Source organism: Lupinus angustifolius, chromosome LG11 (assembly GCF_001865875.1).
Source record: "Lupinus angustifolius cultivar Tanjil chromosome LG11, LupAngTanjil_v1.0, whole genome shotgun sequence".
In the NCBI taxonomy this organism is placed as follows: Eukaryota; Viridiplantae; Streptophyta; class Magnoliopsida; order Fabales; family Fabaceae; genus Lupinus; species Lupinus angustifolius.
The window spans coordinates 34,370,431-34,442,519 of record NC_032019.1 but is presented as its reverse complement, the minus strand read 5'-3'; the positions used below and the strand labels follow the sequence as shown (position 1 = coordinate 34,442,519).

Genomic DNA, 72,089 nt, shown 5'->3' with positions numbered 1-72,089 from the left:
TTGCTAAGTTAAAGATTCATTTTTTACTTTATTTTAGATTGTGATGGATCATACTTTATTCAATATTTTCCTTGTATATGCCTTCTAATTACTTTATTTTAGATTTTTTTTATATTACTTCATGATAGGTCAAAAAGAGTTTTTGTTTGAAATGAAGTTTGCACCATCTTAAATAACACATGAAGGAGTATTTTTTATTCAATAAATACAGAAAACATAATCACTAAAAGCAACTAGTACCATTAATATTTCAAGATGAAATTAAGAACTGCTATAAAAGTAACAAATGCAGAAAACATTGTATCATACATATATACCTATTGAACATATGAACACTAAAGTAAGATCATAGTTAATCCTCAATTCTTACATATTATAACTAACATATTGAACCACAAAACATAAATGAAATGTCTTCAATCAAATCTTCTTCCCTTTTCTCTCTCCACTCAACCATTTCTCCTTCAAAGATTTCCAACTAACCTCAAAATCCTCATTGACCCTTCTTGCAATCTTGTAAATATCATTTCTTGGAGGATGCAACAAACCATAAGAGAGTATAACCCTTATATCATCTGCAAACTCATCAGGATTAGTGTACAAAAGTTTGTTCAATTTGGATTCAATATCCTTCAAACAAGTTGGCTTCTTTAGAGTCTCATTGCACACTATTTCAGACTTAATAGAAAACTTTGACATGGAAGAGTTTTCAACAGTGTAATCTTTATCAAGAATCTCAAAACCCATCAATGGCTCTTTGAAAACCCAACTATCTCTTCCTGTCATCAAACGTTTCAACATCACCCAACACTGCATTTTCTTACAATGATCCATCACCAACCCCACCCTTGCATTTTTCTGCACTTTCTCATTCTTCTTCACCTCACAATCTTCTTCTCTCACAGTTCTTGATATTTTACAACCAACCCTACCTTTTTCATTCACAATGCCACAGTATTGGGTAGTTGTTCCATTCTTGACCACTGCCAAAGATTGTTTTCGGATATTAACTGCAGAAACTTCATCAGTGTTAACTGCAATGGCCACTTTCTTCATCATATTCTTAGTACAAGAATTATTAACACAATCTTTCCCTTCCTTTATGATTCTTGAATCTTTTTTAACAACCCTTCTCCTCATCAATGGTTCTTTTTTCTTCTCTTTCTCTTCACACACAGTGGCATTTCCAACTCTCCATTTTTCTTTCACAACACCACACTTACCAGTACTTCCTCCAATCTTTATAGGGTATACCGAAACATCACGATCAGTGGCCACTTTCTTCGTCTCAGCAACTTCTTCATCTACAGTTCTTGAATCTTTAACAATCATAGCACTTGTGGTTTCAACCCTCGTCACTGAAGAATATTCACTATCAGTTTTACTAGTTGCCTTTGCTAAATCTTCAGAAGCCACCACCTTGCATCTTTTTCTGCAACGAAGATCAGAAGAAGAAGGATCAGATAGTTCACGTTTTTTAGAACGAGGGACACATAATACATATTCCTTTGGAGTTCTTGAAGAAGAATGGAACTTGATGGTAAGCTTTATCTTAGAATCACGAGCTGTTTCTGCCATTGAAATGCAGAAACTAGAAACTGGTTTTGGAAAGAGATCTTAACACGTAGGTTTAAGCAAAGAACAAATGTTTTAGCTTATGTGAGTTATAAATGAACAACCTCATACCTTAACCTCTTATATATAGGTTTATATTTTGTTCATTTTGCATCTAAAAGATCTTTAAATATCTTTTCTGATTTGTTTCATAAATAATTGTGTGTAAGTTGGACTTATTGTTTTATTTGTTTGTATCAGATATATCATTTATCAATCACTTGTGTGTTGATAGTCATTATCGTGTCAGTTAACCCGTTTTTCTATCATTTATAATGTATAGTTTATATGTCATATATGTCAAACATAATATTTTGTGTTAAATATTTGTAATATACAATTGAATTTATTTGATTGATGTAATATTCTACGTTAAAGACTGATAGTCATAATGTAAGAATAAAAAATAATTAACCAAATAATATGAGCATATATTAGGTGGAGAGAAACATTAAATTATATATGATTTTTTTTGTAAAAACTAAAATATAGTGAGGGCAAAATAGTGAGAACCACAAATTACACCATGGTGGTGGTTATTTTGAGTTTTCCCTTTATAAATAGTATAGATATTAACATTATTTATTATTTTGAGCATTTTATTTTTTCTTTCTATACATAAAACCCTATGTTTTTGGACGGTCGTAATTCTTAAAAATTATTCAGTAATCAAATTTTCATTTTGTTCCTTTTAATTCTCTACTAAAGTTTAAAATTTCATTTCATTTATTGATTTCTTTAATTCAAAAAAATTTATATTATAGATAATATGATTAGACGTAAAGTTAGAAATATAGATTATTAATAATGATAAAATTGAGAAAACTATTTTTTGTGGTCTAAATGTGCCGTTCATTGATTAACAATAAGTTTAATTTATTATTAACATTACCATTTATATTTTGAATACTTGTATAATTTATATTTTTAGAAAAAATTACTTTATCTTTTTTAATTCAAATTCTAATATCATTTATTAATAATATTTTTTCTAAATAAGATCTTATCATTTCTTTGTTTGTAGTGGTTCACAATTTCTGGATTTTTGTTTAGCAATATATATTTTTTAAAATGACATCACACCAGTTGTTTAGAAAAAGTAATTTCATGATTTTCAGTTTTTAATTTTAAATTTCAAAATTAAAAAAAAAAGGTATATTTACCTGAGTCCTTTTGGAAAAAGATAAGGGTTAAAATTAATGTAATTATATTTTGGAAAACTAAGACTATCATAATACAATTTCCCACTATAAACCTCTAATCCTTAGTTACCCCAAAACGTTGAATTTAAAATTTCTTTAAAAATATGATGAAATTCTACAATATTTTAAAATATATATATACATGTATTTACATTTGAAATGGACAAAATGGCATAAAGTCCTTTAAAAGAAGATTGAAAATGTAGACCTGAAATTTGTAACATCCTCGATTTTCTTTTTTTTTTTATACCCAAGTGAAAATTTGGATTTATTTCTGCAGAGTTATGTAAAGATTTTTTAGATGAGTATTTTGTCTTAATAGATTTTTGATATTTTGTTTATTTAGAATAAGTTATTTTTATCCGTTATATAAGAACTAAGTGAACCTATATCTTTTAAAAAGAGTTTTTGTATCAAACATAGTATTTAAAATAGGAATGATAAAAAAACTTGTACTCTTAAATAATGATAGGTAAAATTCTTATGGGTAAGAGATTTTATATTTCCCTACCCATGGGTACGAGTTACTTTCATATGTACATCTCTAGGGCATATAGTTCACGTCCTTCAAGACTTTCACATCCAAAATGGACCAATCCATGTTTGATCAATTACACTAAAAAATGACCAATACATGTTATTGCATTAACGTAGTTAATTTAGTGTAGTAATTAAATTATTAATATATACTATAGTGTATTAACTTAATTATTAACATATAACTTAGTTAACTTTTTTATTAGTTTGTTTGAATCTCTAATACAACCATGAATATCAAGGGATATATCCTTGATATTTTTTGAGCACTTGTGTCATTGATTTGTTCGCAACTATCAAATGGCACGTTACCGATCAGATATGGGACAATTTGGATTGCAGTAACCAATTTCACAAGATCCATCAAACTTTCATAAATTCTACAAAATGAATTTACCACAAAATATCAATATAGATAATGTTATAATATTAATTTAAATAATTGGCAAGGATTTTATGTTAGTGGTAATTTCTTTTTCTATCAACGATTATTCTGATAGTATATTAGTGATTTCTCTTCTTACTAGCGATCATTTCGGTAGTGCTTCTTAGGAAACTACAAATCTGCCTAAAAACTTGAATCCAGTTCACAATCCAAAGAAAGCAATTCATAGATTAAGGAACCAAAAGAAGCATGAACTTATATTACCTCTTTTAGGATGTTGTCAACAAGTGAGACCACAAGTAACCAGGTACATTGTGATCGGAGTGACCATCAAATATTACAAACAAACCCAAATCATGTTATTCAGGTGCAGGTGAAATATGTGATAGAAAACATCTACATGATATAAGAACGATTTCATCCTCTATAACCTATCCGGTCATCATTTTACTGTTAAGATGTTGAAAATTCGGAACTCCAATTAGTCATGTCTCTTTGTTCTATAAGTATTTATTCACTTTCTCTCTTTAACTTAATAACTCCAAACTTTCCTTCAAAAATCATTCAAATAAACAAATATCAAACACTGCTCCTATATAATAATTCATTTTCTTCCTCTATTTATATATATGGTAATCTTCACACTAATGATCATTTTGGTAATGTTTTTTTTTTACTTTCTTTCATTGGTGATTATACCATTGAGTTCTCTTCTCATCGATGATCATTTCAGTGATGCATTTTCTTCTATTAGCAAATTATGTTAGTGTTGATTTTTCCAATCGACAAGTATTCCGATGGCAATTTTACCACCGAGTTCTATTCCTACCAACGATCGTTTTGGTGGAGTTTTTTTTCTTCCCATTGATGAATTGTTAGTGGTGATTTCTTTTCTCATCGTTGATCATTCAAATAGTGATTATACCACTGAATATTCTTCCCATTGGTCCCGGTGATGCCTTTTTTCTTTCTCCTTTTGACGAATTATGTTAGTGGTGATTTCTTTTCCAGTCGACAATTATTCTGATGGTATACTAGTGGATTCTCTTCATACTTGTGATCATTCTGGTAGTGCCTCTTTTATCCCAGTGATGAATTATATTAACAATAATTTCTTTTCACATTGATGGTCATTCTCATGTTGATTATGTCTGAAGATTTTTCCCGTTCACAACGACATTCAACAATTTTTATATGAAGCCTATATATTTATTTGGTTATTTTCATTTTTAAGGAATTATTTGTAAGAAGCTTAAAGCCTACTAAGCTTTAACTTGATGAGGCGTGTTATAGAATATTTAAATTTATCTCACTTTATTTGAATTTAGTTTACTAAGCCCATATGATTTAGTTAGTCTCACTTTATTTGAATTTATCTATAGTTTATCTTTATCCGTTAGTTATTATTTGAGCTTATCATTTTATCGTTTGCAACAAATTTTGCTTATATAATAAATTGTTTGAGACTAGCTCAAATTGAGTTTTACCAATCTTTTATTGTTCAATCATAATATTCTACAAGTAGAATATAGGATTATAATCAACAACAATTTAAAAATGATGTAGAAGGCATATATTTAACAATGCTCACTCACACAGGCATTATTCAATGTATACTTTCAACATCATTCACTCATGTGTTATTAAATATCTATTTTCTACCTCGCTTGTTATAGCCACTGTTCTTAAATTTTCACCTCCAAAATCAAACATTTTGCACAAAAATAATGAACATACCCTATATCATAAAATATCAAGCCATAGTCGACACGATTTTCAAACACATTCAGTAGGTATCATATTACAAGGTTATTGATCTCATTCCTTGTAGAATTAAGTTTACATAATCATTATAAAAACTCTATGATGGTCACTAATACTATGATTTAGTTCTTAAAATAATAATATAAATTAAATTACAATAATGTGGTATCTCAAAATCAAAAAGAAAGAGACTTTAGACATTTTTATTCAATATATTATACAATATCTTTATGAATCAGCTAATGATACTTACATGAAACTGAAGATCCATTGCATCAATACCAACATAGTATCCTTACCTATATGAATCTCAAGATAAAGCACCATAACCATGACCACTCTACTATAAGAAGTGAAAACTTAAATATACAATCAGTGGAAAATGAATAAGGAACCATTTGTGGGAGATTATTTTATATCATAATTCAAATTGAATAATTTATTCCTAACTGATTTATTTCTATGGAGATTATTCTATCCTAACTTATATAATATGATTTATTTAATTCTATTTAACTCACTCTATTCTTATAATTCATATTATCCTATTCTTAATTTATATATTTTTAAAGAATATAATATCTATATTTTGTTAATGTAAAGATTAATACATATATATATATATCATCTACCACTTACATGTATTATCATATTTAAAATTTATAATAATTATATATGAATGATAAATAATGCGTCCCCATTATGTCTCACTTGATGTACCAAGCCAAATCATAGAGCTTCATTCATTCAAAAAGAAAAATTATAAAAACAGAAATTAATATTTTAATATTATTTTATGATGTTTAATTGGTTCGAGACATAGAGACAGAAAAATTGTGGGACAAGTGATCCTTGTATGTTGGAAACAACGCCAAGGCCAAGGCCCATCCCTTGTCCACTTATAATAATAACATATTTCTAAACCCTTGTTCTCTTTTGTTGTTGTTTATCTCTCCCAATTCCACAGCACCGATGGCAAAGTACGACCTAACCACACGAATAGCGCCAAATCTAGATAGGCACTTAGTTTTCCCACTTTTAGAATTCTTACAGGATCGTCAGATATATGATGATGATCACATTCTAAAGGCCAAGATTCAACTATTAAACAAAACCAATATGGTTGATTATGCTATGGACATTCACAAAACCCTTTACAATACTCAACACCTTCCTCAAGGTTCAATTTTTTTTATTACATTCTCGTTTTTTTCCACGTTTTATTATTTTCCAATTTTATTAACCTTTTTTGGGTCATCAGACATGGTGGATAGGAGGGTGGAAGTGGTTGCCAGACTTAAGTCCCAAGAGGAGGCTGCCGCGCCGCTCGTCGCTTTCTTGCAAAATGCTGCTGCTGTCCAGGAGTTGAGGGCTGACAAGCAGTATAATCTTCAGTTGCTTAATGAAAAATATAAGGTTTAAGGTTAATTGTAGTTGTTATCGGGTCGAAAGAGTGAAGAGCTACTGTGAGACATTAATTATCGAACCAAAACCTTAAGACAATGGCTCTGTGGTGTGAGATACTAATTATTGAACCAAAACTTTTAGATAATGGTTTCGTGGTCATTTAGGTTTTCTTTGCTCTAGGCATGATCGTATATGTTGATTTTGATGTAATTCAATTTTAAGTGGCGAGTATAGTAGTAATGTTGTCATGTTGTACACTTCAATTGTTTAAGTTTCTTTTTTCTAGAATTTCTAATTTGTATGCTTTTGTCGTTTTTTTTTTCGTTATTTCTTTTTCTTGTTTTGCTGCAAGTTTGAATTTTGAACTAATTGAATATAAATTCTAAATCCTTGAGTGGCACTTCTTCTGTAACAGATTGGTCCGGTCCAAATAGAGGCGTTATATGAATATGCCAAGTTCCAATTTGAGTGTGGTAACTACTCTGGTGCTGCTGATTATCTTTATCAGTATAGGGCTTTGTGTACAAATAGTGAAAGGAGTTTAAGTGCATTGTGGGGAAAGCTAGCGGCTGAAATATTGATGCAAAATTGGGACATTGCTCTTGAAGAGTTGAATCGTCTGAAGGAAATCATTGACTCAAAGGTTCTTTGTTGGTTTATCTTTTGATTTGCTGCACAACTATTTGGTGTTTCTTGTATTGATATCGACTTAACCTTTTAGTAAGCCTTGCTGCAGAATTTTGCGTCGCCTTTGAATCAGGTGCAGAGCCGAATATGGTTGATGCATTGGAGTCTATTCATCTTTTTCAACCATGATAATGGAAGAACACTGATAATTGATCTGTTTAATCAGGACAAGTATGTTGTGTTGACTTACTACCCTCTTTTTCTTGGATGCCTTCATATGTTTGTAGGATATTTTTTATAACAACCGTAAATTCAGATAGAGAACAGGGAGACCGTGCTCCTTCTAAGCAGAGGTACCCCAATGTTTAGAATATAATACACAAGAAAATAACTGGAAAATAACAATGGAGATTATGCAGAAAACTGAATACTCCAGCCCACCCAGCAGAGGTACCTCCTTGATTTTTGCTCCTCAGTTTCGTATAATACCGGAATTCCCTTCTCTACTCAAAATGTAACAGCTGTCGATGTCGTCACACCTCTCCACTACTCTCTTCCCACAAACTTATCCCTTGGCATGTTCTCCGCAGTGGTCATTTTCCATTTTCATCACGTCTAATTAGCCCACTTGTCAACCCTTTTTTCTTCATAAACTTGTGCTGCAAAGTCTATCAATTTCCTATATTATAATTTTATTAGTTGTCATCTACCTGGTTGGTTACTTTCTTTTTACGGTATTTGTAATGTTACTTTATCTAAGATGTGATGTCGTTTCCAGGTATCTAAATGTAATCCAAACTAGTGCTCCTCACCTTTTACGATACCTGGCCACAGCATTTGTTGTCAACAAGCGCCGCAGGCCTCAATTCAAAGATTTTATTAAAGTTATTCAACAAGAGCAACATTCATACAAGGACCCCATTACTGAGTTTTTGGCATGTGTTTACGTCAACTATGACTTTGATGGGGCACAAAAGAAGATGAGAGAGTGTGAAGAAGTAAGTGCAACTTCTGTTGGCTAGTTAATATTATCCTTTACAAACACCTTATACTAAATTTAAAATGTGTTCTACTGAATAATATTTTGTTAAAAGGAATTGGGGCATGATTGTGTGAATCATGCATTACTTAGTCTTTGATATTCACAATGTTGGATGATAATGTTGGGCTGCATAAGCATGGTAAATGTCAGTTGGTTATGAAAGGCGGATAGAATATCAAGAATGACATTAGTAAATGTTAGGATTGTGATGTAACTTCTACGACTTATAAAAAAAAGGGTCAAGGGGGTGTGTCATTGGTGGCTTTTCAAGCGAGATGATTAACAGAAATAGGGAACGGGAAAATGGTGAATCACAGTCATTAACATTCACAGTTTATAGCATATTCAGTTTTCCTTTTTGTAATTTTTGTTATACCTGATGTGACTAGCAAAACATTAATGTGTATCCCATAATATGCTTATCATTTGTAAAATAATACAGGTAATTCTCAATGACCCATTCCTTTGTAAGCGAGTTGAAGAAAGCAACTTTTCTACTGTACCACTAAGGGATGAGTTCCTTGAAAATGCTAGGCTATTTATCTTTGAGACATACTGCAGAATCCACCAACGCATTGACATGAGGTATGCATCTGGTTTATGGTTTCTGATATCTGATACAGTTCTCAGATTTATATTTTTTTCAATGGACTTGATTATGTCTAGGTAATTCTAGTGCCACAACTTTACACCAGAGTAGAACACAATTCAAATTCCGGGCCACTTATCCGGAATTTTGGCACTATCTCCTCTTTATATCTAATTTTTATAATGGAGAATTAGTGTATAATAAGTTTTATCTATATATTTGCTTTTGTTGATGATTTACTTTGGTCATCTTTGGGAAACACAACTAAATAGTGTTCCAGGGATAAATAAGGTACTGACTTGAATTTCTAAGAGTAGGCTGCCCTAATTATTGGTGATTTTTTACAGAGTTCTTGCCGAGAAGTTAAATTTGAATTATGAGGAGGCTGAGAGGTGGATCGTGAATCTCATCCGTGGCTCCAGGCTTGATGCAAAAATTGACTCTCAAACCGGAACGGTTACCATGGAACCCAATCATCCCAATGTGTAAGTTATAACATTGACTGCTAAGTTGTTAGACAAGGGCTTCTTTACTTCCTTTTGTATTTTGCCATCTCTTTTTTAAGACCTTCGATCTTTAACGTTCTAATTCTCCAGGTATGAGCAGCTGATTGATCATACCAAGGCCCTTAATGGGCGTACTTACAAGTTAGTCAGCCAACTTCTGGAGCATGTTCAAGCCCAGGCAGCCCGATAAATGGCGCTTGTAGACTGACCGGAAATTTTGTCAGATATCTGGAATTAGTTTCGGATTTAGAATTACATTTGAATTTATGGTCTGTAATCCTTCCAGGAAATGATGATTTTCTGATAGCTCAACGTTTGCTTAAATTGTTTACTACATAAACTTTTACATATTGCAGGAATGTTTCAGTCTTGGGAATTGTATTTTTTTGGAATGCCCTCTAATCTTTAACCCCTAGTCTTATTTATTTTATCTTTGTAGTGTTTATCTCAATTTTTAAATCCTCCCATTTTGCCTTTTTCTGTCTAGTGTCTAATGTTATAGTATGGTATACAATGTTGCATAAGCTAGAAGGGGAATCTGAACTTCTGAAGCTAATAAGGGATGATATCAAATCTAGTTTTCCACGTGTGAATTTGTTTGATGCAAATCGGGGTATACTGCTTTATTTGTTGATACAATAGTTATTTTGGTAGCTTCATTTTAGGTACATTGTGGTGCATCATCTATCATTCATATTTAGTCAGTATTGATTCTTTACAAAAAGTAATATAAATGAATGATAAATGATATAGTAATTGTGTATAAATATTTATATTGATGGTACATAATATTTTCTACCTTTGATTCTGGTGCATCTCCTTAGGAGTATGATCATGATGTAAAATAAGAGTAATAATGTTATTTTATAAAATTAACTTATAAATTGCTACACACCATAAGAAAGTGAGTGTTGATTCTTTCAAGTATGTGATTATTTCTCATGGCAATTGTTGATTTTAAAGTTTGAATCTTGGTATTGGGAATATAGTGAGATTTTATATGATAGGTAGAGATTTAGCTGCCTTTTATTTCAGTGGACCAACTTTCTCTTAATAATACAATTTTATCTTTAAATCAAAATATAAAAAGAAAAGGACACTATTAAATCAATCTGTTGCAACCAATAAAGCGTTAGTCTAGTGGTATAAGATCTTATTGGATCCCAAAGTTCGATGATTCGATTCTTAGGAGTTGTGCCCATCCGTGGTTGGGGAGACCCATAAGTGCATTGTGGGGAAAGCTGACAGCTGAAATATTGATGCAAAACTGGGACATTGTTCTTGAAGAGTTGAATCGTCAGAAGGAAATCACTGACTCAAAGGTTCTTTGTTTGTTTATCTTCTGATTTGCTGCACAACTATTTGGCAATTCTTGTTTGATATCAACTTAACATTTTGGTAAACTTTGCTGCAGAATTTTGCAGAGGTAGCTTAATATTTAGACCAAACTATTTTATTAAAGTTATTCAACAATAGTAGCATTCATACAAGGACCCCATTACTGAGTTTTTGGCATGTGTTTATGTCAACTATGACTTTGATGGGGCACAAAAGATGATGATAGAGTATGAAGAAGTAAGTTGCAATTTCTGTTGGCTAGTTGATATTATCCTTTACAAACACCTAATGTTAAATTCACACCATTGTGTAATATTTTGTATATGGATTTCATATAAGTCAAAATAAAATGATATATATGGAGTGTAAGTTTAGTAAGATTTAGGTGTCATATTATCATACCATAAATCACTAGATTTAGGTGTCTTCGATCAATTATAAAAGACGATGGAGAAATTGATAGAGATATAAAGTTTAGGATTCAAGTCGGTTGAATGAAATGGAGTACTTTGGGTATCATATGTGATAAAAATGTACTACTCAAGCTTCAGGGAAAGTATTATTGTATGACTATAAGATTTGCAATTTTATACGGGACATACTCTTAACCAATAAAATGTCAAAAAAGAATAAAATCTATGTATTAGAGATGAGAATGTTACATCAGATGAGCGAACATACTAGACAAGATATGTTTTTACCAAATTAAAAAATATTAATTATGCCACTGAAGATATTACTAAGTTGAGTTGCTGATTAGGTCGCTCTCTTTAAGACGTTTCATGATACTATAAAAAATTGTTCAAGCTGACTATCAACTACGATGTCCTCAAGAAAAAAACAACCCAAATCATTGTATCAGATAATCATTGCACTATGAAATCAGTTCTAACAATACGCTCAGCATATGGATTTCATCACTAAATAATGTGGGTAGTGTCAAACCCACATATATAACTATTACTATGGTTAGTGTCAGAAAACAATATGGCTATTGCCACTCAATTATATGACTAATGTCACTAAAAGAAAAGGTTGCTGCCCTCAAGGATAAGGATGATGCCCACAAGGGTAAGGATGTTGCCCCTAAAGGATAAGTCCGATGCCGCTCAAAAAATAGGATTGATATCACTAAAAAATAAGGTAACTACCACTAAAAGGTAGGGTCATTGTTACTATTGTAACACCGTGAATTTTTGATGTATATCTTTTAAATTATCTATTTTTAACAAAAGTTAATTTTATAAATTAATCGGCAATGAATTAGGCCAAATCGTAGTTGAGTGTTAGTCTTTTTTTGTAAATTCCGTTTTTGTGATAAATTTTCGTAATTTTCTGTGACGGAAATTTTTTGGACTACTGTCGGCCCCAAATTCGCCCGAATTCGGCCAATAGCGTGATTTTGAGTTATGTAGCTTGGAATCGAATTTCGATTGCACCGTTGATTTCGAAATATTATTTCGAGTCAAGATAGATATCAAGTTTGTCCAAAATGCATTTCTAAATATTTTTCACTCTGAATTCGACATTCCAAAATTATAACCGTAATCAGAAGATTTCTATACAGACTAACTCCACAAAGTCCTCCTCTCCGGCTTCCAGTTCCTTCTCTATTGGTTCGGGCATCTTCCTAAAGACCGGGCATCCTGCTCCCGCATCTTCCTAAAGATCGGGCATCGTCCATCGAGCAACTCTCCTCCATGGTGGGGAATTGAGCATGTCGTCCCAACTCCATCTCCAAGTAGATGTCCATGTATTAGTGGGTCCATGAGGAATCACACACTGAATGGATGGTGCAGCAGGTGCTAGTCTCCGAGCAAGTAAAGTGAGAGAAGCCTCCAAGTCCGCATGATGTGAAGGGAAGCGCATCGTAGAGCCATCGTAAACCATCTCCAGCTCTAAGGCACAAGAGCATGTGTAGGTGTATCGATGTCCGTCACTACTCCATGTCCCCTCATAGGGCATCGAGAATCGTTAGCTTTGAATCCTCGCAGTATAGTCGATCTGAACGAGAACGCAAACCGAAGGCAAACAAAAAGAAAAGGGAGTAATACATCTAATTAATATTATTCATTGACGGAGTGGAATTACACAGAATATTACATCCAGACAGACACACATAATATACACAATATATATCCCATACATAAATGCACAATGATAAATGATGTTATAACTCACATCATGAGGATCAATATCCACAGTCTCAATGTATGAATGTTATGCTTATTTTATCCATCCTTACACTAATATCCTCCCAATAAACTATTTGGAAATAACCAAGAGTACAGGTTCCATAACAAGCCGATTGGAACGCACCAAAAATTATTCCTCACAAGGATATATGATCGATCTATTATGAAGAACTGTCCCTTTCAGGATGGTGTCGTATCAAACACTTTCTAGACATTCCTCTTATAGATCTTGATTGCAAAGAGAGGTTGTCATAGATCGTCTAATGAAAGCTATGAGAACTGTCCAATCCAACAGAATACCTCGTCTAGGAATACAAGGGACTCGTCTCACCTAGACTCGCCCTCAAGACTTTGTTGACGAATCACTGTCATCGCCGTCCCTCTCAACATCATGGGGCTCGTTCGTCTCCCGTAAATTTCCTCTCCACTACTTCATTATTCATAACGTGTATGCATACTAACCGAAGTTAGCCGATTAAATATTTTAATCATTGTTTTATATCGATCGGCCCATCCTAAGACATCTCCTAAAGGAATGCTTCTTGTGGGACTCGATCTTACGTTATCATGTAATAGAGGAATAACATCCCTACCACTACGAACCATCGCTGAAATATCTTGGATGGCCACATGGCCAAGCCTCTTACGGTTAGACGACCTCATTGCGTTGTATCATGTAATCCTTTTTAGGCATCGCCTTGCTCACGACGTCATCGTCAAAATCCTTGCCCGAATAAGGCGCAAGAACAAAGGTAACTCTATAAGTTCATTGATTTGGGCATCGGGCTCCTCGTTCGAGCCACGATTTCTCCCAATTATTAAATATACTTCTCACCCAAGTTAGGCTTATTTTCTAAGCAATCAACCCATCAAAAGCAGTAAAAAAAACGTTGCATGTCTCTCACCCAAGTGAAAGACTTTCGCTCCAATGACAATTTCATCAAAACAAACTCAATTCTTTTCCTCGCTCTCGCCCAAGCAAAAAATCCACCAAAAACTGGTCAAAATCACCCTCTAGGTGTCGCCCATGCGAGGGACTATCGCCTGGGTGACCAGAATTTCCTAGAACAGGCGAAATGCACCATCTGGCCCTCGTCCAAGCGAGAACCACTTGCTCAAGCGAGAGTGGCTTGCCCAAGCGACAATTGGGGGCCAGGAATCTTCTAGCTACTATTTCCCCCTTGCCCAGGCGAGAGGTGTCCAGCAGCCTGGACTACTTCTTCACCCTTTTGGGCCACCGGATCGAAAATCTCCATTGCTTTCGATCCCTACGTGTTTTAGTTTCTCGAGTGATCTTCCTACTTGGATAACTAACACAATAATTGATATTTTAATCTATCATAGGGCATACAACTTAAGAAATCATCCATACTTAATCCAGGCACACAATCATTTGGTTAAGTACGAGTTTCTAAATAAAAACAAATATAGCTCCCAACTTTTGAGGTAGTTGGGAGATCCGGGTGTCATATACAGACACCACTATGTCACGATGTATTCTCCTTCACCTTGGGTTGTAGCATAGTTGATCTCCTTTACGTGAATGCGTAGGTTGTCCGACTTCGAATGCTTCGAAACTAAACACAAAAACCAAAACAACCCCATGAACAACCATACTTCATGGTTTCAAAACAACAATTTCTAAATTCACCAAAACGCATTTTTTCGATTTCTTGGGTAAAAAAGAGTTAGGAAGATTATTAGAAAATTTCGACCGTTGAAAATGTTCGTAATATGCGTATAAACATCATACTAAAATTTCATAAACAACTAACAGTTAGATTCCAAAAGATGAAGAACGAAAATGATGAGAGCTTACCTTGGAGTTTTTTGAGAATCCAAATGAAGAAGAAGAAGAGTGAAATGAAATGCCAAGGGTTCTCCAAGTGAGAGGGCTCTTTTAAGTACAATGAATCACATTTAGGGAGGGGCAAACCAAAAGTTTTCAAAGAATAAATGTTGCAATAGGTAGATGCAGGATTTAAGGGATTTTGTGTAAAAGATGAGTATTTTTGCTTGCTTGACAAGTAAGGTTCACCCGTGAAAGTGAAGTGACCTTTTCGGCGAAACATTTGCAACTAAACCATGCCCGATTATTGTCGGCTAATACTCGGCTGGAGATTAAAATCTTCCGATTTCGGTTTACGGTTAGAATTTCGAAATACCAAATTCGGAGTGAAAAATATTTATAAATCTGTAATGGACAAACTTGATATATATCTTGACTTGAAATAATATTTCGAAGCCAATGGCGCAATCAGAATTCAATTCCGAGCTACGGAACTCAAAAACACGTTATTGAGCCGAATTCGGGTCCAACAACAATCCAAAATCTTTCCTTCATAGAAAATTATGAGAATTTACCACAAAATAGAAATTCGTAAAACAAGACTAACCCTCAACTACGGCTTAGCCTAAATCATTACCGATTAATTTCTAAAATTAATTCTTGTTAAAATACATAATTAGTACAACATATATCGAAAATTCACGGTGTTACATCATCCATATTAGCCATTATAAATAGGCTTCTCCAACATGAAGTATCTTATCTTATCTATCATCAATTGTCACTATAACTCTTTACTTATCTCTTGTCTATCTTGTATTGCTCTTGAGCATTACCACTCTAATTTGATATTAACTTGATCGTCAGAGAACCTTTTCAGATACCGCCACTGGCGGGTCCAAGCCTACTTACATCCAGATATCAGAAGAACTCTTACTTGGACCTCCAATTCAACCTACTCGATCAACCACAAAAGAACACTCCCCAATGAAGAATCCAATTAAAATCATAACCTAACTCTTTTATAATGAGCAACAATGAGAGATACAAAAAAAAAACATATGGATGTTATAAAAAAGGGAAAAACTAACAAAAATGACAACATCCATTTTCGGTATCTTCACTTTTGTGTTTGGGAAGATGAGTTAAATAAATGAATGTTGTGACAAGGTGAGTCTTTCGGAAAGATGAATATCGTGAGAAAGTGAGTCTTGTTAGAAGATAAGTGTCGTGGGAAGGCGAGTCTTGTGAGAAGGTGAGTGTTATATGAAGGTTCTTTGTGAAGGTTGTGGATTTTAACATCTAAATGAACGAGTAGTGTGAGGTTATGTTTTTCAATCTATCAGAATCAAAGATTCAACATCACTCACTAAAACAAATGTTGCTGAATCTTTGACTTTCAACAACATTCAGTGAAATAAACGTCGTTGAATGTGTGAGAAATAACGCTTGCTTTAATGAATGTTGTTGAATCTCTGAGTCATACAATCAAGAATAATGCTCAACGAAGCAAGCATTGTTGCTTGTATATCCACCTACCACAATTAATTGTGTTTGCTCAATCGAACATTATTAATTTCCTTCCACCTATCATTTTAAGCAAAATTAACTTTTCATTGAGAAATTCTCAAAAACTTTATGTCATATAAGTACAAATATGATAATTCTAATGGTGGTGATGATACATGATAAGGTATCTTAGATGGGTAAGGGGCTATCTAATATCATAGGAATACATATGTCCCCAATTCTTGTATCTTTCCATGTAGGGGTGGTAATCCTGACTAGCCCGACCCGCTAAAATATGGGTTGGGTCGGCCTGACCCTTATTGCTAAAAGGATTCAAAATGTCAGCTCAACCTATATTTGGCAGGGTTGAGAGATCGACAGGCTGACCTGTTTTTTCTTCAAAACGCACATTTATAATCAACTCAATCATAATTTCAAAAGTAAATAATCAGCATACCTCTTAAATGTCTTTTAAAATAAAAAAAATCACAAATCAAAGTCCACAATCTCACAATAACGTAATGTCTTATTTTAAAACTTGTAAGGTCTAAATAACAAGGTATCATAGTCTTAAACTTTTAGACTCTTAGTTCATAATAAAACATCTAACTCATAAGTTTTAAACATTAGATACTTTGTTGGAAGAAGATGCATCCCCTTTTCTATTTCTCCCATCATGAACGTCTTTCAAATCTTTTTCTTCTTCATCATCTACATTTTCATTAGAATAAATAAATGATAATTACATTCTTGATCATGAGTTGATAAACTTTTCATAGGCACATTCCTGTTGATGAAATTTAATGTATTTAAATGCTAATTACATCCTTGATCATTGGTTTCATAACAAACCAAGAAATCATTAGTACAAATAATTTAATCTTAGGTTGTCATGAAGAGGTACCATTGGCGGTGGCAATATGGGCCAGCCCGACCCAACCCACCTTTGACCCGTCAAAATATAAGCTAACTCAACCCTTATTATTAAAATGACTCAAATCCTCAGCCTGTCCCTCTAGAAATGGCAAGCCAAATAGGCTAGCCGTCAGACTAAACCCTTATGAATATTAATATATCGGTTTTATAACATAAATTTAATATGATATGTCACTTACTATATATTAATAAACTCTAATTCGTCTATCATAAAAAGAATATGAGTAGAAAATCTTATTTGGTATTACATAGATAAGTTGAAACGGAAATATAACATGTTATAAAATAGTTTTCTTATTGAAAATAATCATCATCCTCCATTCCCAAAACTATAACTTACCGACATTGTGGGGGACTAGACTTAAAACTTGGTGCATATATAAACCAACACTCCATCTCATTCTTCTTTAATTGTCTACATTTTGTTCTTTCTTTACTTCTTCTTCATACTTCTCTCACACCCAACGACTGTGTTTTTATAATAATGAAGCTTCACTATCTACAATGCTTCACTTTCATCATTCTCGTTATGCCGCTACTTTTAACTGCAGCGAACTCAATCAACTACAACCACAATCAAAATCAGAAAGAGAAAGAAACAAGGTTTGTTTTTCAAGCTTAACTTCTACACTTCACGAGCTTCAAAATTCTCTGAATTTCGTTTATTTACATTTTCAATGATATAGAATATGGATGTGTTTGTTAAATGTGACGTGATTTCTCTGAATTCGGAATGAACAGGGGTGATATCGTAGGAGAAGCGAAGTTGGAGAATTCATCAATGGCGGAAACGGAAAGGTTAGTGTAACTGTAGTGTACTACTACTGCGTTACTTTTAATCGTGATCGTCCACGTGGAATTATGCTTAATCAACCGTTGGATTGGAATGTATTGGATCTAACAACGGTCCTAATTCAGATCCAATCTGAAAAATTTGAACCGTACGTTGATTCTGTTAACTGTCTCGGCCATTTCAGTGTTAAACGATGACGTTTTATAGGTTTGTTATATTGTTCATGTCTAATGCATTTGATACAAAATTTCAGGTCAGGTTACACTTTGAATCAGAATGCAGTTCCAGATGAGATAGCTTCTATGGTTGACATGTAAATATCTCACTCTCTATTAACTCTCTCTGATTATGTCTGCTACGTTTTCTAATGATATTATATCATTGCCTAGTCATGTGTCACGTGCTTGGTATATTATACATGAATTATTATTATTTTTATGGACACTTTGTAGATTATATAATAGTATAACAATTTGCATTGGGCTTAGAGAAGAAGAATCACATGATCATTTATTGACACTGTATCTGCAGATTCAGCACAGCCAAATATTCTGAATCTTTCTTTTGGAATATATTTGATACCGTTTTCATTATTTTGTGGAAAATTTTAGCCTATGAAAACAGAGTCAAAAGCGGTCAATTTAAGTGTGAACTAGAAGCTTTTATTTTTCATCATATTGCTTTTGATAAGAAGCTAAACCAATACCTTTCAATGGTTGGGTTAAAACCCCTTAATTCATTCCTCATTAGTATAAAATTAAGATGCCACCTATAAATCCTGCATCATAGAACTAAGAAAATTTAGAGGCAACTAACAAAAATCACTTATGTAGAATTCTTTGGGCCAGATGGAGCTAGCAAACCACCATTTCATGGAAATTTATATTTCATGCTAAATTAGTAGTTGATTTCCTTTTGCCAATAGGATGACCATCCTTTTACTCATGGTACCATAATTCTTAAAAAAATGTTTTATAATTGAGAAATACAATGCCTTAATAATCCCTATGCGAAGTTACTTTAGTCCTTGTTTTGGAGTGAGGTTTTAGAGGAGAAAAGAAGGGAATGAATGACTTTGGAAATTGTTCCCCTTGTTTGAGAGTTGAATGAAGGAAAGAGGAAGGTTTTGAAGGGTTTCTCAAACACTCCAAAATCCTTCATGTGTTTATTTTTAAAGTTCTTCCAATTTGGGGTTTTTTGGAGATAAAATGTCAAAATAGTTAAATATATTTAGTAAATCCATTTCTCATTGTTAATTATATTTTTTAAGGGAAAATAAAAAATATTGTTACATTATAATTAGTCTACCTTCCTTCATCTAAATACTCCCAAATGAGGGAGAATATTTTCTTCCTTTTCTTTTTTCTTCCTCCCATTCCTAACCTTTTGATCACTCTCCTTCCTTTTTCCCTCCTAACTTTCATACAAAGCCTTAAAGTCTGTTTGCGAGTTGGTTTTTGGACGGGAATGAAGGGAAATAAAATGCATTTGAGTTATCTCACATGTGTATTTCATGATTGTGAAACTTTCTTATTCTTTTCTCTCCAAAAGCAACTCGCAAACGAACCCTTAATGGTTCTAAGGAATCAATCACCATGTTGTTGATTTTGAGATCTCTAAAAACGTTGAAGACTTTAATATATTGTATTTTAATTTCCACCTTCAGCACATGCCTATGTCCAGAGATCCGGCCATCTTACTCGTAATAAATTTCTTGTCTTTTTTTCTTTCCCTAGTCCGAAAATTGCTCTTCCAAGTACAAACAGGCCCAAGTTGCGTGGTTTCAATTAAGTGTTTGTTCTTTATGCATGCTAGTGATTTAACTTTCTCCTTTCATTTGTCATTCCTTAGATTTCATTTGTGAGTTTAATTTTGGAGAAGTAGGAAGATAAAGAAAAAGATTAAGAATCATGACATATATTTATAAGATGATTTTAAAGTTTTTTTCTTACTTCTCATTCATCTCAAAAACTCAATTTGCAAATGAATCCTAAATTTTGCTTCCTTAGCATATGTTTGGTCGAGCGTTATGCCTCTCAAACGCTGGTTTGGGCAAAAGCTTGACCTTGTAGGTTTTGCTCAAATGTAGTTTGAGTCTCTCATCTAAAAAACAAACATAAAAATAGTCATATTCATTGGTGAACAGAATGTGAAAGTTGCTTTTATAATTTCCCCTGTGCTTTGCTTTAGTTTACAAAGTACAAACATAAGTTTAATTAAGTGTTCTTTTTATTCTCACCATTTTTAAATTTGGTTTGCTAAGATAATGGTTAATGGAAAAACGTAAAGTCTTCATTGAATAATAGTGCGGCATTTAATACATTAAAAAGATGATGTTAGATTTTACCCTTTTTGGTTCATTGCCTTATAGCAATGATGGAGATCGCATGTCTCAAATGGTGTCCCGCTTCATGTCTCAAGTCAATCATACTCCATTTTATTACTTTTTTATTTTAAAATTTCTATTTATCTACGTGTTACTATATGATTGACTTAGGAATGAAACACTGTTAGAAACATGTCCATATAGCCGGCAACACTATTCTAATTTATTATGCCAACCACCCCTTGTAATTAATCTGAGCGTAAACTTGGTTGATGATACATTGTAGTAAGTTACATACAAGGTAAATACCTTAAGTGAACGAAAGGTCCTCAAGAAGCTCGTAAATTTTAAAGTAATATCACATATATTTTACTCTAGACTCGTGATAAGTTATGGCACCATCCATTCCATAAGATTATTTGGTCCTACCTACAATTACATATCTTATTAGATACTTCTCATTTTTGTTATTGATTGCCTTTGCCCTCTACCAATTTCCAATAGAATAAAATACATAAAATGATCATAATTTTAAGAAAAATAATAGAGTGAGAAATTCTACATTTCTTTAATTTTAACTTTTAAGAATAAAAGTTTCATATCATTATAATAAAATGATAAATGCATGTGTTATTAAATTTTATTTTATTTTGGTTTTCCATTCCACTTCTCTACTAGTAATAGAGAAAATTCTAACTCAATGGAGAAACTAGCCTGTATACTTGCACCATAACACTTTCTAGACATAGTTATACTTTGGCTAATCTTGCAAGTTGCAACTGTGCTGTCTGACACATCTACTTTTATTCAACGAAGTCTCCATGAATTTAATAAATGACCAAGATTCACGAATTTAATAATTTGGCTTGCACCACCGACACCCAAAGTAATAGACATATTAGATCTTCCCCACCTTAACATTTATTTATTTAGGGACTTTGGTATTTATTTCTAGTAGAGAAATTGAGGTAAAGATGCCAACCCCCAATTTTCCTTGTGCACCATTTCATTCTGTCCTTATGCATAACTTTTGACCCTCATGACCCACTTGTCTCATATATGTGGGATCTCAATAAGAGAAATGCACGAATAGCTCCACAAGGATCCAGTAATTAACTTGCATATTTACAGTGTTAATTATTAGAGTTCGACATTTTTGGTTCCATATTTAACTGTAGCTCTGGTCCCATTAATAATTTTTTATTTTTAATCTGATAAAAAGTAGACTTCAATCTTTTTCGTTGAATATACTTTTCAATTTGTAATTGACTTTTTTATGGTGTTTATTTCTTACTGTTATTAAAGTAATTTCTTGTTTTAAAAATGAAAATATTGTAACATGTGAGACACTAGTTAATTAGAAGAGAAAAAATATACACTGATATTATAAAAGTTTTAACACTATCAGTTTATTATCATAATTTATTTTCAATCATTATTTACTCTTAAAAAAATAATACTAATAAATGAAATATAATATACAAATATATAAATTTTTATATTGATAATACATAGATATTACACTCTAATTAAAAATGACGTATTTGAGAATTTTTCTTGTCGGCAAAAAAAAATGTCATTAAATGGCACCAAAAAGTGCAAAGTTATATATGGTTGTGATGGTATAATTTTATAGTAATCCAACCTAGACAGCTTAATAATACAATTCGAATGGTGTAAAGATTCTAAATTTTGTGTAAAATTATATAAACTACTTATTCATTTTTTACACCTACAAAAACTTCTAATTTTTATATACACATTATATTGACTATTCATGTATGAGAAATAAATGTAATTTTTTAAATTAAAAAGAGTGATAAATGTAATTAAGTTAAACAAAATATGGTATATTGTGGAAACAAATACAAATCGTATACAAGTCAATACATTTTCTTTATTTTTTTATTCGTTATAATACAATATATGATTGATTTAAACAATATCTCATAAGAATTATTGATACATTTTATAATGAAACAAAAATAATGAAAATGTATTGACTCGTATACTATTTGGACTTGTTTCCACGATATATTATATTTTGTTTAACTTAATTACACTTATCATATTTTTTGTTTAAAAAATCATGTATTTCTTATGCAGAGGTAGTCAATATAATATACTTATAAAAATCAAGGGTTTTTGTATGAGTGAAAAATGAAAGAGTGCTTTATATAATTTCAATAAAGTATCGGTATCAAGAGTTTGGTTAGAGCAACCACAGTAGTTATTCTTAACCTTGTTCTTAATGGAATAAGAACATTCTTATTTTGCTTTCCACTGTGTCGTTCTTATTTTCTTACTTTTGTTCTTAAATAAGAACAATTATTGGTTGTTCTTAACCAATGAAAAGATAGGAGAAATGTAGATTTTGTGAGAAAGGTAGATGTTGTGGGACCTAAATAAGAATAAAAATGATGTTTGTCTTTGCGAGAAAAAAATAAATATTGTTCTTATTAGTTGTAATAAAATATAAAATAAAGTGTGAGACTCAAATATGAATAAATATATTGTTTGGCAATTGTGAATACTATATTAGGTTAGTAAGAAATTAGTTTAGTAAAATTAGCATATAGGTTTTTTTATAAGTGGCTTGTGGGTTAGGTAGATACAATGACTAAATCACCTCCTCACTCTAGTGATACTATTTAATTCTATTTGGTGGAGATACCATGAAACAAAAACTAAATAAATGATATCATGCCTTTCTAATGTACTACAATGTAAATTGAGACAATTTAATTTTTTTAGTAACAAATATTACATCTCTTTCCAAACCGGTGTGATAAAAATTGTTAGGATAAACATGTTACTTGTTTTATTTTAATTTTACTTTTTAACATTTATTCTAGCAGAGTTTTGAATAGAAAAGAATCTCAATTTGTTAGATTTGAACAGGACCATCCACAACTACACAAAGAGAAGGAATCTGAGTTTCTTCTCATGCGGGACAGGGAATCCCATTGATGACTGCTGGCGCTGTGACAAGCTTTGGTACCGCCACCGAAAGCGCTTAGCCAATTGCGCCATCGGTTTTGGACACAATGCCATTGGTGGTCGTGACGGAAGGTACTACGTTGTCACTGACCCAAGTGACAAAGATGTTATCAACCCCAAACAAGGTACCTTCCGCCACACCTTTATTCATATGGGTTTAACTACCCTTTGTACTAGTTCTACTACTCCTTGTTCATGATTCTAAATACAAATACTTTGCTTAAAATTATTAAAAAAAAGGAACCCTACGCCACGCTGTCATTCAAGACAGGCCCTTATGGATAGTGTTCAAGAGGGACATGGTGATCACATTAAAGCAAGAACTCATCATGAACAGTTTCAAGACCATTGATGCTCGTGGCTTCAACGTTCACATTGCTCATGGAGCTTGCATTACTATCCAATACATCACCAATGTCATCATTCATGGGCTCAATATTCATGATTGCATTCAAACTGGGAATGCTATGGTTCGTAGTTCACCTTCTCATTTTGGATGGAGGACCATGGCTGATGGAGATGGGATTTCCATCTTTGGTGCAAGTCACATTTGGATTGATCATAACTCTCTCTCTAATTGTGCTGATGGACTTATTGATGCTATTATTGGCTCGACTGCTATCACCATTTCAAATAATTATTTCACTAACCACAATGAGGTAAATTAACAACTCATGCATGGTCCTCATTGGCTTTATATATGTTTATTAAGAGAGATTACAAAGCTATAAGATGCTATATATTAAGTTTATCATTGACTTGAAAATTATACAGGTTATGCTATTGGGTCATAGTGACTCTTATGTTAGAGACAAGCATATGCAAGTGACCATTGCATACAACCATTTTGGGGAGGGTCTTGTCCAAAGAATGCCAAGGTAACTAACATCTTTTGTGCAATGAATGCCAGTGTTCAATCTTTTTGGGAAGATATTAATATTCTTCTTTGGAACTTTAATTAATCAGATTTGCTGAACCTTCTGTAATGACATTGACATACATTGTGATCTTAGAGGCGCATTAAAAACTTGGCAACTTGGATATGACAGGAGTTTTAAATTGCTGTTGGAATTGTGATTATGGTTACAGTTGTGGTTATTGTGATTGTAGTCATTGCGGTCGTTGTGATGCTGTGGGTCGTTGTAGTTTGAATTATTTTGTGATTAAAAAAATATTTTTGAAATAGATGCAGTCTGATACGACCTGGTACTGCCGGATGCGGTGGCATTGTTGCCACACTTTTATAATTCAGTGTCTCGTCGCAATTACGGTGTGATACAAATGCAACGGTCATTGCAACCACAATATTATGAATGCACCACGTGATGCAGTCTACAATTTAAATAACTGACTATATGGGAGATATATTAAGGGCGATGACCACAAAAAGAAAAGCAAATCCATCGGGAAATAAGCCCAGGAATGTCACTGTTAAGCTATAATATATTATGGTTTTAAAGATGAATAATGTTTTATGTACACAATTTTTGATGTTGGAATCATTTCAGCTATAGATTTTGGAGATGAAAAGAAATAAAGATAGAGAGGATTTCATTTGTTAGAGAAAGTTATTAACTTTTAGATTACAAATAACTTCAGATTATATAACATGTATTAACAACAGAGTTATTGTTGACAATGCAGGTGCAGACATGGATATTTCCATGTGGTAAATAATGATTATACCCATTGGGAAATGTATGCAATTGGTGGTAGTGCTAATCCCACAATTAACAGCCAAGGCAACAGATATCTTGCCCCTCTCAACACCTTTGCTAAGGAGGTAACATTAGTTTTAATGTTTGTAATCTTTTAGCAACGAAAATATGTTAATTATGATGAACTTTGTGCATAAAAATGGGAATATTGATGTGGGCATGCAGGTAACAAAGAGGGTGGAAACAGAGGAAAACACATGGAAAAGCTGGAATTGGAGGTCTGATGGAGATCTTCTACTGAATGGAGCCTATTTTATTTCATCAGGAGCAAGATCTGCAGCTAGTTATGCTAGAGCCTCAAGTTTGTCAGCAAAATCATCTTCTGTGGTTGGTACCCTTACCTCTGGTGCTGGTGTCCTAAACTGCCGCAGAGGTATCATGTGTTAATACCAAACACTATCAGAAACCAACAAGAAAACCCCAAAGCAAACTAGAAAAATAGAGAAAGAAAATGCATAAAGGTAAGTAAGAAAGAGAAATTTTAAATCTTTCTCCTCTTAGTATTGCATTGCTATAGATATATTGAGTGAGTTTGCAGCCTTTTGTCTTTTCACTAGTTAGAGATTGGAGAAAATTTGTACATTTTAATGGGAACTGTTATCAAATAGATAAAATGATTGTTAGAAGCCTTTTCCCACTTTGGGAATTTGTCACCCCTTAATCTTCCAAGGGAAACAAAATGTTTTCTCCTCTCTTTCCATGTAGTTTTTGTCATCCTAGTTCCAATATAATGTATCCTCTATAGTAAGGTGTTATGACCCTTGCCAACCAGAGTACACCCCTAGACTCAGTATGTATGTCCTTCATTTTATAAAATACCTCATTTGTTCCAAATGAAATGGGAAAAAAGAATGGTAATATTGAAAGAATTGCAATAGTAGTTAGTTGTACATTTGTTTAACTCAGAATTTCATCCTCTTACACTTGAGCCTTCTTGTTAATGCTTTTCCTTTCTATGAAATGGAAGGGGTGAGACCTGACGTACCCGTTAACCCGATTTGGTCTGACTATGATTGAGCTTAAATTTTATTAGGTCTAGGGTCCGGTTCAGATTTAAAAATTAGATCTGATCAATGTTTAGGGTCGAATAAGAGACAAGTATGACTCAGCCTGACCTATCACATGTTCACCTATCTTATCATGTTTGTATCTGTATCTGTTCAATTGTGTAGAAAAAATGACATATCTTTGGCCGAAAATATCATTGATTCTCTAATTTTTAATTCTATATACATGATTAATGATTAACAATATATATATATATCATCTCATATATTAAATTACATATCCATAATAATAATAAGTAATATTGAGAAGACTTCATTTAAAATATATATGTATTATATTTAATCGAGTCTAGATTCAAATTCGGGTTCAAATGCTGACTCGATCGACATCTAAGGTCGAATTCCACTTCAACAAACATTTAAACTAGTTAAGGAACAAGCCTTATCTAATTCAATTTTGGTTGACCCATGTTTAAATGGTATAAAGTTCACTTACTTTTATTGGTAAATAAGAGTTTAGGAAGAGGTAAGCTTCCCTTAGTTCAATGTCAAGGCAAATCACAAATATCAATGGTATTTTATAATAAGATTACTAATGGTTGATTTTTTTCCCGAACATTAAACAAGCATTATTAAGCTGAAAAGGATTATTTTATCATCCAATAAGACTACAATTTTCAGATTAAAGCCTACCTATTGTGGCAAACATATTTTATCTACTTGGACTGACATTCTGACAAAATAAATCATGTTTGTAAATTCTTATCCTGCAAATATATTATCGTCCTAAATCAAAAATAGTATTTCAATAAAATGAGAAACATTTTTTATTGTTAGGTGGTATTCAACCCAACTTAATTTTTCAATCTAGACATGTTTTTTATTTTACACAATCGAACTAAAACTCAAAACTAGACGAAGGGTTATAATAGAAAGTGTTTGAAGTTAAATGCCAGTTTCACACTTATATGTTAAATTTTTAGGTTTAGAAATCAAATTTTAGAGATGAAATTGGTTGATCGGGTAAAGTTGCATGGATCAAATTAACTACGTACCTTGTCCTATGTGGCATGTGTGTAGAGAAAACTAGCTTACAATTAACTTTTACCATTTTTAGTGTGAGTAACAATGAATAATGAAATAATAATAAAAAAAAAACAGAGAAAATAACACAAGAAATTTAATAATAATGTTCAGTCAATTGAGTTTACGTCTCTTAGAGAAGCGCAAAGAAGTTACTACTATATATTAGTTAATGAATATTTGTGTTTATGACTATTATTTTCTCATTAGGTTTACATAACATATAAAAATGTAGCTCTCTACCCAATCATTTAACATCAGCCTCATCCTATAACATAATTTATATTTCGTGTTTTATGGAGAAAAAACATAATCTGCGGAAATATCAGTCATTCAACAACATAGAATAATAAAAATCTCTTCCACTAATCCATTCATATAAAAAGAGTTGATTGAAAAATAAGATGCATGATTAGAAATTGAAGACTGACCAAAATGACAAACTTTATTTTTTTTATAAAAAAGATGAAGGCTGATTTTGAGGCATTAGCTTTAATTTTGGTGAGATAGCAATGCTAGAAGTTTTAATTATATTCCAAATGTATTCCATACACACCAAAACAAAATTTAATATTTACAACTTTATCATTCCATGCATGAGAAGGTATTACGAATTATAAAAATTTATACACAGTTAATATATCATTTATTATTTATTTATATAACTTGTATGAAAAATTGACTAAAATAAATTATAAATAATACCATAACAGTATAAAAAACTATTATATTATTAGTGCATATAACTTTCTCTCCAAAATAAAAGCAACTTGTTCATGAGCAACTGCTTCTATTTCAACAAGAAGTATCTTATTAAATTACATTATTTTATACTATTATATGCTGTCTTAGCACCCTCTGATATCTAAAGGGGAGCTTAAGAGAGAGAGAAAAAAAGCAACAGTGACATTGGTGGAATGGATGCTCTCATATTATTTTTTTAATGGTTAAATAAGGGAGAAAAATAGACACATTTTATTAATTAGTATATCCCAACTTTTTATTATAAAAATTTGTATCTATCCTTCTCCTTCATTATGAACTAATAAAATAATAATATGAGAGATGCAAAATAGAAGGTAGAAAAAGGAGGAAGTTGTTATAGTTGGAGAAAATCTTCTATAGCTCTTCTGTCTATATCACTAATATCAATAGAATCCATTAGCTTTGTTAGCTTTTCACTGAGTTCTTCTACTTCTTTCTGCAAATTCTTAATGTGACAGCATGTTTCCTGCAAAATCTTAGATACTGGTTGCTGCACCAAAACACAAACTTCAAATCACCTAAACTAAAATTGATCTATATAAATGAAGTAAAATTTGGAAATAATGCTAATTTAGTCATAAAATGCCAGCCCAAGGCATGGATCTTTTACCTAGCTATTGAGCAGTCATATCTCGTAAGCAAATAGGTTACTTGTAGGATTTAAAACTACAATCTCAAGATCCCTAGTTAAACAACTTAATCGATTCGATGAGGGTAAAAAACTTTAAATTAAGTTATTTTGCAATTAAGAAACTAAGGTTTTAGTTTGAAGCTCAGTTGAATATCTAATTATATTTTTTTAAAAGTATTGTGATTCCAAAAATGATATTTGTTGTTGCATAAGATTGTATTTTGCATATAATTATGAGTAAGAATCCTATAGGCAAATAACATATAATGAATACACAAAAGACAACGTGTAATAATATTTTTATCCTTCTATTTATCATGAAATTATATTTTTGTCATTAAAAATATAAGTACAAACAATTACTTGTGTCTTCGTTAATGGAAAGGATCATTAATGTAGTGCACCAGAAACAATCATTACAAAATATTAGTCACAAATAATCAAATAAAGGTGAACTGAAATAGAACATATAAGAACACAAGATATAACACTGGAAGTGTTATTATGGATTCAACTATTGAAACTTGACTAATGAAATTCTCACATTATTTTCTACATTTCTGATTTGAAAACAACAATCATATATTATAAGAATTCATGAATTAATTACAAGTTGTAAAGTAAACATTTTCCTTGAAAACAATGCCATTATGAAGACCATGCAAAAAGATAATGTTCCAAAATCCAAATGTTCACGTCTGAGATTTGGTCATACCCTTAAGCCGTTTCTTTGGTTAAGTTGAGGCAACAGTACTTGTAACCTTGACACAAGATCATTAATCTCATTCTCATCTGTGCACAATGAATCTCTTGAGCTTCTGTGCCCAGACATGGCTGCAAATTCTGATTCTAACTAGTTCTTCTTGCTTACTTTTTTGTGTGTTGTGGAAGAAGTTGCACCAAGGAAGTTGTTTAAATAGAGAATGAGGGTGAATGATGAGAGAGAATAGTATCATAACAAGTTTCTTGAAGGCATTGATTAGTTGGAATAAGATAACTTCTGACAAAAAAAATTACAATTTGAATCAGGCCCCATTTATTACTGTGGTTTCTAGACCCATTATTTCCTAACAAAATCTTTAGAATATAACTCCATGTGCTTAATTTGTTTCTTGATGCATGTTTCCTATAGAGAGCACCAAAATGTGACTGATTGTTTGTTCTGTGGAAACTTTAGGGTCATTATACCTTCCCTAATTTTTTTGTTTAGGGTTTAGGGTTTAGGATGGTGAGCCTCAACACAATCATAAGAAACTCTTTGATATAGATTTTGGAGGTATTTGAAACTCTTGGATATATCTAGATGTGAAGTCTTACGTTAGATAAAAGGAGGATATAATAGTTTATAAGTAGAAATAAGCTCATAAAACTATTGTCTTAAGATTCTAGTTCAAGACGTAATGTTTCACTAGTATTTATTTATTTTTCTTATATCTGATAGTGAGACTCCTTAATGGTTGAAGGCTATTCAATTACGGACAAGTCCAACAAAAATACTCTCTTTACCATCAAATATAAGAATAGATATACCTCTTTTATCTTTAATAGAGATAGGAGTGTGATGCACTAATTATTTTTTATTTAGCTAATCACTACACCAATTTCATGTCAAGTGATGGAAGTTAGGTAATTTTATCCTTAAAATGTGAATACATGATTCATGATTCAAACCTCTAAATTTTGTCCTTAATTATTCAAATATTAAATCCACCAGGTAGTTTTGATGAAATCTTAATTTTTAGTATTGCAATAAATAAAAAACTAAGAGAACTTGTCAACTCACATAAGCATTGAACAAAAAGGCAAAATCATTACCTATTTAAAATAAATTTTAGTACTAATCTACCTTTACCAATGACAAGTTGACCAAATGGATTCTTCTCCAAATTATCAGGAAAGGGACAATTTTTTCAAAATTATTAATTTATAAAAAAATAAAATTTTGAACTATTGAATTTTTATTATTGTCATTTGTCGTAATCATATATATGTATTATCTTCTCTAGTAATAAAGAGGAGCAGGACTCCTAGTTGACTTGGTCAAAACTAAAAATTTATTTTGTACACATCTTTGATAGATAAAAAAATAAATTATTGAAAACTAGTTTTTTATTTATTTCAAGTACCTTTTCGAAAAGGTATTTGAAATACCTCCAACTAGCTTGCTTTCTAAAAGCTATAAGCTAATGCTAAGATTTACCAATTATTGTTTTCTTACTTTCCATATTCAAAATCATTACTTGTTTAAATTAAATTTTATTACTAATATCTTAAGTTTTTTTATCAGTTGCCAGTGACAACACAAGTTGACTCGGTCAAAAGCTCAAAATTTATTTTGTAGAGTTATTTGATAAATAAATAAAAAAGATGAGAGACTTTATCTATTGAAAACTAGTCATTTAATATACTACTTTAATTCATTTAATAAATTTCAATCAATTATATAATTAGTTTTATTATAGTACTTTAATTCAATCTGGTACTTATACAACTATCAACTTTCAGGTATAAGAAAATAGCTTTAGGCTAATAGTTCTATCAAACAGAAAGTAAATTTATGAAAAATTTAAGTAAAAAATGCTAACATATTTAATCCAATTTCACATTTTTTCCCTTATGCATTGTATTTTTCATATTGAGAGGCTAAAGAAAGTTGATGTGACTAAGCATGCATAACAAGATGAATGACTAAACTACATAGATATATATAAATCCGACAATGAGGAAGAGATGCTTGTGGGTGAGACAGTGTGCCCTGTGGTGAAGAAAATAACAAAGACAAAACCAATTATTGGAGAACACTATTCTTTATGGGACACACGGGTTTTGGAGTACCAACGTGCCAAATGGAAGGGGTGAGTATGAGTTTGATTGAGACGGGTTAAGACTTATTTCTTACCTGATCCTGAATGTTGGTCGAGTTATTTTTTGAACTCGAATTCGGTCCTAGATCCGAAGATAACTCGATCTTAAATATTGATCGTATCAGCCTTTAAACCTAACCGTAGACCTAATTAAATATAATGTATACTCATTTTATATAAAATATTTTCAATATTACTTATTATTATTATGGATATGTAATTTGTCATATAAAATGATATATGTATATATATATATATATATATATATATTGTTAATTATATATATATGATGAAAAATTAGAGAATTACTTTCGACAAAAATGTATCATTACTCGGTATACAATTGAATAGAGAAACATACAAATATGATGAGTACGTGATCATGGGACGAGTCAGACCAGGTCATGTTTGATCACTACTTGACTCTAAATATTGACTCAGTCTAATTTTTAAACTCGAACCCGATTCTAGACCTGATGAAACCTGAGCTCGCCCTTATCCAAAGGCAATTCTAATATCAACTAACAACGAGTTCTATATATTATCACATGATTATTCATTATTTATATTTGTTATTATTGATTTTTCAAAAAATTTAAATGAGTAATAGATAATATAATAATTATTTTCACTTACATTTCATACATATTAATCTCTAAGTTTAATATATTAAAAGTTTTTCATGCGTTACTTATTATTAATTCTTAAATAAAAATAAATATAAAGAATAATTTTGATTTTTAAAAAATTAATGTCCATATATGTAAACTCATAAATAAATAACATATATAATCATTGTATATAAAATAATTATCTAAATCTTTCTTTCACACAATTATTATTTTATATTTTAAGTAGGATATAGCAATGATGAGCAAACTCTTCTCCATTAATGAATATAGAATGTAAAAAATAAAGGAAAAATAACATATATTAACATTTATACCCTTTTTATTTAAAATGAGATTTACATTTTTATCCTTAAAATATAAAGGAAAAAATCATTTATCAGTCTCACTCAATGATATATCACATTATTACATACTAGGTTTGAGTCCACACAACAGTGCTCCTACCATCTATGTTCAGACCCTTTTAACAAAAATTCAATAGACCCTCATGTCTTTCTATTTTAAGACACCCCAAAAAATATGGTCTTCTCTTCTTTTACCTCATTGCATAATTGAAGTTAAAGTGTGCAACTAGAAGGTAGTGAAATTGATTTAGTTAGAAACATTACACTAATTAAGTTCATTTATTATTCTAAAGAATTTTATACACTCGTGTTTTGGTTCACTTTTATTCCCATAACTTTACACTAATTTTATTCATTAAAACTTGATGACTTTTAAAAAGCCTTAGAAGATTTTTTTTTCAGAAATTATCAATCATTTTTTATGTAAAATAAAAACAAAAATTATCATATAAAATGCTAACCAATAATCTCTAACTCTAAGGCCATATTGCTTGCAAACACAAGATATATTGCTTTATGTTTTGCATCCTTGGAGCATATTTTTTCCACTATCTTTTCCATATATGTTGGCTTACATAAGATACTAGCTTAAACAAATAAATAATGAAAATTTGTGAGTGCACTTACCCTCACTATGGTGTACATAAGTCATTGGTGCATGTATGAATGATAATTCTTATTTGCATAATTTTCTTTACACTTTTTATAACCATTGATGATTTTTTGTTTGTTTTGGAAACAATAATAAATAGATGATTAATATTTAGGTGTACAAAATTGGGATAAAAATATAATGAGATGATGCACATGTCAAAGAGAATAACAGTAGAAGTAGTGTCCATAGAACAAGTGGATTCTACACGTTGAACAACCTTTTGTTTTGTCCTTTCTTTCTTGTCAATAAAAGGAGCTAATTCTGGTTTGAAAAGTTGTTTTGAACAATTTTTAATTGACAATCATAGAGCACCGTAGATTTTATGAAATCGTGGTGAGTATGAAAGTATATACATATATATATATATATATATATATATATATTACTTAAGATGAATTCAATTTTCTGTTAGAAAGACTTGTTCCGCAGCCTATACAAATATATTTATATAGTTGTTAAGAATAGTGTTATAAAACTTGGCTTGGCTAGGATTGGCCGATCCGATCGGTTCAACCATGAACTAGATATTTGACCAGTCTGAATCTCTCATCTAACCAGTTTTATATTAAAATTAGATTGACTTGGTCAATTTAAGCCTAAAATTGGTAACTCAGTTGGACCGCTCAAGTCATCATTTTTTTTTAAAAACAACCCAAAACAATATTATTTTTTTTAATTTGTTAACTTCAAATTTTGTTGTTTAATTAAATTTTAAACATAAGAATACTTCTCTTCCAATTAAAACATAATATATAATATGTTGTTTGAGGATGCTTTTTTCACTTTGTTTGTGATATTTTATAATAGTAGAATATTTTTTATTGTTAGTTATTTAATTAGATATGATAATGTTTTTTAAATTTTAAATATAGAGTTATTAAATAATGTTAGTTAATATTATAATTTTTTTAAATTTTGTAATGTAAACAAAGTCAATTAGTCTAATCATTAACTCATTAGTCTAATCAGTGATTCATTGACTAACCAGTGATTCATTGACTCAATGCTCTCACCGAATCAATGAGTTTAATAAGACCATTAAGAAGTTAAGTTTAGTTATATAAATAATAAGTTCTGATTTATGATTATTCAACTCTATATCATAAGAAACAGTAGTTATTTTAAGATACATGTGGAGTAAGATAAATACAATTACACAACACCATTCTTTCAACGCATATCTGGTTGAAAAAATGCACACAAAATTTATGGTTGGGGAGAGAGAAAAATTGGTGTGTTATATTCAACAATTACTTGAGTATGCAAGCAACTATTGCATAGCAATTTTATGGGCCCAATTAATTTATGATCTGGTGAAGACAATGTAATTAATTACATGATTTAGATGTTAAGTTGAAATAGAATAACGTAGCATCTATTTAATAAACTAAGAGTTGTGTGATTGGATTAAATAGTTTTTGAGTTGCTTAGAATAAAGAAATATTAGAAAATCTGATATACTGTTGCTAAGTTTTTGGGGAAACAATATATAACAGATTCAAAGATTCAGGATTTGTAAAGTTTAGAGAAATAATAAGTAGGAAAATGAAAACTCCACAGATATGGTGGCTTGAGCCGTGAACAGACGGAAGCGGCCCTAGTTTTTTTGGAGGGTAATGAAGGAGATCAATTGGACACTCTTGCTGCTATGATCATGAACAAAATACCAAAACTAAGGATTTTGATGTTTTGATCTATCTCTCTTGTTTACTAGAGTGGTATTGCTATTGTTTTTGTGATTGTAAACTGGTATTTTTGTGTTGAGGACAGATTCATTAGTTGACATCTCCATTTATACTGCTCTCTCATGCTCAGTGCACCCTCTGCTATAGAGTCCCTTCAGATGCATTGTTCAACGTGCTCGGCTCACTTGACAATGTGCGTATTATGGGTAATTGATGGGAACGACAAAGTGAGGGTGCTCAAGGCGAGGGCGATCTGTGATGGAGGCGGCCAGTGCCTCGAAGTGGGGGTGGACTGTGATGGAGGTAACTAGTCCAAGGTCAGCGACTCAAGGTGAAGGCGAACTACCTAAAATATGGTCAAAATCATCATGACGAGACAACACAATCTTTTTTGTTTGAAAATTCAAGTTCCAGAATAACAAAGTATGAAATAACGAATAGGAAGAATAGATAACCTCATTGTAAATTTACAGTGTAATTAGTATATGGAAATAACAAATGTCAATCTTGCCCTGCATCTGAGGTACATGATCTTTAAGTCAATGACTGAGAAGTGAGAATATTCTAAATGAAAAAGGAAACTTTATTCCAACTTTGAACAAATGAATTAGTTCATAAGGTCTACAGTCATGTACACCATGAAATCTCCCTCTAAATTTTCACAGGTCCTTGTGCAATTTCTGATGTGCATGTTTCAAAAGGTAAAGCAAAAGCTTCAATTTGTGAACACCCTACTTTTAACAATTTTTTCTGCTTCAGTTACACTAATATGTCTCAACCCATTCTCCTTCAACCATCTCTTTCCCCCATCCATACATTCTTGCACTCTATTTTCATCCATTTTTAACAACTTTACACCTTCACTTGCTTTTGGGAAAAACCCTTCTGGTCTTAAACACCATGCCCCAAATACCCCAAATAAAACATCTAAGTCGCTACCGAATCTTTCAACGCCACTGTTATGAAATTTTACATTGCTTATAAGAATACCATTAAAAATTAATCGATCAATTCCTGCTGCCAAACTTCTCCAAACCCCAACAAAATCCTTACTATTCAGGTCTACTTCTACCACTGACATTTTACCTTGCAGATAATCCAGGGCCTCTATTAGGGTCTTTGACACAGTCCATCCTTCTTCAGCCTTCTGCCATTGCTTCTTGTTCTTCACATAATCTCGAGAACGAACATCGAATCCTCTCAAAATAGCTAGAGATATTTTTTCAACCCACTCTTTTCTAAACTCTTCCAACTTTTTGATCTCGTCATCGAAGATAACCCTTCCAGAACTCTCTGGCAACCCTTCACCATCTACATTTTCATTACTTGACAATTCCGTTTTATCATCCTGATCCATCCCCATCTCAAGGAAAAAGATATCCTCAGACCATTCATTTAAAACAGATTCAAAGTAATGAGCAGCATTGATGGAAATTGCAACTTTAATTACAGCAGCATCATCAGTTAAGGCAGTCAATCCTTCAGCTTCTTGGCAGCGGATAAGTATGGAATCATAAAATTTTCTTATAATAGGCACACCTGCTAATCTCAAAAATCTTGACCTCAAAGTGACACTAGGCAATGCTCGACAACGTTCAACAACAGATGCTAGATGCCGAAGAAAGGCACCCGAAACCAGGGGAGACTTGTGATCATCAGTACATGATGAAAGAACTACGACCTCAACTTTCTTCCTCCAATTACTCTCATCCTCAATATCTTGTTTCAACTTATCTAGGGAATCACCTAGTTCTATGTCTGCCCATAGATCAAGCCAGTCTGGCCGATCACAAAATACAGAAAGAGAAGAAATTTTCTGCAAGATATCATCATCATCGAAGGAGAGCAAGATACCAGAATGCTCTACCAAAGACTTAATCCGTTTGTCAAAAGCTATCATCAAGTCAATAAGATGCAGCCATGATATCCTAGCAGATGATTGAATACCTGTAACACTCTCCTCATCTAGTTGACTAATGTAACTAGGAAAAATTTCTTTTGCCAAGTATGTGGATAAAGAGGTTACCATTGCTGAGATCCATTCTTCTCTGCAACTATAGCCAGCTACCTTCGCTTCGTCAATCAGTGGCTGCAACAATTCATCCATAGCGTCAACATAATCTCGTGTGATCTTATACACAAGAGTAAAAATGAATTCTGGTTTATCAACCCATTTCGAGAAATGTCGTTGGGACGCCAATGATAAGGGATTCACAAGCTCTTCAATTACCCAAAGTGGTTGTCGCAGAGCAAGTTCCCTATTTTGGCCCTCAAGTTGCCTAGATTTCCTTTGCCTTTGCAACTCCTGTAGGTTGCACAGAGCAAGAAAGTTTTCAGAATACTTGAGTTTAAGATCTGCTTGCATACTCAGTAGAGGATTCAAGACTTGATTCGCAGTCCTTCCATCCGAATACGCAGAAGTCAAACCAGAAAGAGCTGGGGGCCATCTAAGTGAAGCAAGCAGTGCCCGATGATCAGCAATTGCCTGGGGTCTTAAAATAGCTAGAGCTCGATCTACTCGATGATCAACCGCTGAAACAAGCTGCTTCCACTCAGGGTGTGTCCTTGTAATTGAAGTTAATATTTCTTCTGTTGTTTTAAGTGTTTTAATAGCAAGCAGACGCATTTCCTGCAACATTTGAGGATGCATTAGGGAATAGAGTAATTATATATTTCCCATTATCATCTTGCTCATATTATTAAAGTGTGCTCACTTCTGAATTCTGATCAGAAGAATGCTTCCTAAGGTTTTTGCTCATAGTATATGATACAGCATCTTCAATATCACCGACCAACGTATCAAGTTTCAATGCTGTCTCTGGAAGGTACACAAAGGAGCTTTAAGAAACTATTAAAAAAGGTAATACCTAAGAAATCAAACCAAAAGCAGTACAGTAACCATCCCATGGAACAACAAACAATATCTTATAAAGCATTGAAACACAAATATTTGAATAAAAAAGTCATCTTGCATCAATGTTCCCATAATGTTATTCAATGTTACAGTACCTTGTATCTGAATTTAGTGCTGTCTAGAAAAGTTCTAAGAAACTGAAAAACACTGGCAAAAACCATACAACCTAAGAACTCAAACCAAAGGCAATAATCATCATTGTAAAGCTTAACATTCCATGATAATTACAACAAACCTAATCATAACAATCACCAGAACACAAATACTACAACAAAAACATGATCTGCATTCTTCCCACAATGTCTTTGATTTTACACTAAGCATCTATGAAGGTTGAGTGCTGCCTCTGGAAGACACACAAAGGAGTTTAAACAAACAAACAACAATGACAACAAAAACGGCATAAAGACAAAAAAACAAACATTTGAATAATTTTTTTACCAAGAATTGCAACAAACTCACTTAATAAAAAATTAAGCAAACACAAATATAATTTTTTTACCAAGCATTTTGTGCGCCAGTTAAAGAATCAAAAGATGTATTTTTTTATTGAAACTGCAACTTTTGAATTTCCAATATATTAATTACATCAATTTCAATAAAAACTTATCTTCCATTCTTTAACCAGTACTGGACACTGGTTAGCAATACACCAGAACCAACAACCATGTCTTATTTCCATTACGTAGGAGAAAAGGCAATGCAATGCATGTGGCTTCACACACAGCCTTAAACCAATAAAGAACTGTTTCTAGAATTTGTACCAGAAATCCGTCTCAAAAGGCAGCAACCTTATCGTTTCTGCCGATGCTCACCGTCTTCAATAAAAAGAATCATATTCCAATATTTCCTATAATGCCCTTCCATTTGCAAAATTCAAAGCCCAACACAATAACAAAAAAACTGCAAAAAAGGTGGAAAACTCAAACCTGCATATACACGAATTGTCTCAAACCTAGCCACTTCCTTTGCCAAAGCAGCAAGTTCCTCTCTGAAACCCTTCCCACCCTTTCCATCTTCATTCAACAGAACAAAACAATTTCTATAAATTCATAAACAACAAAAAAATCTATTATAACAATTCGAATTGAAACTTGAATCGAACCTGGCACAACGCTGGAGGAGCAAGTAGAAGAAAGATTATTCAACCTAGAATCAACGTCGCCAAAGAAGCCGTGGATTTCGCCGGAGAAGGAAGCGTAACCTGCGAGACCCGATCCGAGTCTCCGATTCAACCCGGACAGAATACGATCCAAATCGGAGCACTGAGTTTGGAGCTCGGCGACGAAACTCGGAGCTTCGGCGAGGGTGAGTTTGGTATGGAATTTGTGATCGAGGAAGGACAGTGCGAAGGGTGAGAGGTGAGAAGGTGGAGGTAGAGTTTGGACGGATTCCATGAAAATCAAGTTTTGGAGTTTGGAGAAGGTTCTTCGCCGCCGTGTGCGGTGGTTCTCCGGTGGTAGATTACGATTACTTTTTCGGTTATTTCAGATTTTGATTGAAAAGTACTGTTTGTTCGGTGGATCCAATCGAGGTCCGAATTTTTCTTATGCTGTTTTTTATTGACATTTTAATTTTTATTTAGGAAATTTTTAATAATTTAAAAAGAATATACTAAATACATAGTTCATTCAACAGGAAAATTGTGTCCCTAATTTTATTCTTTTACTTCTTCTTTTGATTACCAATAATATCCTATCAGTCTATAGATCAAGAATATTTTTTTTGGATTGTGTGATTGTCCCCTCCCAACAAATGACACCTCTAAGAATCAAATCTTTGAGTTATTATCATTTTGGAATCTAGTGGGCACCGCTAAACTAACAAATGTATGTGAGTTAGAACTCTTCTAGCTTAATTAGAGTTAAGTTTAAAATTTATATTGATTTATGTTTTTCAATAATGTTTATGGGTGGACTAATGTAGTATGTATATTTATTTCATTTTATATAGTTGAGAAATGAAGAGATATCAATTCTAACATAGTTTTAATTAGTCAAATATTTTAAACCCAAATTAGTTTAGATCGAATAATCTTTACATATCTTCATTAATTAATCAAGATTATTAAGTCCACCCCTAATGGAATCATGTTGTGCATTTGTAATTTCATGGTATGGCTCCTTTTTAACATATACTATAAACTCGAATGACTTATTTAATCCTAAATATTGAACGAGCTAACTTATTAATAAAGTACCTTAAGTGACCCATAGTCGAGTTTAATCAATTTTTGTTATGTTAAATTTCTAAAGTTTGTTTAGTAGGTACAAATTTACAAATTTTATCACAAAAGAAGTCCTAAGATTAATTGTCCGTGCACTTGAACATGTGATTTTAGATAAAAGCTATGCACTTGAACAAATTGTCATCTAAAAGTGTAAGATCTCATTAGATCGACCAAGAAGTCAATAGTTCAAATTTTTGGAGCAATACTTGTTAGAATGGGCAACCACATACTCCAAATTAGTATCTTATCCAAAAAGGTGAAGTAATACTTTGGTAGTACCAAAAAAATAAATGTAATATTGTTGTGCAACTCATATCTCTAAATAACAGTAATACAAGTTATGAGTTTGAGTTGATGTAAATAGGTCGGGGTAGATGACTATATATTTATGTTATGTAAACTTAATATAACAAGGAGAAGAATAGTCACACACTAATTCTAATTCTCTAATAATACATAGTGGTAACCTCTCAACGCTCCCGAAGACGTAAGCACAATTGGCCGAACCTCGTTACCAAATCCTTGTGTTATTCTCTTTTCTCTATACTCTTTTACTATTTGATTGCTTGCTTGTTTCCAACAAATACTATAAAGGCTGACACAATGCATAAGACTCTCACCCAATGACACAATCTTATCCATCACAAATAAGTGAAAAGACTATTTCCAAAATTTGAACCTATAATCTTAAAGTCATAAGATAAGCAACCTTACCGTTACGTCAACTCACTAAACCATAGTTAAATAGAACACTATGAAAAGTCAAAAGCTCAAAATCGGGTAATGCTTCCACTTCTTGTTTCTGTAGGACTGCATAAAGCAGACATGTTCCTTGGTCTATTCTCCTGCAACTGCCTAACAACTTCTTCCATGCTTGGTCTAACTGATGCCACTAGAGCACAACATCCCATTGCAAGCTTCAATGCCGGCACCAACCCATCTTCCATTGGATTTCTTATCCCTTTCAAGAGTTCCACATCGAACACTTCCATTGTAATCTCCTTCAGAACCACTATTTTTACGATCGAAGGCAAATCCACAACCTCGCCATTCCTTCCGCTTTTCCCGAGTTTCTTGCCTATCAAGATTTCCAACAATAGTATACCGAATGCGTAAACATCGGTCCAAATCACCAGCTTATCGAGGTCGAAATCAATGAGCTTGGCAACAAAGAAGTCGTCCACAAGCACGTTTTTGGTTCTTATGTTCGCATGAGTTCAAATCGCAACATTTCATTTTGTCTGAATTACATATATCCGTAGATGCTCGGTTTAGTTACACCCTCCATCCCTCTTTATTCAAAAATTATAGCAACATCTATTGAGATTATGTTGTCCTTACACTAATTACCTGCCTTGAGGTCCCTTAAGATTTATGCTATCATTATACTTACCTCCATTGCAAAATAAACCTCAAGGAAGGTTGGTGTTTTCTGAAACAAGAGCCGGTGTCGGGTGTAATTATGTCAATTATCAAGGGAGGTTAGCGTAATTTTCCCTTTCATTTTCAGTAATACTTTGTCTTGATCTCCAAGAAAATGAAACACATAAGGTTAATCTTAGGAGATGAAAACTTGGTATTTACTTCCATTTGTGACATAAATGTGATCCTGCTAATAGGCATCTTAAACATTCTTGATTGATCATTGATAAAAAGGAAGCATCAACTATTTCATGACTTCAAAGAAATAATTGAATATGAGGCCTACTTCAAGGGTGTTTTACAAATTTGTGCAATTACATAGTTATTGTTTTCGAGTGATCAATAGTTTGAATCTGTCTATTAGGTACAATCTTTAGTTTCTGGCAGATATTCTCTTTATAAAAGTTCTAACATTTTATTATAGGTCTAAACATGTACTTAAAGTTAGTATGACTTTCATCATATAATTCTTTTCTCATTAACCAAAAAAATCATCAGCAATTTGCTTCTAATTTTGAGACACTTTTAAATGTTATAGGTGTTTTCAGTTTGAAGGAATCTTGATCAAATTAGAGACTAACACAGCATAAAAAGATTCTGATTATTATGAAATTGAGTAATATGAAATTCCATGTATGCAAGTGTATGATTGAAACATAAAAAACAATAAAAGGAAATGCCTATGAGAGAATTATGTATTGAACAAACCATGTAAAAGATCATGCTTTATAACTGTCAAACATGAATTCTTATCCTTGCAACTATCTTCTTTCAATAACCACAAAGCAATGGTGCTTCCATCAACAACCTTTGCCTTATAAGCAGTTCCATTACATGTCTTCTCTATAACATGTTGGACTTAAGCAGCCCAACCCAAAAGATTAATCTATTAAGTAGGAAAACCTCATGACTTATACCACATTGTGTTTGTTATTTTACTCAATGTGAGACTCCTAACATTGTTGCCCCCTTTAAGGGCTAACGTCCATGTCAACTTTCACTTTATTGACACTAACATGATGATAACCCTTTTTCTTTTAGCAACTTCACTCACTTATTAATATTTGGTAATATACCTTAATCTAGCCTATAGTAGTCCTTTCTGTGACACAACTCTTAATGAAAGACACAAATTGTTAGGACTTGAGCACACGAGGAGAACAATACCCAAAAGACTACACTAGAATCATATACCAAAATTTCTTACATAAGTAATTGGTGCGGTCAAAATTCCAACTTGTGACATTTTTATTTTAACTTAATTAATTTGTTAAAAACACATAAACCTGTTTGTGAAACAAGTTCTTTATAGAAATGTATAGATTAAAATAAATTTGCTTATTTTTTACTGAAATGTTACAAGGTTTTCTATTTTAGAAAACACAATGTTTTAAGATTTTCTTGTGGTCCTAAATTCCTTATTTTACCTGTTAAAAGGCAAAGCAAAGTTAAGTGAAATGAAATCGTTAAAATTTATAGTTATGTAAGACCTTGCTAAATCCTAGGATGACCAAACATTCAAGAATTCAATTCTTGGGAACAACACTTGTTAGGAGCGACAACCATGCACTCCAAAATGGATTAGTTCCTTAACAAAAAGGGTGGAGAAATACCCTTAATAGTACCAAGAAAATCATTAAAGTTTAAATCAATTGTTATTCACTAAGAGGGGATTAAAGTGTAAATTATTAAAAGTGTAATTGTTACAAATACCTCTTATGTGACAATGTCTTTTTTATCTCTTGTCACTTTTGTGTTCAATCAAATAGAGGGATGGAAAATTCAACATCTCCTTATTCTATATTTTTCTTCTCATTTTCTCTAATACCAAAGAATCAATGTAGTGTTATTTGAATTTGACTGTATTTAACTACTTTCCATTTACTTTATTACCTTCTGATCTTTATCAGCATATAATTTTCTAAAGAAATTCCAATAATCAATGGAAAGTTTCAACAATATAGCTTTTTCCCCTAAGGTTTAACCATGCATTATTAGCATGAGTGATCTCTCTTAACAGAAAGCAATTGGAGTATAACACTGAGAAACATATTTACTGAAGTATCATTTGCACTGAGTCTATGTATATGATATACATGATCTAAGAAATGGAAATGGCATAAATGATGGCAATTCCACTCTATCAAAATCTTTCTTCTCCTGTCTCAATAATAACTCACAGGTTACACAGATTTACATTTAACAAGTGTGTAATCCGGAAATGGATCGGCTCAATACGACTTACTCTGATGCCACTACTTATATTTTTCCATAATCCTTTTAGCTTCTTCCACGGGATCATCGACAGGAGTGGATGTGGTTCCTCCATTCTTGCTAGGCCCTTGATCTTTATTGAATGCTAGGAACGCGAAGTATGCAAGTCCCATAGTGGCCTGTCATAGAGCATTTTACTTGTTCATCAACCATAACAGAGAGCACTGAAGCTTAAAGCGTAGAAGTTTAAACTATCGGTCTTAAATTTGATGGGAAAAAATAAGACAGACAACTTACCAATACAAAGAAAGCTGTAGAGATGAAAGACTTGAGTAAAAAAAGTGCAACACTAAAAGCCACAAAGGTTACTGAAATCCTTGCTATTGGTCTTGGTACTGAATTCTAGCATCAAGGAAGAGAAGAAAAAGAAACATAAAAAAACAAGAGATTGCAGTAATTGTAACAAGTTTGAAAATAATTGCTAGAATAGATGGTTGGCATTTTAAGTTTGAAAAGGCAACTGACTTACAGGAACCAAATCGGTGGCCGCCTCGATTCCATCCCTACTAACTTTCCACGCACTCTGCACAACTATCTCATGATCACAAAGATGGTTGAAACAAAAGAGCGATAATTAGGCTTCCTGGATTTGTTAAAAAACGAGCAAAATGAACAATGTAAAATAAAAAGGACATGGTTGATACAGAACAACCCAGAAAATGGAATATTCTTGATCATAAAGAGCAGATACTTCATACAAATCACAAGATACTTTCATGGCGCAAGTACATACAACAACTCTTTTAATCTTATGGTGTTTACCGTTGCATAAACTTAAGACCAATTTGTGTCTCAGATTGACCCCTCATGAAATTAACATGGCATGCAGATACTACGGACTACAAAATGATTAATTGTGACGACAGACCAACAACAATTACCAGGATTGCAATCAAGTACAGTCACTATCCGGAAAGGATTGTATCCTTTCGGTCGCTATATGTGCATATGAAAACTATGAAAATTTTAGGCATAAATTAAACTAGCCATACACAAGTCCTACTGCAACTGTATCCACCAAAGAAACACTAATATCCGTATAAGGTGACAAGCCATTATATATAAAACAATGATAGATTTTTGCTGAGAATTGAGTTTGGTAATCATAGGGTATGGCCTATGTTTGTGGTTGGAGTGGAGTTGTTTTTGTTCACTGATTGGTGTTGAATTTACTTCACACTCCAGGCCTTTGTTGTATCTCCTTTTGGCGTTAATGGTAAATATTTACATTTTCACCTAAATATACACAAATGGCATGACATAATAGAATCAAGATACTATGTATAGATTGGTTTTCAATGAACAAGGTTCCTCGTGAAAAAACAAAAATAGGGTGGCCCAGCGCACGAGGCTCCCACTTAGTCCGGTTTGGGGAGGTAGATGTACGCAGCTTACCTCAACAAAAGAAGAGGCTATTTCTAGGATTTGAACCCGTGACCTCGAGGTCACTAAGCAACAACCTTAATGTTACCTTACCGTTGCGCAAAGAGAGAAAACAATCTAAAGATTATGTTAGTGTAAAGTAATTTAGAGCATTCAACATAGAAATAAAAAATGGGTGCTACTCAGTTCATTAGCCACTTCAATTTTATCCACAAATTGTCAATAGAGATAAACCATAGCATTAACTAACAATTTCAGTATGATAATTAACTAAGACTACTATCTAACTTTTTAATGCATATAACTTCAATAGTCATAATTTCTGCATAAAACTCCACCAAAACTAGAACATGCCATAGATACAAAGTTACATAATAACCCCTTAACTAAACTTGAAAATTGAAATTACCAACTAAGAGAAGTACCTATGGAAAAACAATACTAATAACTAAATTTGAAGGAAAATGAAAAGTCACAATATATATATTAAATGATAAACCTTTGGACTAACCTTTAATGAAATTCGATTGTGCAGCAAAAACTACAAAAGAGGAGCGAGGTTTCTGGGTTATGGAAACATTGAATTGAGTGTTTGATAGGAAAGTTTGCTTCTTTAACTTCAGAAACGAATTGGGTGAAAGAAATTGATGATGGGTAAGAGGAAAAATTCGATTTTGGCTGCAATTTGGAGAGAAAAAGGGACTGTGAACAAAAACTGAAGCAGACATTTTTCTGTCAAATATATAAACTTCAAAAGGTTAAAAGATTATTTATTCCAAGTTGAACAATGGTTTCAAATTGGTTGGTTTCAGTTACACATTGTTGATGAAGTGCAAAGTGAAAAAAGATGAGACATTGAAACTGAAAAAATGAATTGAAAGTTTATTGTAATGTTTCAGCTTTGGTTTTCAGCCTCACAAATATGAAGCCCATAAGTTGATGTTGAATATTTTTGTGGCCCAAGTATTATCCAAACATTGGTAATTGTGAATCTAATTATTCATAAATGAAAATATATATGTTTATGAGTAAAATATCTAGTGTAAAAATTTATACACAAATAATGTATCATTCACAGTTTATTTGTAAAAAATTTATTTAAGAGTCGATGATAATAAAATATGAATGATGAATTATACATTGATAGTTTTAAAAATATCTTATTGTATACATCTTTTTCTCTAGGTTTACCTGCCAAGTAAATTTTTATTTCTTTTGTTGCCTAGTGCTAGTTCAAGCTATTCTTATTGAAATTATTATTTTAGTAAGTATACAGGTGGAGTAAATAAATTAAGATAACATTTCAATATTATGTTATCATTCAAAATTAAAATGATGATATGGTTTGTTTGGAAGAAATCGTCTCATATCCTATAAAATGCGAGTGTGAATCTTGCTATCAAGGTAAGGATTTTGGATAATTTTTTAAATACATTTATAAGCACTCTCTAAGTTGTGATGCTCAAGAACTATTTACCTAGACAACACATGTGAAATAAAGAAATTAAATTTCTAGTTAATTTATGGATTTAATATTTATGTATTTTTTATATGTTAATTATGATTAACTCTTAAATAAAAGTAATACAAATAAACAATGAATGATATATTGACATTGTTGTTGAGATTTTCTTGAATTATATTATTATAAGAAATCTTACATTGCCTAGGATTATAGTAGAAGAGAGAAATCAATCTTATATATTAGACTCAAGATCTTTGTTATAACTTTTTTTTTACTGATGAGAGATCTTTGTTATAACTTGGACCAATTAGAATTACTAATTGGAAGCACCCCTATGGGCATTGGGCCCATTGGTTGAACTCCGTTAAAAACTCTCATATTTTCTTATCTTCATTTATTCATTGCACTTTATTTGTTTGCTTATGACCAACACTATAAAATGATTGCTTCTATTGCATCAATAATTGGTATCAAAGCCAATTAATAGATGACTATTAACTCAAGAGTCAGAATCATAGTGGAGATGTTTAATAGAAATAATAACTTTGGATTGTGGCAAAGAAAGGTGAATGACATGTTGGTTGGACAATGTCTATCGAAGACACTACACAAAGATACCAGATAAGTTGAAGGAGATGGAATCATGATGGGACTGTGTTAGGGACTACATTTGTGTTGGATCCAAAATTCTAGAGGTCCATGTAATGGATTGGGACCCATGTGGAGTATCAATCTATAAAGGAGATGCTGATAATATCACTCGAAAATAATGATCTCATTTGAAATGAGAAGTAGTGTATCTTTATGACGTGATTGTGTGTTATTAAGAATGATGTTAGTTGTTAGCAGATCCACAAAAATATACAAGCATTGGCTGATTGTGATATATGCTATAACACAAACAATGAATTGGATGCTAGGTATAACACGTGCATTGGTAGAGAAGCATGGTAACATAATATTGACTTGAATGCGACGATTTGACACAAACATTGGTTATCATTAATGCAAAGTGCATGCTAGATATCACACTTTGTCTCGATGCATAAATATTAATCTCAATTTATTTTGACAATTATACTTATGTTGCACATTGACTATCAAATAGAAGACAACAAAAGGTTGTGTGTATTGTGTTGTTTTGCTTGTTTTATCCTTCAATATATATCAAATGCATCTCTAGCATTTGTTTTTATTTTATTTTGTGCTCTTTAGTAGGGTCTGTACTAGGAGCTGAACATATTTGTATAGGGACGTTCACATTTCACCCGATTCATTTATTTATGCTCGATAATTGCATGTAAGTTATGGTTGATATTATATTATTGATTGAATTTTTGTATTTCTTTTCTTTGGTTAAATTGTCTCCACGCTACAATATTTTGCCATATCATTTTCCACTCTATTTAAAATATAAATCACATCAACTCGCTCAATGAATAGTAAAAAAGAAATCCTCTATTATATTCTTTATATAAATTAGAAAATAATAATAAAATAAAAAATTCAAATCAAATCAAGTTGCAATTCCTTCAAATTGGATTGGATATTGTATTGTAATCAAATTGAACTAAATTGAACTACAATTAATATTTATATTAGGATCGAATGACTTATGGCCTCGTCATCCACCCAAGTTGCACCGCGAACACATCTATGTTTATACTTATATTCATAAATCACTCACAATTTGGATCATGGTATAACATTCCTTACTTTAATATATTGATATTGATTTCTTTTTGTAATTAAGTTATGTGTTTTAATGTATCGCTTCATTTCATCTACTTTTAATGTCTATTTTAGATTGATCACCTAAAATATGTCTTCGAAGATGCAAAGTCTTTTGTTGGATGAAATAATAAATGTTCCAATGGAACAATGGTGGAATATAACATTTGCCATTTCCAAGCATCCAAAATAAGTATAAACACCCAATTTTGATCAAGGCTAAAGCTTTTCAAAAAATAATAATAAGATAATAAGTAAAATAAATAGTGAATAAAAATTAGAATGTGATTTGGTAGCTGGGCTTTTGTTGGCCCATAGAAATTAGGTTTGCAACCCTAATTTACCTCGATTTATATTGTTAACTTAACAAGGAGATGTCACACTTAGCAACACATATTCTTAAAGAAAAAGGGAGCAACCCTAGAGAGAAGAAAAGAGAGAGGTAGAAAGCAGCATTGTCTCACATGGGGGACAAAAATGTTCCTGCCAGCCAACAATAGCGCCATAAATATGGGTGTTGTTTTTGACAATCCTAATTTCTATTTTCGTCCCACTTGGGGATGATATTGTTCTTGCCTGCTGTTGGTCTTCCCTGCGGAGCTCCACTGCTCATGGTTCTTCCACATCAAACGTCCAAGGGCACGAGTCGAGGTTTGCATTCATCATATCTTTTAGTTTTATTTATTTATTTATTTTGTTTGTCATTGTTAATAGTGTTATCATTCTGGTTTGATATTATCTATATTTCATGTTTGATGTTGCATATGTCCAATTTTGTCTCTATTTGGTGATAGGTTCAATGTTATTCTTATTTGGGTTTAATAATACTTTATTCACCATTTGGCCATATCATGGATATGTTACTGTCTGTATTTTAGTTTAAGTATACAAATTTTTGTTATTGTTATGTTTTCTCTTCTTTTTATTTATTTATGTTATTTATCTATTGTATAAAAAAAATTATAATAATAAATAATAATTTTAAAAAGCAACGTAAAGTAGTACACTATAGAACTAGTGCCTTGTTGCGCTACTTTGTGTTGTCTAAACCATGATGAAGTAGTGCACTATAAGCCTAGTGCATTGTTGTAGTACTTTAGCAATTTATATTTTCTAAATAAATATTGAAAGCAATGTAAGCTAGCCCATTATATGTCTTGTGCCTTGTCGCGTTACCTTATCATGTTATTTTTTTTAAATAATTTTAAAAACAATGTAAAGTAGTGCACTATATGACTAATGTCTTGTCGCGCTACTTTATCTTATCTAAAGCATGAAGAGGTAATCAACTATAGGACTAGTGTCTTATCGCGTCACCTCACCAGGGCTAGTGTCTTAACGCGTTACCTCATCTTCCTATATTTTTAAATAATTCAATAAAAGTAATATAAAGTAGTACACTATAGGACCAGTACGTTATCGCACTACTTTATATTGTCTAAAGCAAAGAGAGGTAGTGCACTATAGGACTAGTGTCTTGTCGTGTTACTTTATCTTGTTAATTTAAAAGAAAATAATTTGATAAAAGCAATATAAAGTAGTGCACTATATGACTAGTGTCTTATCGCGCTACTTTATGTTGTCCAAAGCATGATAAAGTAATGCACTATAAGTCTAGTGTCTTGTCGCGTTACTTCATCTTGTAAAATTTTAAGATAATTAAATAAAATCAATGTAAACTAGTGCACTATAGGACTAGTGTCTTGTTGCGCTACTTTTTTGTTTATGCTATTTAGATGGGTACTCGGGATTTCATCAAATCCCCATTCACCCTGAAGACCAACAGAAAACTACTTTCACATGTCCTTATGACACCTTTGCCTATAGGAGAATACCTTTTGGGCTATGTAATGCCCCAACCACTTTTTAAAGATGTATGATTGCAATATTTTTCGATTTTATAGAAAACATAATGAAAGTTTTTATGGATGATTTTTCTGTTTATGGACTTTCATTTGATGACTGCTTAACAAATTTGACAAAAATATTGCAGAGATGTGAGGAAGTAAATCTTGTATTAAATTGGAAAAATTTCATTTCATGGTGCACGAGGGTATTGTGTTGGGGAATTTAATTTCAAGAAAAGGCATAGAGGTGGATAGGAGAAAAATTGTAGTAATAGAAAATATGCCACTACCAATTAACATAAAAGGTGTTAGGAGTTTCTTAGGTCATGCGAGATTTTACCGTAGATTCATAAAATATTTTTCAAAAATTAGGAAACCCCTTTATAACCTTTTAATGAAAGATACTGCATTTGATTTTAGTGCTGCTTGTTTAGAATCATTTTGCAGGTTGAAGAAGGTATTGGTCACTGCACCAATATTGCAATCACCAGACTGGAATCTTCCCTTTGAAGTGATGTGTGATGCTAGCGACTTTGTTGTGGGAGCAGTATTGGGCCAAATGAAAGACAAGAAGATGCATGCAATCTACTATGCAAGCACAACACTCGATGGAGCTCAAGCCAACTATGCCACCACAAAGAAGGAGCTACTAGTTGTTGTGTTTGCTTTCGAAAAATTTAGGTCATACCTAGTAGGTTCTAAAGTTATAGTTCATACCAATCACTCAGCCCTGAGATCCTTGATGAGTAAGAAAGAAGCCAAGCCACGTCTCATTCGATGGATTCTCCTTCTTCAAGAATTTGATCTGGAGATTGTTGATAGAAAGGGAACAGATAATCTAGTTGCCGATCACTTATCTCGGCTTGAACATCCAAGTAGAGGGGAGGAGGACATACCTATTGATGATTCCTTTCCTGATGAGAAACTCCTCCTCATCGACACTGTAGAGGCACCTTGGTATGCTGACTTTGTAAACTATTTGGTCAGCAAGATTCTTCCACCTGAAATGACACCGCAACAGAAAAAGAAATTCTTCTCAGATATGAAGAAGTATATATGGGATGATCCTTACCTCTATTGACTATATGCTGATGGTATTTACAGAAGATGTGTTTCAGAAGAAGAAGTGTCAAAGATCCTGAGTTGTTGCCACTCTGCCTCTTATAGAGGCCATGCTAATACTTCAAGAACAATAGCAAAGGTATTCCAATGTGGTTTCTTTTGGCCACACATATTAAAATATGCAAGGAACTTTGTTCTCACATGTGATTCTTGTCAAAGGGTGGGGAACATATCAAAAAGGCATGAAATGCAAATGAACCCCATCCTTGAGGTGGAGATATTTGACGTATGGAGAGTTGACTATATGAGACCTTTTCCTACTTCAAACAACAACAAATATATCTTGGTGGTAGTCGATTATGTTTCTAAGTGGGTGGAGGCAATTTCATCTCCACACAATGATGCTAAAATGGTCATCAAACTATTTACCAAGATCATATTTCCAAGGTTTGAGGTCCCGAGGCTGGTTATTAGCGATGGAGGCTCACACTTCATTGAAAGACAGTTTAAAAACCTCTTGAAAAAGTATGATGTTTCTCATCGAGTTGGTACCCCTTACCACACTCAAACAAGTGGTCAAGTGGAAGTATCAAATCGTGAGACTAAGAGCATATTGGAGAAGATAGTGTCTAGGAGCAGGAAAGATTAGACCTCAAAGCTTGATGATGCTTTATGGGCTTACCGTACTGCATATAAAACACCTATTGATATGTCACCATTTAGGTTGATATATGGTAAGCCTTGCCACCTTCCAGTGGAACTAGAGCATAAGGCATATTGGGCAGTCAAATTGCTAAACTTTGATATGAAAGTTGCTGGAGAAAAGAGGAAATTTCAACTGCAAAAGTTGGAAGAACTGTGTTGGATGCTTATGAGAATGCTCGTACTTACAAAGAAAGAAAAAAAATATGGTATGACAAATACATACTCCGTAGAGAATCCCAAGTAGGGGAACTAGTTCTCTTATTCAACTCCAAATTGAGGCTCTTTCCAGGGAAGCTAAAGTCTAGATGGTCAAGTCCGTTTAGAGTCACCAAGGTTTACCCTTATGGAATAGTTGAGATATGGAATGAGGAAAGGGGAAACTTCAAGGTGAATGGTCAATGTTTGAAGCATTATATAGCAGATGAGCGACTAGAGAAACAAACAAACATAGCCCTCTTGGGTCCTACATGCGCTACAAAGATCAACCGTCAAGCTAATGACGTTAAACGAGTGCTTCGTGGGAGGCAACCCACGCTAGAGGTACATTTCTAAATTCATTAATTTTAGTATCGGCTTTAGTGCCTCCTTGAATTTGGAGCCTTTGTAGGGGGATATATATAGTGTCGGCCACAAAAAAATGGTATTGCTGCCCAAGATATTTGCATTTAGATAGTTCATTCATTTCATGTATACCATATAGATTTTAATTTTTTTAGGTTGAATAGTCATATTATCATACATTATCATATGTCTTATATATCATCTACCCTTGGTTTGTTCTATGTGTTATCTATATACTTTAAATGAAAAAGTATGCATGAATGATGATTGTTGATCTATGACCCTCATTGAAGAAAAAAATTGCTGATAGAATAATAACATGAAATATATTAGATTTGACAATTGTGAATTAAATTTGGTTAAATGAAAGTTTTTGTTTCATAACTTTTGCTGAATGTACCAAATATGAGAATCTTGAGCCACACACAATAAGGATTTTGATTTGAATTGACAATTACATAAAACCCGTTTTTTCTTTCATGAGTGCATAATTTTCTACGATTGTATATTCTAGAACTTGATTTGTGACCGTTTCAAGATTGTAGTATGTCTGTATGCATTTAAATGATACAGGCAATTATGACTTTTTCTTTTGACCTTAAAGCTTGCTATAAACATTGAAAACTCATTAGTTGTCCACTTTTGAGTCTGAACTTTAATGATTTTTCATAGATACTCAAATGGGGGTTTGGAGTAATTTATGATGTTTGGTTGAAGTAATGAGAAAGGTAAAAAGGTCATGTGTGATGAAAGAATCCATAAAAAGGTGAAGAAGAAAATAAATAAATAAATTTCATCCCTTCTCTTTTAGAAAATATCAACAAAAAAAAGAAAAAAAAAGAAAAAAAAAGCAAAAAAAAAGAAATACAAAGTATACTAAAAGAGAAGGGACTGGAAAAAAGTATGTTGTAAGGAGAAATGTTTAAAAAAGGTCATATGATAAAGTAAGGCCTATCAAGATAATCTCAATGCTTCAATCAGATGTCTAAAAGGTTTAAGTATTTTGGGAAACATTTTTAAGCCTTTTGAATTATCATTTCTTTGACTATCCTACTTACCCAACTTATTTATGATTATACACCTATTCTCTCTTATCCTACTAGGATTAGATTATGTTATTTTGAATCCACAAGAGGTTATAATCAAGAAAAAATTAGGCTCAATGGGGCTAACAAAGGATGAAATTATTAGGACGTGTTTGGCCAAATGATTTATTCAAAGAAGTGCATTAATCATTTCCAAATTTCTATCATCTTAACATATGGTTTTAGAGATGTAAACAAAGCAAATAGTGCAAGTTATCACAATAGTTTCAGAATATCATGGCATCTTGACATATCTATCTCAACTTACTCATACATTATTGACTAAAAGCAACTTCATGTTATCATTGATATGTTCCTAAGAGTTATAGTTTAGCATTGTCTTGCACATTTAAACATCATATAAACAATAAGCATTTATTCTTGAATACTTAACTTATCATGTAAGAAACAATCATTCATAGTCAAAAAAATTTGTACTCAACTAAGCATATTAATCAACAATTTAAACTTGGAAAGAATACTAACAGATTTCGTTGTTCTCCCCAACTTAGGCTAACTCCATCCCCTCCACAGAATTTGGGCTATCCTCAGTCCAGCAAAACACTTCCACCTGCACACTTAAACATACATTAAAATGGTTCACAAATTAAAAAACGGAAGCAAATGCAATGCATAAATTAAAATTGATGGGTTGCCTCCCAGGAAGCGCTCGTTTAGTGTCAATAGCTTAACGGGTTCCAAGTTATGGCCTAGTAAAATGGGCATTAGTAGCAAGTTGGTGGGTCTCATTACCCAAGTAAGGCTTAAACCTTTGCTCATTCACTACCCAAGTTTCCTGAGTGGTCGGTCCAATAACTCGAAAGCCACATGGGGCATAACCCTTTTAATCACAAAAGGTCCCGACCACTTAGACTTCAAATTTTTAGGAAAAAGTCTAAGTCTAGATTTGAAGAGTAGCACTTGTTGGCCTACTCTAAACTCTTTTTTTATAAGCTTACTATCATGATAGTTCTTTGTTCGCTTTTTTTTTAACTCAGATGAGTTGTAGGGTTGAAGCCTAAATTCATGTAATTGGTGCACCTGAGTTATACGCTTGTCACCAGCTAAGTTCTCATTGAAAATCATCTGAAACGGGCTACACCCTATAGGTGTTTTGAAAGTTGTCCGATATGCCCAAAGGGAATCGTCCAGCTTATAGGACCAATCTTTCCGAGATGATGAAACATTTTTTTCAAGGATGCGTTATGATTAACCCTGTAATGCTTTATGATAAGGCGAAACGAGAGATTCCAGCTTGTCCATTAGTTTGGAGGTGATAAGGGTGAAGCAAGCTTATGATTCACCATGTAATACTTTAGGACCATGGCAAGCTGAGTATTGCAGAATTGTGAGCCTCTATCACTAATGATGACTCTTCGTGTATCAAATAAGTGAAAAATATTTTTCTTTAAAAACTCGATCCTTGTTTTGCCATCAGCAGTGGGGGAGGATTTCCCACTTTGAAACATAATCCACTCCCACCAAGATATACAAATTAGAATTGGAGGATGGAAAGGGCCCGATAAAATCCATACCCCAATAGTCGAAGACTTTGACTTCTAGGATATTTTGGAGCGACATTTCATTTCATCGCCCAATGCCACCCATTCGTTGGAAAGTATCACAACTTTGAACATGTAAATTTGCATCCTTAAACAAATTTGGCCAATAAAAACCAAATTGGAGGACCTTAGCAACGGTCCTTTCATCATTATAATGCCCTCCGTAGGGCAAGTTGTGGCAATGTCAAAGGGTGTTTATAGTTTCATCTGAACCTATGCACCTATGTAACAGCCCGTCAACTCCAATATGGAACAAATGAGGATCATCCCACAAACAGTAAGTGGCATCCTGAAGAAACTGTTTCTTCTTTTGATACACAAGTTTGGGAATAATCTCAGCAGCCTTATAATTGGCCAGGTCTATAAACCATGGCCTTTGGCAGATATGATATAGTTTCTAATCGGAAAATGCCTCAAAAATTTCCCTTTCATTTGAGGTCACCTCAGAATTGACCAACCTTGAAAGGTAGTCAACAATAACATTTTCTTTTCCACTTTTATCCCAGATTTCCAAGTCAAACTCTTGGAGCAACAAGACCCAACGGATCAGTCGCAACTTGGAATCTGGTTTAGTTAACAAATATTTTATAGCAGTATGATCAATGTAAATGACTACCTTAGAACCTATAAGGTAGCTTTGGAACTTTTCAATTGCATATACTATAACCAATAACTTTTTTCCAGTAATTGCATAATTGCATTGCACATCATTTAAAACTTTGTTGGCATAATGTATGACATGAAGTTTTTTGTCAACTCTTTGGCCTAGTACAACCCCAACCGCATAATCACTCACATCACACATTAATTCAATATTATTTTTCCAGTTAGGTGCAGCGATGATTGGGGCACTAACTAGGCTTCTTTTGAGCTCCTCAAAGGCTCTAAGGCAAGCCTCATCAAACATGAAGGGACAATCCTTATTCAGAAGATTGCTAAGGGGTTTAGCAATTTTGGAGAAGTCCTTGATAAATCATTGATAAAACCCAACATGTCCAAGGAAACTACGAATTCCCGTAACTTTGGTTGGTACCGGTAATTTATCAATTACTTCTATTTTAGCCTAGTCGATCTCAAGTCCCTTAGAAATTTTTTTATGACCCATCATTATCCTTTTAGTAATCATAAAATGGCACTTTCCCAATTCAGGACCAAATTGGTCTCAATACAACACTTAGACTGGTGCCAACAGTTCATCACAAAAGAAAGGACTCACTGAGCCGAAATCACTAACTAATACTAATCTAATACTAATAGAAAATACTAATAGAATAGAAATCGAACTGTCTTTTCTGTATACTCTACCCGGTTCCGTTGCTACCGCGCGCTTTACGCAATCGATCGGATCATATAGATATCTCTTTAACCCAACTTAGGTCATCGAAAGGATCTCGAAGACCCACCAAAGCACGAAAGCCGGGATCTTTCAGAAAATGAATTCCTATTCGAAGGGTGCATAACCGCATGGATAAGCTCACACTAACCCGTCAATTTGGGATCCAATTCGGTGTTTTCCTATTTCTCTATCCCTATCTCGTAGGTATAGCGTTTGAATCAATAGAGAACCCTTTCTTCTGTATCTGTATGAATCGATATTATTACATTCCAATTCCTTCCCGATACCTTACCTCCCAAGGAAAAAACCGAAGATTTCACATAGTACTTTTGATCGAAAAATCAATCTGATTTATTTCCTACCTTTCGCTCAATGAGAAAATGGATCAGATTCTATGGTCTCCAGGTCTTTCAAACACAAGTCAAAGGAGATCCCGAATACAGAGAAGTCATCCATGAAAAATTCTATGCATTTTTCCACAAGATCATAAAAATAGCCAACATACACTGCTGAAAGGTGGCTGGCGCATTACATATCCCAAAAGGCATTCACCGATAAGCAAAGACGCCAAAAAGACATGTAAAAGTGGTTTTTTATTGAGCAGTAGGGTCAACCATGATCTAATAGTATCCGGAGTAACTATCCAGAAAACAATAAAATGCTTGCCCGCAAGCCGTTCAAGCATTTGATCTTTAAAAGGTATTGGAAGATGATCTTTCCAGGTGGCTTTGTTAAGCCTATGGTAATCAATACACATCCTCTAACCCGTTACCATGCAGGTTGGGATAAGTTCATTATTCTCATTGGAAACAACAATTATTCCCCTTTTTTCAGCACCATTTGCATAGGGCTTACCCATGCACTATATGAAATGTGATAAATCATTCCAATTTCAAGAAGTTTCATGACTTCACTCTACACCACCTCATTTAAGGTGGGATTTAGCCTTCTTTGGGGTTGAGTAACTGGCTTATTCTTCTCTTCCATATGTATCTTGTGAATATAATAAGCTAGACTAATCCCTTTAAAATCAGTAAGGGTCTAGCCGATAGCCCTAGAATGGGCTCTAAGCACTTCTATTGGTTGCTCTACTTTCCTCTCTAATAGGGAGCTACTACTAATAACAGGTATTTCTTCGTTGTCCTCCAAGAATACATACTTGAGATGGGAAGTCTAGGTTTTTAATTCCGACTTCTTAATCGTAATAAGCTCAATAGCTCCTTCCTCCACATCATTAAATAATGCAGAGGACTCTTCTAGACTATAGTCCAAGACCTCATCAAGGGGGTCTACCAAGGATGTCTCATTTTTGACTTCCATGCACACTTCATCAATTACATCCAATGAAAAGCAGTACCCCTTATCATTAGGGTGGTGCATAGTTTCAAAGACATCGAAAGTGAGTTCCTCATCTTGGACTCTCACTTTTAACTTTCCATTATCTACATCAATGATGACCTTGGCGGTCTTCATGAAAGGGCTCCCAAGTATGAGAGGTACATCGACGTTTTCGTTGATGTCTAGGATAACAAAATCAACAAGGAAGACAAACTTGTATACCCTCATTAGAACATCCTCTACAACTCCATGAGGATACTTCACAGAACGATCTGCAAGTTGTACAGACATCCGAGTTGGCCTAATCTCAAGATTATCTATCCTATGGAGCATGGACAAGGGTATTAGGTTTATGTTGGCTCTTAAATCTAGGATAGCCTTTCCTATAGGTAGGTTATCAATAGTAATAGGCAGGGTAAAACTATTGGGATCTTTGGACTTAGAAGCGATGAATTTTTGAATTATGGCACTACAGCTCGCATCTAATTTTGAGAAAGTCGACGCTTCTTAGTGAGAAGTTCCTCCATGAACTTCACATAAGTCAACATTTGTTCTAATGCCTTAGTAAAAAGGATGTTGATTTGCAATCTATGGAATATGTCTACAAATCACTTAAATTTCCGCCTATAGCATTGTTTAGTTTGCACCTCAGGAAGACATACTAACTTATTTTTTTTAATTTAGCTCAGGAGTTCCCTCATCTACCTTCCCTTTTTATTTTGAACCACTTGGTTCAAGATTCTCTATATGAGTACTAGCTTTGCTGATTTTTCCTTTTCAGCCCTCCTAGTTTTCTCCTCATCACCCACATCAAAACTAATTACTTCCCCCTCTAGTTGTTATTGCTTGACATTGGTGTTTAGGGCTTAGTTCAGTATGTGTTGTAAAGGTACCCCTATTTTGGTCATTCACTTTCTTGTCAATTTGACCAACATGAATTTCTAAGTTCTTAATAGAGGAGTCGATACTTTTTTGGTTGGCCAAGGACAGTTGCATGAATTAGTTAAGGGTGTCCTCTAATTTTGTTGTCTGATCCTGATATGGTGGTTTAAAAGGGGGTTGCCTATTGGAGGGGCCAACACCATTCCTCCAAGGTTGGTTATAATTCTGATTATTATCATTCTGGTAATAACTAGAAGGCCTTTGTAGGTTCCCCATGTATTACACTTCCCCAGATTGAGGAATGCAACATTGAGTTTGGTGTCGAACCTATGATTAGGACACTTCATTATTAACGAATTTTATTTCTCTAATGCCTCACCTGAGGTTTCATTGGCTTTTTGGGAGAAAGTCGATATTATTGGATTCGCGTCCATAAATTTTGAATGAGAGAATAATCGGACTAAGAACCTAGTTTTTAAAAGTTCCCAAACCTCTATAACTTCCAGATGTTGATTGAGGTACCATTCTTTGGCCCTTTCGATTAATGAAAACGGTAACATTCGGAGGAAAAAATTGGGTTCCTCCTCTTCAGTGATGCCGACCATACGACACAACTCATAAAACTTGACCAAATGAGAATGAGGGTCCTCATGGTCCATACCCGTGAAGGGCACTCCTTGTAATAACTCGACAAGGCCAAATTTCAATTCCATACACCGAGAATCCCTTAGTGGGTACCTTGGCTCATCATCATTAAAAAAGTTACTTGGAGAGGGATTCATACCTCCCAAGCCACCGACCCTGATGGCTTGGTTCTACTGCTGCTCCACCATAGCTTCTTCGGCTATGGTCTCCAAATGTGAGTTTTGAACCTGTTGTTGGGATAGGAGCCTTTGTCTCCTTGTCCGACTATTGTTCTTTCTTATGCTTCTTTGGACTCCAAATCATCTCGCAATTGATTGTTTGGAGGTTTACCTTACAAAATAAGACACAACAACCTCGCAAGGGCAGTAATTAAAGACAAAAATAAACGAAAAACAAAGAGAAATATTTTTTAGAATGATATATTATTAGTTTTAGACACAATTCTCCTACAACGTCGCCATTTTGCTAACCGAAAAATAGGTGAAATAATACTACCTCGATGTTGCAAACAAAGAGAGTAATTTTATCGTCTCCATAGGGAATTGCTAAAAACTATAGTCTTTCAACTCTTTTTAGTGTTTCTCAACTCAATTGATTTGGGTTGTTTGTTGTGTGACACAAACACTTCGAATGTACTCTTATATTATGGTAAATATAGTCAAGGTTAAACTTCACACTCACTCTATGTTTCCATCTGGATTCTTTTATTTTTTACCAATCAGAACAACCAGTCCATATATTACCTCAATTTAACTGACTTTTAATGTCTTATTCAATTAGTTGCTCATGCAAGAAAAATCTATGTTTAGTGATTTTGATGCACAAGAATATTTTTATGACTTACAATATCATGCCACTATGTCTAGTTATGCAAGTATGCAAGTCGAGTTAAAATATAATACCTCAAGTGACATGCCTCTATGTCTAGTAGCACATACTATTCAGTTTGAGAGTTAGAAAATCATAATATTAGTTCTATATTTAGATACCAAAAAGTGACATGCATATAATGGCAAATAGAGGAAGTCTAATAAACGTAATATTAGTTGAGTAATGTAAGTTCAAAATTCATGCAGAAAGTACTTGGACAATTTATTCTAAGTTCCTGCTAAAGTTGATCAATACTAAAGCAAACATTAAGTAAAATATAACTGAAAATGAAAATGAACTTCATGGAATATATTAGAATCGAACATTGTTACATTGAGTTTGTGTTACATTTAACCCTAACTAAGAATTTCTTAGATACTCATATATATTAAATGTAAGAAAGATAGGAATAATACACTCATGGAATGGTAAAACCAAGCACAATTGAGTAACGATTAACACCTACGATGCTTACACTTAGTTTCAATGAACTAAGTGAGCTAAACTCTCTAAAGAAAGCTAACATTACAAGTACATTGTTGCTGCATTGAGCGTTGAGTCTTGCGCTGAGCATGACGCTTGGTTGAGCCGTATTACACTGGGGGTGATTTGTTGCGTTGGGCGAACCACCCATTGCGCTGAGCGTGGCAGTAGTACTGAGCGTATTCAACACAGTAGCCAATGGATTTTTTCTTCAAATTTGGGCGCTGAGCGAAGCATGTGCGCTGAGCGTGGCTCTTCTTGCGCTGAGCATGAATGTGACACTGAGCGTAGCTATCAGATGTTATCATATTCGTTGAGCGCAGATCTGGCGCTAATCGTGGCCTTCTGAGTTCAGAACTTTTGGCTTCTTCGAGCCCTTTTGGCTTCTTCGAGCCCTTTTGTCCTTGTAATAATATTTTTCCAATGATTTTAGTTGATTAAGTCGTTAAGTGCTATAAATTTTAGTATCATTTAAAGGTCAAATTAGCACTTAAATTTTTTCCATACATTTGCCAATTTTTCAGAAAATTAGCATAAACATATATTTGGCTATTTTATAATTATTCTACTATTATTGTTATTATTATTAATGGGGTACATAAAACAATGATGTGAGACAAAAATTAGTTATTAAAATAAAATTGATCTAATAGAGGCTTTTTCTTTTACCAATTTATGAGTATTACGACAATTTTTTGGATTTTACTAAGTTACTTATAACCTTTTTATCCAAAAAGGTGACTCTAGTAATTTTGAATGAATGAATTATTCTTGCCACCACAAATTGTATAAATATTCTTTACTACTTTGTAAAATTAATAAATATTTTTATTACTAAAAACACATATTTTTAATTATTTAGATATGCAATCCAATTTTACTCCCCTTGATTATTGAATTCTTAATCAACAGTTGTAAAACTTTATGTTACAAAAATCATTGGTTGTGATAGTTTAGATTATTTCAAATGCCATAAGATATAAGAAAACAAGATTCTCAGAAAATATAACACAGTCAATTTATAAATCAAAAGTCGAATAAATTCCATTTGGTAAAAGTTAAATGTTTGGAAATTAGGAAATAACAAGAAATGGAGGTAGTAGGGGTACAAAGAACGATAAACGTTTTCATAGAAGGTCTAGATTGATGATATACCACAAAAGACCAACATTTTCAAGAAACCAAACATGACATGCTAAGATTGTGTGGAGACAACATTAGTTATGTACCGCCTTCTTACCTTGAGAAATGGTGGAGAAAATACTAGAGACCAAGAGCACATCTTAACCTGGAACAGAAAGTAAGATATGAAATGAGTTGCGACCTCAATATTAAGTTCTAAAATGAAATGTTAAATTTAATTGATAATTAGGAGCACTTATGCTAATATTAATTTATTATTCAAAGAAATAATTTTAATTTATTGTAAATAGAGATCGTGAACCACTTTTCCATTTTGAGAGATGCATATATAGTATTAGTAATCGCAACCACTTCTCAACTCAAAGTAGAAAGTAAGGAATAAAAAGAGTCATTACCTTGCTATTAAATTGCTAAACTCAATTTTAAATAATTAAATTAAAAAATAATTTTTGAATAATTAATTAATAGAATTAAGAAAAAAAATATTGGTCATGAACCATACTCCTATCTCGAGAAATGGTACATGTAATACTAATGGCCATGTCTACTTCTCAACCCAAGTCGGGATAAAAGATACTGAACGATGTGTGACCTTATTTCTAAACTCTTCATATATATATATATATATGATGACTCAAGTGAGAAGAGTTCTCATGTAAAAACTGTGAGAATAATAAATTTGAGCCTTACAACCAATTATGAATGGTTATGATTAAAATTTAGTTATTAGTTACATGATAGTCATGTGCATGCATCTTTTAATCTTGTGTGTTCAAATAAGATTCAATTATTCATATTAATTGTTCTCATTTCTCACAATAATGCATTATTCTCACGTGAGTTGTTATATATATATATATATATATAATAAATTATTACTTATTTAGTTATCATTATTAATTATATAATATAGAAGGAAATTAATTGATTTTAATAATCTAAAAAACAAATAAGAAATAAGTAAAATCATAAAATAATAAAATAAATAAGAATTATACCTACACAAGCCAAGTGGCATGATGCAAGTCGAGGCTCAGAAAACCGAAGAGGGACAAGGTTTGAGGCTACCTACATGAAAAACCATGTTAGTTTTGAGACTGTTAGCGCGGAAAATGAGGGAGGCGTGGAAACTGGCAAGTAGAGACAAAATTATTATGTCATGATTGCCCTCATCCGCATGGAAAAGGGAGTGACAACAAATGATTGTACCATGATGTTGTTGAGTCTAGTGCAAAAAACATGATGGATGGTGGAGCAACATATCGACAATTAGCAAAAGCTATCATGATATGTGCCCTAATTGTGGGTGACGACTGTTAAGGATGGAAACAGGCCAGACCATGCCAGGCTTTGCCTTAAACAGGTCGAGCCTATATAGCATATAGAAACTTGGGTCTGACATGTTAACCTGTTTAAAAAAATTTCAAAGCCTAGGTCTGATGTGTTTAAAAGCATGATTTGGCATGTTAACCTGTTTAAAGACATATTATACTATATTATCTTGAATTATGCCACCATGTCTACATTTAAATAGGCTAATATGCCTATTTTTAACTAGACCCTTATAACCATAACAATTAAATTATATTTTTGTTTACATTTTTATATTAAAATTACATATATATTAACATTACTAATATTAAAATTATATAATAATATGAATATTCTTATATAGTATAGCTAAATAGGCCGGCCTGTTAGGCTTAATAGGTATTTTGGATGGCCTAAAGTCTGTTTTGTTAAACTGAATAGACTTTTCAAAAAGTCCGAGTCTGACCTATTTACGAAAAAAGTCTAGACTGACCTAGCATGTTATAGGCCAGGTAATAGACTCATAATAGGCGGTCTGGCCTGTTTCTACCCTGAATGACTGTAGATGGTGGAACACATTGAAATCCAGGTATGTTTTTTTTACTTTTTTTATTATTTTCTTCATCATTTTTCCATCCTTTTTCATTTGATTTTTTGTAATTTTCACTTCTCTTTTTGTAGCTATATGTTATTATGTTTTTTATGGTCTTTATTAAATAATTTTTAAAAATAATGAGTTAATTAAAACAAAATAGTCGGTAACATGGAGTTTTGCAGCTGATTTAGAATTCAATAGTCAAACAAAGTAAATATGGTTTTAAGATATCTTAATTATTAGTAAAATGTGTTTTTAGTGTTAAAAATAATTATTAATTTTACAATGCAAATATCTATAAATTTTTTGGTTCAGTAAGAATACTTTATTCAAATTCAAAATTACTAGAATGTCCTTTTTCATAAATAAAATTAATAGTGATCGTATAAAATTGCAAAAATTACTATAATACTTATATATGGGTAAACAAACTCAAGACTCTATTAGATCAATGTGTAAAAAAACTCAAGACCCTATTAAATAAATGGGTAAAAATTTTGTAATACTTATACCTAAATTTCAACGTGTTTCACCATCTATAGTCATCATTCGCAACATGGGCACATGCCATACCAACTTTCGCTAGTCGTTTATGTGCTGTCAGACTAGGCACCATGTTTTCTGTACTTGACTAGACGACATCATGGTGCAATCATTAGCCGCCCTCCCTTTTCCTTGTGGATGAGTGCAATCACGACATAATGATTTTGTCTATACTCGCCAATTTCCAAATCTCCTATTTTTGTCCCTATATCCTCAAACATTATCATCTCCTCGGTTTTCTGAGCCTACACTTGCTTCATGCCACATGGCGTGCGCAGGTAAGTTTCTCTACTTATTTATTTCATTTTATTATTTTTTACTTTTCCTTATTTCTTATTTTTTTAATATTATTATAATTAACTAATTTTCCTTCTATAGTATATAATTAATAATAATACCTAATTAATTAATAATATGTTAAATATTTATAAAATTAAAAAAAATATAATTGAAGAGTATAAGAAGTAGGTCACACATCATTCTATATCTTTATTTTAAAAGCCATCATGGTTGTTAGTATTGTATATACTATCTCTCGAGACATGAGTATGATTCATGGTCAATATTATCTTTTTCTCTTAATTCTATTAATTAATTATTAAAAAATGCTCCAAATTTAATAATTTAAAATCTAATTTAGCAATTTAATAATATGGTCATGACTCTTATCGTTCATTACATTATGCTCCAAGTTGAGAAGTGGATATGATCATTGGTATTATCTATGCCTCTCTTGAAACATAAAGGTGGTTTACAATCTCTATTTTCATTTAATTAAAATTATTTCCTTAAATAAAAAATAAATATTAATATAAATGCGTTTAATTATTAATTAAATTTAATGTTTAATTTAATAACCTAATATTATGATCATGACTTGTTTCATATTTTCCTTTCTACTCTAGGTTTAGAAGTGCTCAAAATTATTATTACTGTCTTTACCATCTTTTTTAGTGGGAAGGCACTTCAAGACTAATATTGTCTTCATACAATCTTAGTGCAACATGTTTAGTTTCTTAAAAATGTATATTATCACTCTAGACCTTTTACGGAAATGTTTACTAGTCTTAGTACCCTGATACTTCACTTCCATATTTCCTAATTTCCAAACATTTAATTTTTACCAAATGGAATTTATTCAACTTTTGATTCATAAATCGATTGAGTTATATTCTCTTAGAATCTTAATTTCTTATATCTTAGTGCATTGGCAATAATCTCAATTATCACAACCAATGATTTTTGTCCACAAAGGGAATTGGGTAGTTGAAGAATGAAGTGAATACTAATGATCATTACCTAATTATTAACATAACATTTAGTTTTTATATTTTAAAAATAATTAAGAAATGAATTGATTTCACATTTATTATTTATGATTTAAAGAAAAATATTTTTCTCCTATTATTTATTATTATTATGTCAAGGATTCATATACTTATTACTCTTTTTTAGTACAATTATTTATTTATTATGTCAAAGTAATTTCTTTATTGTTATGTCTTTTAATTTATGAAGAGTTATAAAATATAAGTGGCATATAAAAAATGTTCAAAAGATGATATGAAAAGAAGAAGTGTAAATACAACATTTTCTTCATCTTTATTATGTTTCTACTTAAGAGATATTTATATTTATTGTTGCTAATAGATGAGAGAAATTATGTATTTCAATAATTGTTTTAAATATATAATTATTAGTAAATAATTATGTTATTTTATAATTCATTTAATTATTAATATATTAAACAAAATTAAATACTATAATAAATGGATCACATTCAAACTAGAGTAATAATGTATGAATGTAATGAATGAAGTAATGTACCGTGAAAAGAAGTAATACGTGTAAGATAGTATAAAATTGAAAGGAAGAAAATGACCTCACACACAAATGAGCATCACGGACAATAGAGCTAAGGTGGAAATCCACAAACCAGCGTAAGGATTGACATTGATGATTACAGAGCTCTTATTCTCTCTACTGTGGATTAGCTCAATTCACAATTTTGTAGACATAGAATTGGGGTTTGTGTTGATGGTGGTGTTGAGCTAGAAATAAGCCGAACCGAGTCAAATCAGAGTTCAGCTTGGTTCAGCTTGATTCAGCTTGATAAAGATTTGTTCAGCTCAAAACTTGAATCGAGTTCAATATGAGTTATTTTTTAGCTCGAGTTCGACTCGGTTAAAGTTCACGGACTATTCCGCTCGGTTAAAGTTTACGAACTGTTCGACTCAACTCGAATTGGTTGATATAAACCACTTAAATAATTAATTCACTTTTAAAAAAATATTGCACAAAGTTGTATATAACTATAAAAAAGTAAACATAAAAATAATGCAGAGTCGTGTTAAGTTTGGCTCATTTATGTAACATAAATATAAATATATATATTGAATTAGATTATGAACCTAACGAGTTGAACAATGTCAAATTTAAGTTTGACTCATTTTTATAACAAGCTCAATTTCCAACTTAAGTTTGACATGATTCAAGTTTATCGAGTTAAATAATAAGTTAAGTTTTGAACAAATATCAATTTGATTCGGTTCATTGCTAACCCTAATTGTATAGGTATAAAATTAGATTCTTTATTATAAAAATACATTAATTTTCTAATGGAATTGCAAAATCCTGTCATTTTTATTTTCATCCCATCATTATTTTGATTTGGTTTCAAATCATATAAAAATAATTTTTAATTCTTAAAATGAGATATTGATAATAAATAATAATATATCTCTAAAAATACTAACCATTTAAAATTTCTTATTTCCTACATTAATTTTTTATATTTCATCAAATCAAAATTTAATAGTGAACATGATTTCTCTATCATGACCTATCTTTAGTATTATAATTTTTTACATTAATGCAATTGCTTTATCTTTCATCATTTCAATTAGAGTAAATTATACTAACAATCCCTGAATTTTAGTGAAATTAAACAAACCACGCCTCATTTTTCTACACCTACACAAACTCCCATAATTTTTATACCTTCATTACACTGACCACCCTTGCATGAGGGGTGTCAGTGTAATTAACTCTTTCAATTACATATCCAAAATTTTATCCAAGGAGATTATAAATAACAAGCAGATTGTTAATCATTCCATTCATTTTACAACAAACAAATATTAGAATTTGAAAGTGAAACTAAATATCATAAAATGGGACGTTTTGGCATCTACCAACCATTTCTCCTAGCAATTTTATGCATTGCATTGGTCTTGGCTTCAGGTAAAGTTCAACTTCATCTCTTCACTTACAATTATATTATATTGAACAATTAATGTAAAGTATTGATTTTTTTATTTTCGTAATAACTTTGCCAGTTTAAAAATTACAGTAATAATAAGTAATTGTTGAATATTTGGTCGGGTATTAGGAAAATATCACTTCACAAAATTTTGTCTATTTTATTGTGTTATGGAATAGAAGTATCTATGAACATAGGTATTAAATTATTTCTCAATGTAGGACCTGCAACATGTTTGGACCTTGGCTTGGCTGAACAAGGAACTGTCTGCGCACCTGATTGTACCCCAAATTGCACTGAATACTGCCTTAAACTTGGCTATAAAGGTGGATCCTGTGTGGGAGTTGCAGCTTGTTGCTGCCAAAAGAATTAGACCTATATTTTGTACCCTTAAATAATGTACTAAAGTAAAATAAAAACATGTTGTTTTACTTTATTCTTGTACTGAAATAATTAATATAGAACACAATAAATTTGAATTTTATTAATGCATACAATCTGAAATTAAACAGTCTCCCATTTCTTTATGTTTAAAGTATAAGTGTTGAATTAAAAATTATTACATATGTTACTAGAAGTAACAATAATGTCAGTTGCATTTAAAATAGAGTAATTTGAAAATACTAATCTCTTTCTTCTTTTGATCCATTTCCAATTGATAAATCTGCCCTTTACAACTACTAATCACCCATCTATGTCTTGTAACCGATTTTTTAAATTGTGGATACAATCATAATTATAGTTATGTTGAAATATTATGATTTAGAAGTTAAATTAAAAATACTAGTTATGACAACCAAGTATCTAAGATGCCAATTCTATTAGTCCAATTCTGGGTATATCACCATTCCAGACCCTTTATAAAAATGTTTACCCATCTTAACTTTGTTCATTATTTCCTAATTTCTAGACTTTTAGTTTTTACCACAAGAGATTTATTCGACTTTTCATTCCAATATCTTTGTTTTTAAATTGATTGTATCAACGGGGCATGAGTTTCTAATGAGTTTGAGAACAATGAATCCTAATGGGGTTTTTGAACATTTGCAATGGTGTGGTGGGGACGTGGGGTTGAAGGTAAAGATGATAAAATTTTGTAAAATAAATTAATAACTAATAAAACACAATTTTTAATTATTTAGATACCTTAGAACCAATTTTAGTCACTTTGATTGTTGAATTCTTAATCAGAGCAGTTGTAAACCTTTGTCTTACAAAAATCATAGGTTGTGATAGTTTAGATTATTGCCAATTCCCTAAGATATAAGAAATCAAGATTTTAATAAAATATAACTTAAATGTTTGGAAACTAGGAAATAACAAACAAAGTGAGGTAGTAGGGTCTTTTAAACATTTTCTACAAGTTCTAGATTGATGATATAACACAAAAGACCAACATTATCAAGAAATCAAACATGTCACACTAAGATTTTATGGAGACAATATTAGTCATGAATTATCTTTTCACTTCAAAAGATGGTATAGATAGTACTAATGATCATAATCACTTCTCAACCTGGAATAAAAAGTAAGATATGAAATAAATTGTGACATCAATATTATTAAGTTGTAAAATTAAATATTAAATTTAATTGATAATTAGCAATATTTAAAGAAATAATTTAATTTATTTTAAATGGAGATCGTGAACCACCTTTCCCACTTCAAGAGATGCATATCTAGTATTAGAGATCACAACAACTTATCAACTCAGATAAGAAAGTAATTAAAAACGATAAGAGTTATGGCCTTACTATTAAATTTTAAATTATTAAATTAAAAGCATTTTTGAATAATTAATTAATAGAATTAGGAGAAAAGAGACAATATTGACTATGAACCATACTCTTGTCTCGAGAGATGATATATGCAATACTAACAATCATGAGTGTTTCTCAACCCGAGTCAGGAGGAAAGATACAGAACGATGTGTCGCCTCCTTCTTACACTCTTAAAATATATATATATATATATATATATATTAATTTGATAAATATTTAATAAGTTATTATTTATTTAAATAACTCATGTGGAAATAAAAAATCATTATACTGTCACACTCCAATCATTATATCCTTCACTTTAATTATCAGATCACCTTATGAATCATCATATGTGAAAATGTGTAGAGATTTCTTGAGTTACTTATATAATTTTTAAGGGTCACTAGGGCCCATTGTTTTTAATTTTGAGCATCATCTCCATCTCCATTGAATAAATCCCTTGTGCTTTCCTACTCTTACACAATGTCTATGGGAGATGAAGGAATGGAATGCAGGATCAAATGAATGAGGAGGCTATGGTACCTTCTCTTTTTATCTCTCCCTTTGCCTTTTCTTATATGTATGTCTCCTTCTCTTTTTTGGGCAACTCTCACGAATGGGATTGTGAGTGTGAATGAAGTAAGGAAATGGAAGTGTTGAAAGAGAGACACTTCACATCTTTTCTGATTGAACCAGCAAAGCTATTCCTCCCACCAAGAAAAAAAAATCTTCCTTTTTAAAGAATTGAGTTATGACTTTTTACTCTCCTTTTCCCTAATTGATGTACTGTTTTTATTCCCTTCTACCTCCTATTCTCTTTTATTTTTCTTTATTACTTAGTATAATCACAAGTGAGCTTATTATAACAATGTAATTGTTAACTCATTCATTAATTTAGTTCTGATATTCAAGTAAAAGAGAAACAAACAATTGATTAAAGAATTTGAAACCTTAGTTAATTTTTTATTAGGATTTGAAAATTTATAGAGACAAAGTCAGTTTCAGGATATCTAAAATATGCTTTTTTTTTTTTTTTTTTTTTATTGTTTTGAAAAATTTGTACTCTTTATTTTAGATTTTGTAAATAGGGCGGACAAAATTGGGTGTTCATACTTATATTCTTAAACTCCTAATACATTTTCTTTTGACATAATAAATAATTATTTGTATTAAAAAAGAGTAATAAGTATATGAAACTTTGAAATTATAATAAAAATAATAGTATTAGAAAAAAATAATTTTCTTTAATCATAAATAATAAATGTGAAATCAATTCTTTTCTTAATTAGTTTTAAAAATACAAAAAATAAATTGCATATGAAGAATGAAGTAATGGTAGTTAGAATGCACTTTTTCCTCAACTTATCATTTGAATGATTGTGATAGATAATTTTTGTTCTTTAAAAGAATTAGAATATATCTAACCAATCAAAAACATTCTACCAAAAAATATATAAGTATTGATTCTCTATTGCATATAGAGATATATATGAGTAAGATAAATTATTGTGTGACATAAAAATAGAAAACCAATATTTGTTACTTTGCAAATAAATAATTAAAAGAAATGAACAAACATGTTAAGGGTAGGGTTTAAACTAATCCATACAATTAGCAAGTGAATTGTTTTAATATAGGCGGATGATGAGCAAAATATTTCTCAATCTATAATCGACTCACAAGCTTATAACTCTAATTTAAACTACCACAATGTATTTTTGGACAAAATTTATGGATCCAAATTAAAATAAATCCCATTTGGTAAAAATTAAATGTTTGGAAATTAGGAAATAACAAAGTAATGTAGCAAGGGTAAACATTCTTGTAGAAGGTCTAGAGTGGTGATACACCAAAGACCAACATTTTCAAGAAACCAAACATGTCACATTAAGATTTTGTGGAGACAATATTAATTATGAATCGCATTCTTACTTCAAAATATGATAGAGACAATACTAATGATCATGAGTATTTCTCAACTTCGAGGAGAATGATATGAAACGAGTCTAACCTTAATATTAAGTTCTCAAATTAAATGTTAAATTTAACTGTTAATTAGGAGCATTTATATTAATATTTATTTATTATTTAAAAAATAATTTTAATTAATTGAAAATAGAGATCTTGACAACTTTTCCACTTCAAAAGATGCATAAATAATACTAGTGATCATAACCACTACTCAACTCGGACCAGAAAATAAGAAATAAGAAGATTCATGACCTTACTATTAAATTATATTTTAAATTATTAAATTAGAAGAATATTTAATAATTAATAAAGAAGAGAGATTATTGGTTGTATATACAATACTAATAACCACAATTGTTTCTCAACCCGAGTCGGGAGGAAAAATATAGAATGGTGTACAACCTCCCTCTTAAACTCTTCGTTTTTTTAATTATTTAATAAATTATTACTTATTTAGTTATTATTATTAATTATATATCATAGAAGGAAAATTAATTAATTATAATAACGTAAAATAAAGAAATAATTGAAACAAAAAATAATAAAATAAAAAATAAATAAATAAGTTTAGCTCCACGGGCCACGTGGCACGATGCAAGTGGAGGATCCGAATATCAAGGAGGGGACAATGTTTGAGGCTACATGCACAAAAAAACACACTGGTTATGTGATAGTTAGCACATAAAACAAATGAGGTGTGGAAACTGGTGAGTAGAGAAAAAATTATTATGTTGTAATTATGCTTGTTCGAGTAGAAAAGGGA

At 32.1% G+C, this 72,089-nt stretch overlaps 5 protein-coding genes across 6 annotated transcripts; 2 read left to right on the top strand and 3 right to left on the bottom strand.

Annotated features, from left to right (window-relative positions):
• LOC109360580 (eukaryotic translation initiation factor 3 subunit E-like) lies at positions 6,450-10,103 on the top strand. The gene is made up of 8 exons (XM_019605566.1): positions 6,450-6,682; positions 6,764-6,918; positions 7,325-7,552; positions 7,646-7,767; positions 8,315-8,534; positions 9,021-9,163; positions 9,515-9,652; positions 9,764-10,103. The coding sequence occupies exons 1-8, from the start codon at positions 6,475-6,477 to the stop codon at positions 9,861-9,863; spliced, it is 1,314 nt and encodes a 437-aa protein (XP_019461111.1). The 5' UTR covers positions 6,450-6,474; the 3' UTR covers positions 9,864-10,103.
• LOC109359233 (probable pectate lyase 8) lies at positions 17,858-25,968 on the top strand. 2 transcript variants are annotated; one of them, XM_019603819.1, is made up of 8 exons: positions 17,858-18,043; positions 18,173-18,238; positions 18,487-18,546; positions 23,461-23,684; positions 23,800-24,218; positions 24,334-24,437; positions 25,204-25,342; positions 25,443-25,968. In XM_019603819.1, the coding sequence occupies exons 1-8, from the start codon at positions 17,925-17,927 to the stop codon at positions 25,662-25,664; spliced, it is 1,353 nt and encodes a 450-aa protein (XP_019459364.1). In that variant the 5' UTR covers positions 17,858-17,924; the 3' UTR covers positions 25,665-25,968. The 2 variants fall into 2 exon arrangements, with proteins under 2 accessions (XP_019459364.1, XP_019459365.1); XM_019603820.1 differs by having other exon boundaries at positions 17,859-18,043; positions 18,182-18,238.
• On the bottom strand, positions 28,320-29,605 carry LOC109360060 (transcription factor ILI4-like). The gene is made up of 2 exons (XM_019604803.1): positions 29,479-29,605; positions 28,320-28,622 (listed from the first exon to the last, which is right to left on the bottom strand). Exons 1-2 carry the CDS (start codon positions 29,593-29,595, stop codon positions 28,467-28,469), a joined length of 273 nt encoding a protein of 90 aa, XP_019460348.1. The 5' UTR covers positions 29,596-29,605; the 3' UTR covers positions 28,320-28,466.
• Positions 35,357-39,411, bottom strand: LOC109360990 (RINT1-like protein MAG2). Its single transcript, XM_019606256.1, has 4 exons — positions 38,963-39,411; positions 38,787-38,873; positions 37,658-37,761; positions 35,357-37,572 (listed from the first exon to the last, which is right to left on the bottom strand). Exons 1-4 carry the CDS (start codon positions 39,252-39,254, stop codon positions 35,659-35,661), a joined length of 2,397 nt encoding a protein of 798 aa, XP_019461801.1. The 5' UTR covers positions 39,255-39,411; the 3' UTR covers positions 35,357-35,658.
• On the bottom strand, positions 43,523-46,030 carry LOC109361324. The gene is made up of 4 exons (XM_019606772.1): positions 45,678-46,030; positions 44,253-44,314; positions 44,021-44,125; positions 43,523-43,902 (listed from the first exon to the last, which is right to left on the bottom strand). Exons 1-4 carry the CDS (start codon positions 45,892-45,894, stop codon positions 43,765-43,767), a joined length of 522 nt encoding a protein of 173 aa, XP_019462317.1. The 5' UTR covers positions 45,895-46,030; the 3' UTR covers positions 43,523-43,764.

Bases quoted from the DNA above. Each gene is read 5' to 3' on its own strand.
- LOC109360060 (XM_019604803.1), bottom strand. From the start codon at position 29,595: ATGTCTGGGCACAGAAGCTCAAGAGATTCATTGTGCACAGATGAGAAT. The intron at 28,623-29,478 runs GTATGACCAAAT...GTTTTGGTGCAG, and splicing joins ACCAAAGAAACGGCTTAAGG to CAACCAGTATCTAAGATTTT.
- LOC109359233 (XM_019603819.1), top strand. From the start codon at position 17,925: ATGAAGCTTCACTATCTACAATGCTTCACTTTCATCATTCTCGTTATG. The intron at 18,547-23,460 runs GTAAATATCTCA...AGATTTGAACAG, and splicing joins ATAGCTTCTATGGTTGACAT to GACCATCCACAACTACACAA. The intron at 23,685-23,799 runs GTACCTTCCGCC...ATTAAAAAAAAG, and splicing joins TGTTATCAACCCCAAACAAG to GAACCCTACGCCACGCTGTC.
- LOC109361324 (XM_019606772.1), bottom strand. From the start codon at position 45,894: ATGTCTGCTTCAGTTTTTGTTCACAGTCCCTTTTTCTCTCCAAATTGC. The intron at 44,126-44,252 runs GTAAGTCAGTTG...CCTTGATGCTAG, and splicing joins CGGCCACCGATTTGGTTCCT to AATTCAGTACCAAGACCAAT. The intron at 43,903-44,020 runs GTAAGTTGTCTG...GCTCTATGACAG, and splicing joins CTACAGCTTTCTTTGTATTG to GCCACTATGGGACTTGCATA.
- LOC109360580 (XM_019605566.1), top strand. From the start codon at position 6,475: ATGGCAAAGTACGACCTAACCACACGAATAGCGCCAAATCTAGATAGG. The intron at 7,553-7,645 runs GTTCTTTGTTGG...GCCTTGCTGCAG, and splicing joins AGGAAATCATTGACTCAAAG to AATTTTGCGTCGCCTTTGAA. The intron at 7,768-8,314 runs GTATGTTGTGTT...TGTCGTTTCCAG, and splicing joins GATCTGTTTAATCAGGACAA to GTATCTAAATGTAATCCAAA.
- LOC109360990 (XM_019606256.1), bottom strand. From the start codon at position 39,254: ATGGAATCCGTCCAAACTCTACCTCCACCTTCTCACCTCTCACCCTTC. The intron at 38,874-38,962 runs GTTCGATTCAAG...TGTTGAATGAAG, and splicing joins CTCCTCCAGCGTTGTGCCAG to ATGGAAAGGGTGGGAAGGGT. The intron at 37,762-38,786 runs GTTTGAGTTTTC...TGTACCTTCCAG, and splicing joins GACAATTCGTGTATATGCAG to AGACAGCATTGAAACTTGAT.